Below are 72,089 nucleotides of genomic sequence, written 5' to 3'. Positions count from 1 at the left end.
AACAACTGCCTGTACACAATGTGGCACTGACCATGCCACAGTGTCCAACTGCAATGAGTAGTCAGCTATTTAGCGTTGCTTACTTCCCTGCTGTTGCATCAAGACTGACGTCATATATCTCCGCTTACAATCTACGGTCTGACAACATGTGTTATGATTATTCACGAGACCTACTACAGCTGTTGAGGCTATCAATCGTTCTAGTCTGCATAACGCTGTTTCTGCTACTGTAATCCGGTGTACTATGTGTTGTGCTGCCATAGGTGTATTAAAGGTTAAGGCAAACAATACAGCGGATTGCACAGCATTGTTTGGTCTCCAGATTTAACATGTGTTAGTCGGCCCAGACACGACATCATTCCCTTCTTGTTAGTTGGCTTGGGTGGTTATTATATTGCTACCTTCCTATCGTCATGTGATGTTCTACCCTACTTGGATACCAGATATGCCAGGTAATTGACCTGTATTCTCTGTAGTTGCAATTTATGCTTGCTTACTTTATGTCCCTGTTCTGCTGATTATCTCAATAATGCTATTGTATCTTCCATACATTGCTGCTGGGTAGGGGCCGCAAGCAGAATATCATCCAATTAAAGTGGAGCTTGACTGGCCCCGGGTGGAGTTGACACCGGAATGTAGCTAGCCATCCCCTGTGAGAATATCGTTGTACTTTCACAGTAGCCCCGCGATAGCCGGGTATGGCTGTATCTGTCACCCTGACTGTACAAGCAAAGCAATACGGACTATGTGGATGTATAGGTATTGCAAAGTAAGCATAGCTTATATGTACCACGGTAAGATACTTCTGTGGCATGTTCATTGCATTGAATATAGTGTGTGGGTCTGGCACCAATGCTACCCTAAGTATTCTTACATGATTTACAGCTTATACATACTGTACCATCCGCCATTCCCCTTTTGGTTTCCGGTCAGGAGATACAGGGGTATTGCATGGTGAATAGCGATTACTTTGTGGATGGGGAATTCCCTCTATGACTTTGCAGATATCTTCTGGTGTCCACGGTCTATACGCTACGGGGGTTGGGTCCTGGCCTTCCTGTCCTGCATGATGGTTCGGTACTTCAATTAATTGACAGATATCCTCACTCTGTTGTAGTACTGTGTTCTTACTCGGGTGTCCCTAGGTATGTTACGTGTTCGGGATGTGGTTTCGATAGCTTCTATTACATTTGTTCGTTATGCTACCTCTGTTGCCACAGGATAACGTGTGGGGACTAGCCTGCCCTCCCGCTTAATATCCTGCATGTGGTATCTGCGGTGGTAGGGTGTTGTGGGGGGGGGGCGATCGGTACTACTGTATTATGATCTTCTCTGTGTACGTATGATGCTTAGCCATTTGTAGTGTTCTATTCCCTTCTGTACACTACCTCAGTCCACCGATGTGCATGACGGATACCCAATTGTCGCTGTTTTGTCGCCTGCACATCTTAGGGCTGCCACCTTTTCCAATGCACAATGTGGGACATTAGTGTTCGGAACGTGTAATTTGCCTGGAAAATGCATGCCCACGGCCAGTACATAGGACAGGTATTCACGTTTTGCCAGGTGAGCGACCAATTGTTGTAGCATTTCAGTTGCTTATTCTGTTTATTATTATATTTTGCTGTTCCACATACAAATTTACTGTTTTATGCTACCATTTTGATATATATCTGGGAAATGTTTGTCCTGAGATATCAGGACATTTGACATGTGTTCGGTTTATTTACAGGACACGGCTGGCCAGAGAGGGCATATCCCTCTCAGGGTGGAACAGGTGTTTACCTTGGAACATATGCATCAAATTTTCAGCGATTACAATGTTTCAGTAACGATATGTTGCCTAATATACCATCAATGTCATATTTATTACCCCATTTTGCTGCGTAACTCACATTATGTGCTCTCTGCGATTGCATATTCTTCACGTCACCCGTCAAACGCGGATCACATGATCTGTTGCTTCAATAATCTCCCATATCCTCTACACGACTGCTACCCTTCTGTCATAACACGTGTGTCTCCTTCCCTGTATCCACTGTAGTGTCTACATTCACTATTTACTCTGCTGTGTGTTCCCCTGACCTATGTTCAGATTTAACAGTATGTGGGCAGGTCTCCGATCCGATATCAGTACTGTTAACAGAAACACAATGTAGACTGGTACCTGATCTACAATAGACAAAAAGGCAGACACTCCTTACCTGGGCCTCCTGTTTAAGGCTGCACGTTTTCTTCTTGGGATCCAGTTTTCCGCCTTTCAGCCACAGATCAGACAGTAAACAGCCTCTTTACACACAACAATTCAGTCGGAGGTCTTTTCATTCAAGAAGAACCATTTATGCATATTCTCCAGCGTACATGTCTAACCAGCCATGCACTCTGACCTGTAGCTTACCAAGGAATTCGGATTACAAGGATCACGATGTGAAATAAGTTGTTACAACCAGACTGTAGTTATCAGTAGGCTTTTCTAAGTGACAGCCGATAACACAGGAGGCTCGGGTTCGGAAAGTTTTAGTAGTGTACACAGGCAGGCTAAATAATGTACAGTCCAAGTATGAGAGTTTTGTCTGACTCTATACAGTAAGCAGTTTCTTTATATAGTGTTTACAATCAGCTTTTGCCCACCTTACTGACGTGGTTGGTCACAGGGCATTTCCATCACTATGGTCCGCAATAGTCTATACATATGTGGGTGCTGGGCTCGTGCTTTTAAATTGTTTTCTCATGGGAATAACACAGCCTTGCAAGGCACCTTGTACATTACAGTATCCTTTTGTGATTGTAGCTGTTTCAAGGACCCTAGACTGTTACGATACAGTGGACAGTTAATTTCTTAATACGTTGCTTTGTCTCTCTGGTAGGGAGTTGTACTGCTATCTTCCATTGAGCTCACAAGGCCATCCTCCTCTGGGGAAGGAGTGCTGTTATGCATGTACATACATTTATTGTTCTGTAACCCAGCAAATAATTAATGATGACAGACATGGGCCTGCTGTCCTGCTTACTGCCAGGTTCAGAATTCCATCACAGTACAGCTTAGCTTCACCAATTACATGCAGGCTTAGTTCTGCTGCCATATTGTACGGTACAATTCAATACATTATATAGTATTTAGTGTGTAAACTGGAACTTCATATGTGTTTCTATATATTTTACGAACAACATCCATCCAGCCATATGCATGTTGTTCCATCCTTTACCTTGACCGTGTGTATTTGTCCGTCCAGCCACGCTAATCTCCACATGTGATGTCCCAGTTTCCCCTTCTTTGCCTGTAGCACCCTGTTAGGATGTCCTGTGTGTTAGGCACCTGTTCCGCTATATGTGATCGACTTCACTGCAAAGATAATCGTCGATGCGGTGGTCCAACGACTCGACTTGTCCACATGTGTACACTTATGTGCACCGTGTCGTATGCACACCTAGATGGTTTGGACGGGTACATACTACATGCCGGATGTACACATTCTGCTGACACATTCACATGCAGCCATTTACATATCTGTACCTGCGGTGGGTTGCTGACATGTGGGGTACGTATTTGCCCGCGTGGCATTGCCTAACACAAACATCTTACCACAGTTCAGGTATGCACATTGTGTGTGGTTGTATAGCTGCACACGGATGCTAGCAGGTTTGGGTGCAGGGGTATACATGGGTGTGACTGACATGTACAATGAGGCTATTGTGTAGTACATCTGAATGCATGGGTTCTGCTTCTGGATATTACACTTCATCATACACCATCCAGTGTATGCAACAGAGACGTTGCTGGGTCTGGGATATGTTGCTATGCACATGTTTGCCTGTGTTTGAGGTATCTTGCTTCCTTACTGTTGTTATGTCAGCACAGCTACCCGGCTATGTACTGTCACTACTGCTTGTGACCATTATGGTTGGCACCTTTTCCAATGCCCATAGTGGGGCATGTTATGTGGACACTTCGAAATTTGCAGGACTACACATACCCAGGGCTAGTGCAGTAGACAGAACTTCACTTGTTTGCCATACTATGAGCCTATTCTGTAAGCGTTTGGGTTCCTTATTTATTTTCTTATGCCATGTCTGTGTTCCATACTGTAATGTATATGTTTTATGCTACTATTTACATGTATATTGCGGGAATTTGCGTGGCAGGGGATCGGAGGTCATTTTCCATTTTTCGATTGTTGCAGGGACACGACTGTCCAATCAGGGACTGTCCATGGCACATTGGGACAGCAGGTAACCCTGGTGACCATGCCCATGTCGCTACTGGGGTTTCCACCTTTTCCATTTTCCGATCTGGGATATTTCCGGGACTCACATCTGACTTTACAGGCCGACACATACAAACGGTCACTATATAGCATAGAAATTCACTTGCTTGCCTAAATAATATGCTTATTATTGTGGCATTTTCCTTGCTTATTCTGTTTTTTGTGTCATTTAGGTATTTCTGTTACAGAAATAACCAATTCATGCTACCATTACATTAAATACGGGATATCATTGTGTCCTACAATCGTAGCACATCAGCCATTTCTAATACGTTTTTTCGGGACACAACTGTCCATGGAGTGACTGCCCCAACCAAAGTGGGACAGGTGGTGACCTTAGTCGCTGCTCCTATGTCGGTGCGGCGCTGACATGCGGCTGTACACCTTCTCTGAGTGTAAACACTGACAGTGCATTGCGGGACGGACGCGGTCTTATGCGTATCCTTTGCTCCTTGGACGGGTACACTTATGCCTTCGTGGCTTCTATTTGCTTCTCCATTAATTTGGGACGGGGACTATGTTGCATACTGTACGTGCGTTTCATTCTGCACAGGACCTGGCTGCTGCCATTACTATTGTGGGCGGACCGTGGCTGTCAGCACATTAGGTTGCTCACCTCATGCCGGCTTAGACACGCCTCCAGACGCATCCTACCTGGGCTCGCTCACGTACACTACGCACGTGTCTGTGATTCCGGTGCACTCTCATTAATATGTATATGGCGCTACTGCGCCGGATATTCCATGCACCGCCGGCGCAGGCCTTACGCCGGCCTTGCGCCGAGCTTCATGAATCCCGGGGTCTATCTTTGCTTCACAAACACTACACTGCCCACATTTACTTAGACAATAAGCCTCATCCCTAGAATTATTGGGTTGACACAATAATCTCTTGAGATTCTTCTTATTTTTATAACAAAAGTTAGGTTTGATAACAACAATCCTAGCTATCTCAGGATCCGATTGTAATATAGACCAATTATTATAAACCACTTCATGAACTTTCTTAATATTCCCAGCAAACTCAAGGCAAATAGGTAAAGCCTTGTTTTATTTTATTATTTCATTTTATTATTATTACATATCATATATACGCACAACAATGATGTGTTTTAATGAAATATTATTATATATGTGAATTTTAAGTTGGTGTACACATGAGCAATAAAGTAGGATATTTCTGTGTTTGCTCTTTTAATGTTGATTGTTGCAATTAAGTTTAATTGTTTTGTCATTAATGGTTTAATCGGGAGTTAAGGGGTATATAAATGAATTGGACTTGATGAGTTTTATGGCCTGATGAAGCATCTGTGATGTGAAAGCACTAACAGTATTACAACGTTTTTATTTTTCCTGCCGTGTTTCTTCATCCTATTCATATTTTTATTGAAGTATTTAACATACAATTCCAGATAGATTACAGGTCTGAGACACATGTGAATGTCATTATTTACTGCTGTCAATGCTCACATCATCCCAGTGATTTATCAGAAACCCACAACTTTTATGGGCAACAGGCCAAACATATGAGCCACATATCTGGACAGTGTATTGACATTTAGACAGTGGAGAGGTATGACCACAGTCATGTCACAGAAAGGAAAAACCCATTACAGCTGCCAACCATGTCACCCAGCACCTTCTGAACCACAGTAAGACCAACACAACACTACCCCAAATCAGCTCTGGGGAATTACCCATGTATATCCAAATATATCGTGCACTACAGGGATGGTGCTGTAGGGAAAAGCAGATAGTGGTGCAAAAATGTCCACTAACAATCATTTGCACCACAGTCACAGCAACATACCAGTACCCCAAATTAACTCTAGAGTAGAAAGACTGTTTGAAAAAACATATCATGATTGTCAGTCACACACTACACCAACATATACTGGCCCAACTCACAGTATACTGGGAATCCTGAAGTGTTACAGGACATTTCTCAGTCTGCCCCTACAAACATACACACCTGATGAACACCAGCAGCCATAGCAGCATGCACAGTCAGATAGAAAAAGGATCTATGACACTCACATCTGCTACTCTCCCTACTCAGCCCAACAAACATCTACACACAACACTGCTACACAATCTTGGCAGTCTGTTCACAATGGCCAGATATACATAACTCTCATATGCACAGATTTCCACAGAATGTCTGGGGTGTGAGACCATATTCATGGCCACTGCCACATACCATTTCCAGGAGTCTGCTAAGTCAATGGCATGATACCTGGAGTGCAGCCACTAAATAATAATATACCATACCTCTGAACCTCTTACTGCAAGACATCTGGACAAAGCATGACATACTTGGGGGACAGGGGGACAGAAAGAGGGACATATCTCACATAATGGTGTTACAAACTGAAACAGTTGCTGGTGTCACAGGCTTTGCTGTAACATAACATCCCTGAAGGATATCTTGTCTGAAACATCAATAGATGTCTACAGTTACTATCTACAATCCTCACATTATCTTACTGATTCCACAAAAACAGACGTTGTCTGAGGAACAGACCAAATATAACAGGCAAACCTCTAGGCAGTCTGTGGACATCAAGACAGTTGAGAGGTATGTCATAGACATATCACTGTCAGACATCAAGTCACACAGAAAATGCATGTCCAGATGAACCCGGTTAATCTAGTAACAATCTATGTGTATAACAGCACTACTGACTAACAACCTGTACCCAATTCTGGAGCTTTGTCCCCCATGTTGCTGGGCTGTCTCTACATGTCCTGTCCTAAGAGGTATTCCCACCTACTATCTGTGAAGCTGTAGCCCCCACACCTCCATAATGTCCTTCACTCAGGCAAGAAAAAGGGGAAAGGCCCACATGAAGGATGTAATTATAGCACTGTGTTGCTATGGCATTGCAAATGGAAAGACAACACAGCTGCTCTGGATGCAATCAGCAAGTAGGAGACACCATTTGGTGCACATGCCATCACCTGCTCATGAGTAGTACCTACAAAAGGCAAGCTGCTGCCTATGCAACACAGGTTTCTACCCATCTACACAAAGACAGACTGTGACTACACAAACCTAACCATTTGATTGGTTGTGAGGAAACTCTTCAGTACTATAACAGGTATGTCAATCATGTAAGCTTGTAATGGAATGCAGAAGTGGGGATGCAATGATGTTAAATGGGACATTAAATGCTATGCTGCAACAAGACCTGCTGGACTCACATGCTGCTGTCTGGCACCTATGGGCATTCCTGCTTGCCCTGTCTACATTGACATGGAGTCACCCCAGCAAAGGTCAGCTAATGTACGAGTATTACTGGAGCGTCTGTTGGCCAATGCTGAGTGTGTCACTGCTAGGCCAGCTACCTTGGATGTTGTAATTATTCATATGTCACCTGTGAATGCTACTCTGATACATATGCTTGTCTTACAAATGTAAGAGATGTATATAGGCTATGGGCATACTACATGACAGCTGCAGACTGGATGACAATATCAAGGACATTATGAATAGGGACACTGGCAACACTGAAATGCCTGAGCCCACACACCATGGTATTGTCAAAGAAAGATCAGGCCTGTTAAACCTGGTTAACCTCTCTGAAGTGGTCAACAAACACAGGGATGAGGGCAGGATGGAGAAAAATGCCTACCTTCACCTAGCCAAATCCTCTCACACTAATCCCCAGGCAGCCAGGATACATACACCTACACAACTAGGCACCAGATGAGTAGCTAACTGACCTAATGATAGTACCCACTCAGTCAAAGTAGTGGAACCTCTAGTAGTAGAGTTTTCAACAACGGTGTGCCCCAAGAATTGGTCTAGGGGTCTTTACTGTTTGAGATATATGTATCTGAGGTACGGGACACAAGCAGTGGTCTGTGGTTGACCAGGTGTACAGATGCTTGAAAACTGGCCACTGTCTTACATTCCCCTACTGATGTGAGCATCCCCCAAGAGGCACTCACCCAATTACTGACTGGTGCAAGAAGCATTACCATAAACTGAATGCCAGGAGAGGCATCATTCCCCCTGCTGTAGCAGATGTCATCCACACTAAGTATGACAGTAATAACGTACTGAGCATGCATTCAGTTGTGAGACAACTTGTGCACTGAGGTTGGTAGCAACCTGACAGTTTACACCGTGTGGGCACCATTGTACGGAAGTCTGTCTACATGGCCCACCTCACAAATATGGGCATGTCATCCAGGAACTAGAAGGCCACAACATCCCTGTACTCCATCCTTACCAGATGCACCACCAAGTATAATGGCTCCTTTGGCATGTACCTTGCCAAGAAAATGCAGCAGTTGCAGAGACCACAGAGGTTCCTGACCAGGCAATTCCAGAGTCTGCAACACCTGCCTTATACAGGTAGGCTGAAGCCCTGTCCCTGTACTCATTTTCATACAGACTGATCATAGGTGACCTGTGTCTGGCATACAAGGCCATGTCCAAACCAGCCTTGATGGCATTTCTGCATATCTGTAAGACATACTGTACTCACGCATCCCGCACCCAAGGTCCTCACCTGGTCTGTGACATGTACTTGTTGGCAGGGTAGTGTGGTGTCCCACACAATACAGTCTGTAAAATACACTCCCTCCCCATATCTAGCAGAGTACGTGTATAACCATCTGGAAGAGGAAGCTGGATGACTGCATCAGAAATGGATGAGACACCCCTGGAATCCTGTGTGTGTCACAGATGGACAGGTTAAACAGGTACTGGCTTGGAAGGGGTATGGTGAAAAGTCTGGGCCAGGCTTATGAGGGCATCAGGGCCAATAGCCTGGTATCACCTTATGAAGCTATGCACCTAGTACTTTACATGTGTCCTGTATGTATTGCAGACTGTCCTGCAATGTATGTGAAATGAATCACTGTGAGTCAGAACTATGTATGTACTGCAGTGATAGTGTACAGTCCTGTCTCCTCACCAGTTATCATCACATACTGTTACACCTTGTCAGTGCGTGTGGTCTATATAGCAGTAAGTCAGCTCTTACAGTATGTGCATATGCACTTGGTGACCCTGTATAGCTCACTCCAATAGTTTTGGTCTTGCCCACAATTACATTCTGCTACTAGACCATCACACAGTAGGATTTATCACCCTTTTTTGTGGGCCAGACAGTAGCAGTGATAGAGATGGATTGCGGTAGGCAGAACTACCATAAGTTCTACCCTGAAGGGCCCATAGGTGTCACAGCTGTACCAGACAGTACCAGGAGTGTGTGTGTGTGTGTGTGTGTGTGTGTGTGTGTGTGTGTGTGTGTGTGTGTGTGTGTGTGTGTGTGCGTGTGTGCACGTGCACATGTGTGTCTGTGTGTGCGTGCATGTGTGTGTGCATGTGTGCGTGTGTGTGTGAATGTGTGTGTGTGTGTGTGTGTGTGTGTGTGTGTGTGTGTGTGTGTGTGCACGTGTGTGTGTTTGTGTGTGTCTGTGTGTGCATGCATGCGTGTGTGCATGTGTGTGTGTCTGTGCATGTGTGTGAATGTGTGTGTGTGTGTGTGTGTGTGTGTGTGTGTGTGTGTGTGTGTGTGTGTGTGTGTATATATATACCAGCCAACCTTATAGTGCAGGTATTAATTTACATATGTTGTCTTCCCCTCACATGTGGCAAGGGGGACCATGGTCCCTCCCGCACAGAACCAGATGTCACTGTTTCTGCGGACTCTGACAATGATGATAGTCATAGTGAGGCATAGGTGGTGTTGTCAGGGGCTGAATCTGTGCCATTGGTTGGCATTTCTCTGTTGTCCACAACATCTTTGCACACAGTCACGATGCCCACACATACCCAGTCCCCAGTGGCAACAGATGATGGACAGTTGGTGCGTGGTGGCATGGAACAGGTTAGTGTGATGACTATGGCAAATGTGAGTATAGACACTTGCCATAGCCGGAGTGCAGGTGAGGTCCCACACAATACCACCAGCACTACCAAAGGGGGGGGGGTGCTGTCCATACCACACTGCAGCAGGCCATGGGCACATGGTCCTGGCTATTCCCTTCAGGGACACTAATCCAGCAGACAGTAGTCACCATCAGGGAGAAGTATTGCATCTGGCCTTGGGCCTGGTGCTGCCAGTGAGCCCCCTGGCAAGACCGGTTCATGTGTCCATGGCCAGAGACAATGAACTGTACACCCTGCCATGTATGGTCCACAGCTGTCCAGCATACCCCTATGTAGGGTAGCCACATGGCATGACTGTGTGCATACAAACACACACACATCACCATCGCAGCCAGGTCACCTCCAGACACACACACACACCACCTCTTCATGACCCATTCATAGAACACCTATCCAAACACACACACATGATGTCAACCGTATGGCCCAGCCTAGGCCTCTGGCAAAGCCACACAACACCCTGTGCATATGATGATACCTGTGCCACATCCTTGTCATCCATACCACCGATACAGGGACATGCTACTATGGTTCTGGTCCACACGGTGAATTAAGTACAGTTTAGCTATGTAATGCTATGTAAGGTGCTGTCAGCTGGCATTTGTAATGGGTACACTTCAGAGTGTGTGTATTGTTTCAGCCATGATGCATTATGGATTCTAGTAATGCTGACAGACTGTAGTCTCACATGCTGTAGTCTGTTTGTGTTCTAGGTGTCTGTGTGTCAGCAGTATGTGGCCCTGAAGACATTGCCAACAAGGGGTATGGCAGAGAGGTAACACATTGACTGTGTCATAGCCGAAGTACAGCTGTATATGTACACATTTACCAGGTCTGTGTAACAGTTATTGCATGTGCCACAGAGCTTATAGAGCTGAAGGGTGTATACAGGTAAGTCTATGGTGGTTGACATCAGCAACTCTTGTAAAGTGGACAATGGTAAGTGTAGTGGGTAGAACACACCTCAGATTGGTAAAACCCACACCCCCAGAGGATATTGTGTCGACCAAACACAAAGAGAATACTATTCCCACACACACAGTCACACACACACAGTCACTCACACACACACACACACACACACACACACACACACACACACACACACACACACACACACACACACACACTCACACACACACAGACACACACACAGGATCACAGTTGCCAGTGTTGGGTTTGGAACCCCTACCCATCTAGTTAGTGGTAGTACAGTGTTATGTGTTTATCACAGGTGGCATGGAACTAATAGTGTGATAAGTGTTCCAAGGTGCCTGTAAAGTGAATACCATCACATGCCCTTGTGAAGTATGGCAATGGGGTGTACTGGGTGAGAAAGGACTCATAATACTGTCACCTATGAGTCTACACACTCACAAACACTGCTATACACACCAATGCACACACACACATACATACACACACACACACACACACACACACACACACACACACACACACACACACACACACACACACACACACACACACACACACACACACACACACTTGCCAGGACTGAGATTAGCAATCCTGCCTATCATGTTATTCATTCCATACTGTTACATAGCTGTTGCACATGGCACAGGGCTTATTGGGCTGAAGAGTGTCTACAGATACCTCTACAGTAGATGAAAACAGTGGGCTTTGTAAAGTGGACCTTGGGATGTATACTGGGAGTACCATGGTCTACAATTGGAAACCATGGCCACCCAATGGATATAGCTCTCACTCAAACAGGATATTGTTCTAACACACACACACACACACACACACACACACACACACACACACACACACACACACACACACACACACACACACACACACACACACACACACACGCACACATATACATTTGCCAGGACTGAGATTAGCAGCCCTGCCCATCTTGTTAGCTAGTCCATAGTTCCTGCATGCAGCACAGGGCTTATAGGGCTGAAGTGTTTCAATAGATACCGCTATGGTTGATGAATACAGCGGGCCTTGTAAAGTGAACCTTGGGACGTGTACCGGGATTACCATGGCCTAAAAATGTAAAATCCATCCCACCAATGGGTATAGTTCTCACTCAAACACATACACATGATACAGTTCTTGCACACACACTTGTCAGGACTGAGATTAGAACCCCTACCGATCTAGGTATTGCTATTACAGTGTTATACATTTATTGCACATGCCACAGCACTTATAGGGTGCAGAGTATCCCTCAATTCTTCTAAGGTGAACAACATCACCAGCCCTTGTAAAGTATGGCAATGGGCAGTGTACTGTGAGAGTGAGGCCTCAAAATGCTGTATCCTACAAATATACACACTTACAAACACACACACACACACACACACACACACACATCCTCGCATTTACCAGGGCTCAGATGGGAACCCTTACCTATCTAGTTATTGGTACTCTAGTGTTATGCAGCTATGGTACACACCACAGGGCTTGTAGGGTGCAGAGTGTCCCAAGGTACCTGTAAAGGGAATAACATCACTAGCCCTTTTAATGTATGGCAATGGGAGGTATACTGGGTGAAAAGGGCCTCAAACTACGTTCACCTACATGTTTACACACTCACAAACATTTTTATACACACCAATGTACACACACACACACATGTATGCTAGTGCTAAGATCCATAGGTTCATAGGTGTGTAGTAGGCAAATGGCCATGGAGCTTTTACAAACCTAGCCCATAGGATTACCATGGTATCGTGCCCACTGACGTTATTCCCCAGTGTGTCTATTCAGTATAGCCATTGAAGTGATCCCCAGGTTGAGATTTCTATTCCCCATCCACTCATCCAGATTTTTCTTGCAGAGGGCCAGTGAGGTGCTCTGCTTGACATGTATGTGCAGTCTATTCCATACCATGGCCAGTCTCTGGGTTATGAACCTGTCCCTCCAGCATGTTCTGTTGATTGTGGAAATGGGGTTGAGGTCTCTGGGGCATGTGGTGCAGATGGATTGGGATTCATTAGATGTAGCATGCCTAACAGAGCTGGATCAGACATGGCTTTGTAAGTCAAACATAGTTTGCCTCTAAGTAGCCAATATGAGACAGAGAATAGTTGGAGTTGATGGAGTCTGTCCATATAGGACAAGTGTTTAAGGCCTAGGATCCTCTTTGTGAGGTACTTTTGCAGCCTCTCCAGTTGTTGCAGGTGTCTAGTGAGGTACATGTCAAATGGGCCATTGTACTCGATGATTGGCCTAATAAGGGAAGAGTAGAGGGAGACAATGACCTCTTTCTTCCTGGATGCAACACACTTAATAATGAGATGTGCCACATAGAAGGGCTTTATAACCACAATGGCACTCTGGTGGTCAACAAAGAGGTTGCTGCCAACCTGTGTTCCCAGTTCTCTTATAACAACTTCTGTGTTCAGTGGACTACCATTGATGTGGTGATTCATGGCAACCAAGGTGTTCCTAAAGGGGATGGTGACACATTTTCTGGCACTGAGCTTAAGTCCTGGGTTCTGACAACAGTCATAGGTCTCAGTGAGGCCTTTCTGTAGGATGCCAGCATTACTTGGGGAGGTAATAATAGCACCTACCTTGCAGTCATCTGCAAACATTGCACACCAGAGTCCATTTGTGTTGGGATGGACTTCAGAGGAGTAGATACCAAACATGAGGGAACCCTGTGGTACTCCACTGACTGGTCAGCAGTCTGACATTGAGTCAACTGCTTTCACACTGTGGGTTCTATCTGTGAGCCTGTTTGCAACCCACCTAGTGATATAGGGGTTCATGCCTAGCTGAGTGCATTTGTCTATGATTCCTCAGTAGGGAATGGTATCAAAGGATTAGAAGCCCCACCTATCTTGTTATTATTCCATACTGTTACATAGTTATTTCATGTGGCACAGAGCTTATAGAGCTGCAGAGTGTCTACAGCTACCTCTACAGTGGATGACAACAGTGGGCCTTGTAAAGTGGACATTGGGATGTGTACTGGGTGGACCACAACATAAAGTTGCAAAACCTGCCCCCCAATGGATATGATTCCCAACCAAATGCACACACTTGCCAGGACTGAGATTAGAACCCCTATTTTTGTGGCCTTTCTCACCAAGTACATCTCCCATTGCCATACTTTACAAGGGCTGGTGATGTTCCTCACCTTAGAAGTACCTTGGGACATCCTTCACCCTATAAGCTCTGTGGCACATGTGATAAATAACTAGACATCTATCTAGTTGTTGCTATTATAGTGTTATGCATTTATCATGCACACTGTGGAGCTTATAGGGTGAAGGGTGTCCCAAGCTACTTCTAAGGAGAGGAACATCACCAGCCCATGTCAAGTATGGTAATGGGAGATGTACTTGGTGAGAAAGGCCACAAAATACTTTAACTGACAGATATACACCCTTACAAACACAGTCTCACACACACATTTGCCAGGATTGAGATTAGAACGCCCACCTAACTAGTTATTTGTACTATAGTGTTATGCAGTTATCACACATGCCACAGAGCTTACAGGGCTGAGGGTTGCCCAAAGGTACTTCTAAGGTGACTGACATCAGCAGGACTGCTAAAGTAGGGCAATGGGAAGTGTACCGGCTGGGAAAGGACTAAAATACTTATTTCTACACATGTACACACAACCACACTTACATATTCTAGGACTGTGATTAGAACCCCTTACCTATCTAGTTATTTATATTATAGTGCTATTTCATTATCACACACACTATGGAGCATATAGGACAGAAGCCAGTCCAAAGATACTTCTAAGGTGAATGACATCAGCAAATCTTGTAAAGTAGGGCAATGGGAAGTGAAATTGTTGGGTAAGGCTTCATAACACACACACACACACACACACACACACACACACACCACACACACACACACACACACACACACACACACACACACACACACACACACACACACACACACACACACAGACACACACACACACAAGCACACAAAGGTAGGTGATGTGATATTACAACCCCCACCTCAGTACCATCAGATAATGATTCTCATCTTCATGCTGGCATGTGCCAGTGGTTACAACTGGTATGCAACTGTCTGCAGCAGGACACCACTCCCTGCCATTCAGAGTGTCCCTGTGTATGACTCCCTCTCTGTGTGAGTCTCCCTGTGTGTCTCACTCTATCACTATATGTCTCTCTCTTCCCCATGTATGTGTGCATATATGCTTGAAATATTGTAATATGTTGCCCATATATATGTGTGTGTATCACATGCAACAGAGGCAGATATACCACATATGGGCCACCTACAGCTGGACTGTGGGTAATCCTGGCTGATGGGTGTGTGTGGAGACAGGTGTACGTATGCAAAGACATCTGTACAATACAGATATATATAGTCCGTTGTGGTTTCAGACATGGGCTTTAGCTCTACGTGTAGGAGCATGCCCGTATGATCTTCTACAGTAAGTGTGGGAATCCATTCCAGGAATAGTTGTAAATCCAGTATGGGGTGTTGTGTGCTACAGCCATACCTTGCAAACTGTCTGTGCTAGATATCTGAAGATAGGCTGCAAATAAGGGGAAACAATGGCCCAAACATGGGGGATACTGTAACTATAGCTCTTATTAATATATGAGTTGCTTGAGTTACAGAGCTTGTTTTAGCAGACATCTTCTGACTTATGTAATGTTTGAAACTGTAATGTATTGTGTCATTATCTACTGACAGATATCATCAGATCATCACAGTTATTTACCGGAGAAATACAAGATGAATGATGCACAGACCAATATTATGAGGCAAAGGCTGGACCTTCTTGCACAATCCGGTCAGTTGGGAGGTGTGGCTACAGCCGATTGACTGATGAAGCTGTGTAAAAGGTCCAGCACATCGGTGATATACTGGCTGGGGATCACCTGGTTGTGTGGTATTCTTCTTACCTGTAAGGTCATATCCTGGTGTGGGCCATACTTCTCAACTGTACAGATTCTCACAGATTATCCAGATTCATGTGTCAAATATCTGGTCAGTTTCTCTTCACATCGTGGTTTTCTAGCAAGTTTGTTGCAAATCACTCAGGGTTGCAGTCAGGGAATAATGACCAAACATTAGAGTTTCAGACTTCACACCCTTCATAACATCCATGCTACTACACACCCCTTTGTTATTCTATCACCTTTCTAACATTATAAGGGCATTACTTCAAAAGTTTCCCTATAGTTGGGCCTTTATCCCACCATTATGCATGGCTTTGTCCAGATTTCTTGCTCTACGAGGCTGAGAGGTATGCTACTAGCATTTCACAGCATGGCCTTTCATTTGCATTTTGTTGACTGTGTTATGTTGGTAGTATAGACCCCATGACATTCCCTACAATGGCACTATGGGTGAGGCATGGGCCTTTGCCAGAGGCCTGTAGGCCATGTGAGACTGCTGCAGGCCATATGTAGCAAGGCAGTGCATTCTGTCACTCATATGTTCCCAGGCTGCCAGGCAGTGGATCCCCCTGTGGTGACAATGGTGAGTCAGGTGTTACTGACAATCATTTTCTGTTCGTATTGATCCATCACTCTGGGTGACAGAAGGATGCTGATTATGGCTAGGTACATACCTGCATGGGACACATATTCAGCATGCTGCATCATGTCTGTCCTTCTATAGTCTGTGAGGTACTTCTGACATCATTCACACTGCCATGGACCAGGCTAGTGTGATACCTGTACCTGTTGTGGGATGATGAGTGCATGTGTAATGTGGCAGACTATTGCACCTGCAAACAAATAATCGTGACTTTCTCCTTATCCTGCCTGCTGTATGGCACATCTGTGTGGCTCACAGTGGAGTCTTGTATGAGTAATATGTTATGTATATGGTAAGGCCTTAGTGTTTGCAGGACGCTGGTGTGTGGAGTATGCGTGGTCTGTGGTCTGTAGGTTTGGGAAGTTCTCATGTGCTTTTGCCTCTGAGGTGTCTTTTACTTGGGGTTTGATTTGTTGTGGACCTCCACTCATGTGGGTGTGTGTTGTGTATTTGCAGGTGATGCTTACTGACTCCATACACTGCAGGGCACTTATGTTACTGCAAAATGTGCTCTGGTTTGCACATTCTCCATTTGTCTGGCCAGTGGTTTCCCTCCCCCTTCTGTGTGTCTCTATCCTTCTGTAATCTGGTCACAGGCTTTGCCCACAGTGGCTGCTATGTATTTGTAATTTTGGTGTAAGCATGGTAAATGCTGTAACATCACACACAAGGTTGTGGACTACACACCTCTGAGCATACCTCTTTGGCAGATTGTCCATCATTGCACCATTACATATTCTGGGGTCTTCAGACAGTTTGTGTTACTATGCTATTATTCAGCTACATGCTGGCCTAGCTGTCAAACTGTCACTTACTCTGACATCTGGACAGGCCCACATATGACAGTCAGATGAAGGCTCACACTCAGGGACAGAGTGTTGATACTGTTCTGCCATACACAGACAGTTGGGGGACCAGTTTGTTGCTTGCTTGCTTTCTGTTACAGGTATGACATCTGCTTCTCCACTGTCTGCCATTGATGTTTTGACATGACCTTTTATTGTTTTTCAAATACTTTGCAGGCACATCCAATGTTAGGACAAGCAGAACAGATATACAAGGCATTCTTGTGCTCCTTCTGTGACAACCTGCCATTCCAGGGGTATGGCTGTTGGCCAGTGACATGTTGTCAATGCTGATACAGTAAGGTGGTGACCTTTTATGACCTGCCAGCACACTGGACCTTCAGGTACCTGCTGTGCTACTAGGCACCATACCTGTCTACGCATGAGAGACAGACATCTGGAGAAAGCCATAAGTAATTAGGTGACAAAGACCTAAATATAGGGACCATTTTAACTATTAGCCTTACAAACCTAGAAGGGTGATACAATAACAGATTTTGCATTAGCATGCATTTTCTATAGGGTATGAAGTCTGAGACACTACAATCCGTCATTATTTTCTAACTTTAGACTTTCGTGGTTTGCCAATGATTTGCCACACAAACACCATTTCATGATAAAGACACCACAAATACGATGCAAACCTCTGTACATAATGCAAAAGGTCTGTACAGTTGAGAGGTATGATTTTCACTGTGTAGGTTACTCCGACCTGTGTACTGCTCATATGTGTGGACCCTGTCCATGACCTGTCCAGCTTACCAGCGGTAATGGATATTGACATCTGGAGAGTGTGTACAACTTCCACTGTAGGTGTAGCTAACATTCAAAAAAGTTGGCACTGTGATTCTTGGAACATGGTCCTGTCTACCACAGAACTGTACCTAGGTCACTAAGACACAACAGCCGGGAGTAAATGCTGGCCACATCCTGACAGTATTTCCCATGCATATACATAGATCATTGACCCTGCATATTGTGGACATGCAACAAGTTATCATGTTGATAGGGACAGCCCTGGTAATGTGTGCTCTGCTGCTATTACCCTACAAACTTACATGTTACCACATTTCTATGGGAATATGGGTGTGGGGGGGCACACCTGTCAACGGTACACATTTGCAAATACTGTGCTGATACTGGCTTTAATTTTCATTCCATTTAGCAAAGTATTGCGCCCTGTCATGGAGAATAGAGGCATATCACTAGAGACTACAGGTTAGATTGTAATGGCATACAATTGAGTTTCAGCTGTGATATCACTGTGTAAGTCTGTAGGGAGGTATTTCATCATTGATGCCATTTGTGGGCCTTTGCCAGACATTCTTTTATGGTTTTCTACAGCTGCCTTGCTGGGTGAGTTTGAAGGGTGAGTATGGGATCCCCACATTAACATCCATGCATGTGACCTATGACCCCCCCTTAGTTTGCCCCCCCCGCCCCGCATATAATGCAGTGGGATTTGTCACCTTGGATAATACCGCATAGTATGAGGAAGCCAGTATTGGGCAGACATTTCCTGGTGTCCCACATAGATGTCAGTTGTCTGCTGCTACTCCAGTAGGCCACCCCATTCCCTTGCATGCATGCAGCAATACCATAGATATGCTACTGGAACATACTACTCCATTCATTTTTTGTTTAGAAGACTGACTTACCTTGTGCCTGCAGCTATTGTTGGGACAGTGGGTGAGGGCTGACTCTGTCAGATGCATGCATTACACTGCCTATACAGGGTAAGCCACAGGTAGTGTGATGTATGTGGCATCCATTTTACTGTGCTATGTGTTGCCTCTTTGTCAAGGCCTGGGCATACTGGGCATGCCTCTGTCTGCTTATAGGAGCAGGCTTAGTGGTTTCCTCCTCCTAGTCCCTCTGTGCCTGTGGGCACCTTGGAAATGATGGGGGGCTGTGTGGTCCATCCCTGTGCTGTTCCTGCTGCATCTGTTTCCACAGGATCATATTGTGTAGCATGGCACATACTATGAATATGTTGCACATGTGGCTGGAGAGTACTGCAAGGCTCCACCACATATGTCAAGGCAGTGGAACCGTGACTTGAGCATCCCATTGTGCTTACACCAAGCATGACACTCCCCTTTTTCATGTCAGCTGCTTCTCATATTTACACCACTGCCTTATAGCTCCTACATGGTTAGGTGTGGCCAGAGAATGGTCTCCCCTTCAGTGATTCAGTAAAATTTGCTCATTTGCATACCCCACTGCCTTAGTCCCTGATTACACCACTACACCATAGCCTTCCTCCTTAGCAATCAGTGTTACCTGTTATTGTTTTGATTCTGCATGACATAGACTATAATGGCAAAATGCAGATTTCACTTAAAACTGCCTTTTCACATTTTTTTTTTCGGCACCATCCTGTTTGAGAGCCCCTGCCCTATGCTTAAACAGCCAAGATCGGCCAAAAAAAAACCCTTTGATTTTTATAATTTTGCAACACTTTTCCATGCCAATGGCCATATGTTTTACTTTGAGCTGTCATGCCTCCATTTTGATTTTTGCAGAAATGTATTTGGCTAGTAGCCGAATACATTTCTGCACCTCACACTATTCCTGTACGGATGCCTGCCTGCTTACTGAATCACTAATTCATCTCATTTGCATGTTTTTCACCAGCAAATTAGTTAATTAGCATTATTCAGTGGTGTCAGTGTAGGAATAGTGCTGCCAGGCTCATGCACATCCCCAGGCTTGTTTACTGGATCACTCGGTGGCCAAATTCCATGTAGGGGCAGCTGCACTATTCTTACACTGTGTGTAAGCTTTATTAAATCCCGGGGAGAGTCTTACCACAAAAACACTGGGAAGTAAGGGAAAGAAAGGGGAGAAATCAAATGCCATCATGGAAGTATTGAACAGATAAAACTATAAAACAGTTAAGACATGAAGTGTCACTGTTAGAAGAATATAGAAGAGGGAACAAATATACCCAGAAAGATAGATGTGATCAAAGCAATGTGCAGTATCAGAGCAGATCAGGATCTATCATTCACTATCGTAAATAATAAACTAAAAATATCTGCACAGGCAGAAAAACTTAGAAAATATGAAGATAAATAGAAAAGTACAAAATAAACAATTTATTGGTGGCCCAAAAAAGTTTTATAGAGAATAAGGAAACAAGGCAAAAGGAATTGAAACACCACCAAAAAAAGAAGTAATAGATGTATTTTAGAGAAATATCTATGAAGATCCTGTAGAACATAACAAAGATGTTAAAGGATAGATGTGAGAAATCCAGATATTGTAGTCCGTGAAAAGAAGACAAAAGCAGCATTGATCATTGAAATTGCTTTGCCAAGTGACTGTAGAGTCTTATGTTCAGAGAGACACAAAGTTATAAAATACCAGGATTTACAAGCAGAAACTAGGGCAGTGTGGAAGAAGGGCACCCAGATAGTTCCAATAGTAGTAGGAGCAACCAGTTTTATAAGAAAGAATTTACAATCATACATAGATATGTTACCAATACATGTAACTCCATATGATCGTACATAGTTATGTCACCTATACACATAACTCCATATGATCATACATAGATATGTTACCTATACATGTAACTCCATATGAATTGCAATTCTGCACACATTGCATGCAAAGAACACTTCTGGCTAACAATAAAGATGGAAACAATACTAATTTGATTAACTTTAATCATACTTTGACTTAGGAATGGGGTCTGTTTCAGTCATGGTATTAGAAACACAAAATACCTAGGGAAATTAAACTGCATACCCTATTAAAGATCTTAAAGTGACCGATCCACTACATTACAAATGCATTGCCACTATTCTTGAAAGGTTTATGGGGCCATTCAAGAGTAAGATCATCAATGTCATGAATACAGGCAAGGAAGAAGTTTAATTCCCATTGTCCCCATTCTAGTATTATAGACAAGCTCACCAGCTTGAACATAAACCCCTCCGTCATGAGATGGGTTGTCAACTGGCTCATGGGTAGAACCCACATGGTGAGAGTTGCAGGCTCTACATCTGACTAAACCAGTTACAAGTGGCGTCCCCCAGGGCTCAGTACTAGGACCCTCCTGTTAGGTATATACTTCTCAGAGGTACAGGCAAACATAGGAGGACTATGGCTGACCAAGTTCACATTCAACTGCAAACTAATGGCTATAATTGATTCTCCAGCTGATACAGACACCCTCCAGAAGGGTATCACCAAGACAGATACCTGGTGTCAAAATCATGGCCTCAAGCTAAATGCTAAAATGTGCATAGTCATCCCCTTTGGAAAAAAATAAAGTACCCGGAAACTACCACATAGGTGGTAGTCCCCTAAATACAGAAAATGTAATAAGGGATCTGGGGACCCAAGTAGATAGTAATCTCTCCTTTGATAATCATATTGCCAAGGTGGTTAGAAAATCCTTCTATGTGGCCCTCCTAATCACAAAAGGGTTTGAATCTAGTAACAAAATAGGTTATTGTGCCTCTCTACTAATCGCTCATTAGACCCATCATAGAATACAACACCCCATTTGGAATGTACCTTAAAAGACACCTGCAACAGCTGGAAAGACTACAAAAGTACCTCACCAAGAGGATTACTGGCCTCAAACATATACACTATGCAGCCCGACTCAAGAAACTCCAGCTGTACTCGGTTGCATACCGCTTACTCAGAGGTGATCTCTGCCTGACATACAAGGCCATGTCCATCCCAGAATTGATGGACATGCCCCACCTAAAAAAAAAAAAAAACAAATCCTGAAGAGCCACATGCTCTAGAGATATAAACCTCACCGCAACGATAAATAGGACATGCTGGAGGGATAGATTCCTGTCCCAGAGACCCCACCATGCTTTGGAACAGGATTCCAATATACATCAGGCAGAGCCTCTCACTAACACTTTTCAAGAAAAACCTTGACAGGTGGATGGGAAACAGAAAATTTACCCTGGGGATCACTGCAGTGGCTCTGCTGGACAATGGCGCAGGGAACTAATGGCTCTGCTCGACAGTGGCACAGGGAACTAATTTAAGGGGGTAGCAAAAGCCAACACATTCTGGCTAGGTTTATAAATGCCCTTGGGCAGATAGCCTAGTACTTACCTATGAACCTATGAACCTATAATGACCACATTTATGACTTCATGTGGCTATTTTGCAGAGTATGGCCACTGAAGTGATTGCTGTTTCCATCTTTAAAATATTAATGCTTTGATCTAGTTGATCAATCCTTGCTGTGTAACAGTCTGCTTAATCACAGGTTTATTCAAGAAGTAATGGTCTGAACTGATTCTTATTTCACTGGCACATACTTCATTATATGATTATGTAGCAAACTTTCACAACAATCTAACATTTATTCAGATGATTCCCATGGTCTTGTGTTGGAGTCTTAGTCTACATTTTGTACATATGCATTTCACCTACTTCATCTCAGAATGCTATTTTGTGAAGATAATTTATTTATTTATTTTATTTATTTTATTTTACATTTGTTGACTGGGCTAGTCTAGCTGGATACGTGTCCATTTTCAGTAGAGGCCCGGGGAGATAAGCTCCAACAGTCATTACAAGTTTAAATAGAGAAAAGGTAATACAAGATTAAAATTTATAAACAGAGCTAGTTAATACACAAATATGATACGAGCAAAAACGAAAAGTATAATCATACGATGTTTTAAAATAAAAATAAAAATACAAAAAAAGTTTTTTTTTTATTTTGAATTACAAGATAACTTAGTGACTTGGGAAATCTTAGACTCTGATTTTCCAAACGAAAGACTGCTAAAACACTGAAGACACTATTAGGTGATATGAACAGAGGAAAATGATTAATGGATTCATAGATTCCCAGAGTCATAGATTTACAGAATATACAATGCAAATTATGGCCATGGACCAATAATCTCTTTGGAGTTACAAAGTTAAATATTCAGAAACAATGTTTGTGCATTGGGAGAAACAGCTAATGAGAAACTGCTAAGAGCATTGGATGGGGAAAGAGGGAACAGAGATGAAGAAAAAACATGAGGCTAAGGATCAGTATTCCACAAGGAAAGGGAAATTAATTGGCAATTAACAGGGCACTAAAAGAAGGGATAAAATAGGGAAAACAGAAGGTAAGTGGAGGGAAAGAAGTTAAGTTACCTGGTGACTGGACTTCTCAAAGCAAGATCACTACAGACATTAAGCTGCAAGGTAATGATCATGAAAGGGCATGTTGTTAAGGTATAACTAGACAGCAAATGATGGAGTAGGACATCAGTAGCTCAAGACAGCAATCAGGAAAAAGACTGGAAGAGTGCTAAGGCATTGATGGAGCCCGACGTCCAATGTGACTATAGCACAGTATGGCCAGAGAAAGAGACATGGCATAGAGACAGATGATTCCAAGACTGTTTAAGAAAATCAGTGCTAACAACAGTCAGCAGAGCCAGAGACAATATTATTTATGCTATTCCAGTCAGACTAGACAAGAAATAACTGGACAAGCATCATTCTCATCTTATATCTAGGGGAGGGCTTGCCTCAGAAGTAAGATACAGGCATGACTGGTAGTTCCTACTGTCTACCTGGGATTCATTAAACTCCGTGCAGGAATAGTGTTATCCTGCACGGAGCGGATCGTGCCAGTGCAGCACACAGCACACCTTGCATATTCATGAAGGCACGCTGCTGTATAACCTGCACGGGCACAATCTGTGAACGAGTGCAGGAGGTGTGTCCGAGCATTGCTCGCACAGTACACACACACCCTGCACTCTAGAATTGCCGCAGGGCAATTCTAATGCAACTAACAGTGTCCATGAACACTGTTATCACAACATAACAGTGTCCATGGACAAGATACATTAGAATACACACAGAAGCACAGCCCCCCACAATGATCCATCACAGATAATGTCCATAATTATATGACAGCGTACATATTGGCATACCAAATAAGTAAGCATGTTCCTGAGAGAAACATGTAAAATAATACCCCCTGTATGATGTAGATGTCCAGATGTCCTGCCCTAAGAGGCAGAAAGCAATGTGCATCCCCCTAAAGTAAATAAAAATAAAACATGTTTCTTTTTTTTTCTGTCCCCAATAAAGTTTAAGCATAGCTGAGCAGGTGTGCGTGTTGCACAGCTGTGTATAGCATAGCTTAAACATCTGAAGGAACTAAATAGAAATATATAGCCAACTCAGTCAAAGTGCAATAGCATAGCGGTTAGAGCTTTTGCTTAGCATGCAGCCATTCACGATTCGAGCCTCAAAACAGTCTGTTCATTTTTATATGTGAAAGCAGCACTAAAAGTATCTTTTTTTGTTTTTATAAATAGATAGTAAATAATATATATTTGTTAACCAGGGTAGTGTAGCAGGACCAAATGTGAGGTGTCAGTGTAGTACAGATGTGAAACCCCCATACAAACACAAGTGTCCCATACAGTATAGCCACAAAAGAATATAATGTAATGAAAGCACATAGGGGGATGTTATGGAAGGGAAACATGCATATCATAAGATGTTATTAAGAAGGAATCAACCCCACAATCCTGATTGTCCATAAAATGAAATCTGAACAATGCTAAATTGTGCTCAGGTATGCTTAGCCAGAGTAAGCATTGCTTAAATTTGTATGCTTAGCAATAATTAGCATAGCTAAACAGATTTGTGCAATGGTAAGCAGTGCTTAGCAGCTACCCCTTTAAGCAAGGCTGTGCTAAGCGGGTTTGCCTGTTGCTTAGCTTAGCTCAGCATATTCAAAATCAGCCAATTGTGGCAAAGGATGGAAATCCAGCCCTATTTAAATCCCACAGGTGGGACTACAACCATAACCAGTTGTAGCTGATCACTGCAGGCACTATGGCTGGTTTTGGTGAGGGTGTGCACTTTCAGGCACAGCGTTGGGGCATTCAGGAGTCCAGGGTCATGGTTAGACACCTTGTAAAACATCATGAAGGGAGACTGATGCAGGACCAGTACCAGGGCTCCCAATACAAAGCAGAGGCCTGGGACCATCTTGCACATGACCTCACCAGTGCTGCTGATATCCCTTGGACTGGTGAGCATGTCTGGCACCATTATGCTGACCTGAAGCATAGAAAGATGGATCTTTTGGACCAGTGGATCCAATATGCTAAGGCACAGAATGTCCCAGCATTGTGCAAGTATCAGTATCAATTATTTTGTAACAAAGTCCAGCCTAAGTATGAGATGGATAGGTATGCATAAATGTTTCTCTATCTCCTGAATAGCTGTAGATGAGAGGGCTGTGAATGTGGATGCCCTCGCCAGCAGGCTGTTAAGGCTGCATTGCAAGGCTGGTGATTTCAAATCTAGCTTGTAGTAGTCAGGGAATATAAATAGAAATGCTCCCAGTAGTTAGAAATGCGTATTGTTTGTACTGAATAAATGAGACATTAGCAGAGTAATACTAATGTACAGGATATATATCATTGAAATGTCAGTACCTATCAATAAAAATCAAAACCCCAGACTGCTGTGTTTACTTTGCTATGTGGTAGTATGAATCTGAATGTGTACCGGTTCTGCACTGAAACTATGGCTCTGACAGAATTAATTAATTAAGGCTCATCTGACAAAGATTGTGGAGTTGTAAAACTGATTAACAATAAGAAATGTTCCATGCAGTAAGATCTGATCCATGAATAGTGATGTTGTGTTAACCATTGTTTTCCATACTGTAATATGTGAAGGTATGAATACATAGTATAAGAACTATCTTCCATGCATGAATGTCAGAATTACAAACCAGATTGTCCAAACAAGAGAGTATTATACAGAAAACAGTCCAGAAAAAAGCATCAGCTCCCCAATAGCTCATTGTGATAAACACAACCTTGTTATACCTTTTTGCACAAAAAGGCATGGTTCGAATCCTGGGACTGGTATAAAGCTGTATACATGATCTCATGCAAAAATATGTGATTATGTATAGAAATCGTCAGGTATTGTTAACAGAAATTTCTTCCACAGGTCTACCAGGTAAGAAAAAGTATAAATGAGCTTTAACAAGGCTGTAATTATACACTGTGTACAACACCCACTGTCCAACCCCAAGGCTGCAAATAACAGCAAGATAATTACATACACCAAGTAGTCTCCTGCAAGAAATGTCCCTCGAGTGTCATGCTGAGTGTCACAGCTAGTGGTCACTGCTGTCAACACCTAGGGTTACCAATAGAAATCAAGGTGGAGTATGGCAGTAGCACACACACACACACACACACACACACACACACACACACACACACACACACACACACACACACACACACACACACACACAGTATGAGTGCACGTATGTAACCTTGACTATGTGAATATGGGTGGAAACAGTCAGGTAGTGTTAACAATAATTTCCTCCACAAGTCTGCCAGGTAAGAAAAGATATAACTGAACTGTAAGAAGGCTGTAATTATACACTGTGTACAAACATACAACTGCCCAATGCCGGTTACATTGATAGCAACAGGGCACCAATAATAGTATTTGAACAGGAAACATTAATAATCACATATTTAAATATTTGAACAACAGGACATATGTTGGTGGGTGCTTCACCAACAGCCAACAAGCCTGAAAAGACGCCAAAACCACGAGGCAACCAGGTTTTAAGAGAGGAAGATGAAGGAGTTTTGGAATTGACCCAAAATGGTCATAGGTTGATGTAAAGTGAGGTAATACCTGGAGAGTAATGATTAGAGCAATGATCATTAAAGTTGTGAGTAACTGAAGCCTATAAAGTTGTTGATTTACATCTCTCTCTCTCTCTCTCTGTCTCCCACCCTATTTGCACCAGTAAGCTAAAGACATAAATCAGCGGGTATGTTTTTCACCATACTTACTGTTGGGACATGTGTCCTGTTGTTCAAATATTTAAATATGTGATTATTAATGTTTCCTGTTCAAATATTATTATTGGTGCCCTGTTGCTATCAATGTAACCGGCATGCCGTTATAATGTCCACTGTGGTTCCATATATGCATGTGTTCTGTGTTTTGGTTTAATGGGAACACCCATGCATGCTGTTATAACTAATCCAGGAATGTGTTGTTCATGACTAACCAACAAGGTCTTTTCAGGCTTGTTGGCTGTTGGTGAAGCACCCACCAAGAGGAGAAAACGCTGAGAGAAGAAAGGAGCCAATTTTGAGATTTTAAGTATTTTTCCTCTGTTTATTTGCTAAGTTTTTCTGCATAGCCGCCTATTTTGAGCATTTTCTGGCTTGTTAAACTTGATTTCTGCATTAGTAACTGTATTTAGAGCACAGCCTAGAGCTATTTACTGAATTTCCAGTTTGCACTTATTTTTAAAATCGTTTTTTTCTCAAAACTTGCATTTTATCTGTCTTTGGCCTAGCACTCTTGTGTGGGGTCATTTACTGCACTGTTATAACTTGTTGATACTTGTGAACCTCTGCTATCTCTGAAAAAAACAAAAAAACAAAAAAAATATTGCTTTTTTCCCACTTTTCTGAGATTTAAAAAAGGTCAGTTACAGGCTTGCTGTTCTTGAACTGTTTGTAAGTTTCTGTGATGCCATTTTTTACTCGGGCTAAAGGGAAGTCTCTCTGTTGATCAGTGGCAGTGAAAAACATTGAGCAGCCTGCCTGCCCCTGTGGGAGTGATTACTGACTTGAAACTGTAGTTTTATTGGCCATTTTGGGTCAATTCCAAAACTCCTTCATCTTCCTCTCTTAAAACCCTCTTTTGCGCGGTTTTGCGTGTTTTTGAGCATAGCGCAACAGCGGGCAGCGCTGCCTAATTGGGTTTAAACTATTCCTTGCTCCACAAAGTCTGCTCTTCACTTTTTTCCTTAGAACTGCTCTATCTCTCAATTTAAACACCATACTCTCATTCTAAGGCCCTTCACTGGTCCAATTAAGTAATCCTACAAGTTAGCACTATTAAACCATAAGCACTACTTACTCTTATAATCTCTACGATTACCCTGTCCTCTATTGGTCCGTCTTAAATTCAGTTTCCCTATATTACTCTAGCATGTCCAAAGGTCAGTCAATGGTTTCATCTCCAGCCCAGCTGGTGAATCTGGGAATTTTGAGGCAATGTTACAACTGTCTCATGTACATGGACAACCCTCTCCTCTTCCAAACAGGTTCAAATATATGTGAGAGATGCAACTATTTAGCCAAACTGGAGGCTGAGCTCTCTCATCTCAAAACTGGTGTAACCAGTCAGGAGGAGAAGGTAACCTCACACAACACAATTCCAGTATCACATAGTCCCACCACATCAGCGAACCAAACACATAAATACACAAAAACATACTCGGAGGCTCTAAATAAAAATCTACCTAAGCAACAGAGACCTCCAAAGCAGACATCCAAGCAAATGCTACCTCAAAACAAAACACGCACAACACATAACCCACAAAGTCAGTGTGCCAAGCAGCCACAGCCCTTAAGGCTGAATAACACACCTGATACTCTTGTAATAGGTGACTCTATTGTCAGACACACTGATGTCCCGCTCAACAGGCTGAATAAAGAGAAGGTCACGGTGAGCTGCCTGTCTGGTGTTAGGATCCACCACATAACGCAAGCACTCAGGTCACTCCAAAGCAAATACAAATATGACTCAGTCATTGTACATACTGGTGTGAATGACCTGAGACGTATCTCCCTGGACTACATGAAAAGAGACATAGAGGAGCTCTCTGATCATGTAGCCCAGGCTGGTATGACCCTGACCTTGAGCAGCATCTTACCCTCACCTAGAATGATGCCACAGTACAAAGACAAAATGATCAATTTTAACAATTGGCTAAAATTTTGGTGTCATTCAAAGGGGATCCAGTGCCTGTCAGCCTGGGATGACATGCTTGACAAGCCACGTTGCTTCGCTAGGGACGGCTTGCACCTGTCACCACTGGGCTTTCGGATATTGGCAAAGGCCCTTGCCACCCCCACAGTGCCTTTTTTAGGCAAGGCTCAAAAGTCAAACCCACCCCCACAGACAGCACAAGGAACAAGAAACTAAGGGTAATGCTGCTAAATGCCAGAAGTCTTAACCTAACGATGCACGCACTCGAAGCGCTCCTCAGTATGGAGAACATCGATATCTGTGCAGTGACAGAAACCTGGTTCAAGGCTCCAGAGAGCACCCCAGCACTACCAGGCTATACCTCATATCATGCTTTTCGGCCCCAAAACCTGGACCAAACCACAAAAGGAGGGGGAGTTTCCATATTTATCAAGGATATCCACACCTCCAGGATAGTGGCATTGCACGAAGTATCGGAGACCATCCATGTGCAACTAACAGTGGGCAAGACTGCTTTTCAGTTTATAGCATCCTACAGACCACCCTCTCAAAGTCAGGAATCCCACTCGGCTTTCCTGAAAACATTGGAGAACATGAAGATCTCTCCGAACACCATTATATTGGGCGACTTCAACTACCCAAACATTGACTGGGAGCACTACTCAAGCCCCAGCACCTTAGCCCAAAGGTTCCTGGAAATTATAAACTCAAATGCTATGGAACAACTAGTCACCACTCCCACAAGAGGGGACAACATACTAGACCTGATCATTACCAACATGGGGACTCTATGCTCCACACCAGAAGTATATCCCTCATTGGTAAGATCAGACCATAAATTAATTTCACTGGATGTCCACATCCCGACCCCACCTCCAGCCCAGAAAACCACAGTGAAAAACTTCTCAAAAGCGAACTTCTCACTTCTCAAAACTGAAGTGGAATCCTTCAAGGCCCCAGGGCCAGTGGAAACTACGGCCCAAACTGCAGAATCCTATATAAACGCATTCTACGGACATCTCCAGGAATGCATGGATCATGATATCCCAAACAAAACCAAGACCCAATCATCCAAAGGCAGGCGTCCAGTCTGGTGGACCCCTGCCATAAATAAACTGTACAACAGAAGGAGGAAGCTACTACATGATAGAGCAAAATCCCTAATAGGGAAGGCATCTCTGATCAGTACTAGCAAAAAATCACGATCCCTCATAAAATCCTCCAAGGCCAGCTTCGAGAGAAAAATTGCACAGGACACCAAAGACAATCATAAGGCTTTTTTCAGTAATGTTAGAAACCTGGGATGCAACTCCCAGACTTGTTCTGAGTTGATTCTAAATGACAAAAAATACACTGAACCCACAGACATTGCCAATATCCTGGCAGACAGGTTCAGTGCAAACTTCTCCACCCCCTCCCCCCCAAAATAGCAAGTATCTATCCCGGCAGAGGGCTGCCTCCCAAACATCTCTGATGCTCAGGTGAAGGCTGCCCTCTCCAAAGCAAAAAACACTGCTTCCATGGGACCAGATGGCGTCCCAGGTTGCGTCCTACATGAACTCCAAGAGGAACTAATCCCTCAAATAAAACAGCTATACAATCTCAGCCTCACTACAGGATATGTGCCCACAGAATGGTGTACAGCAACAGTGGTCCCACTCCACAAAGGTGGAGCCTCTACGGACCCTGGAAACTATCGCCCCATAAGCCTGACTAGCTTAGTCTGCAAGGCTATGGAGAGGATCATCATGGAGCTCACAAACAAAGACATTGGGGACCTACAGACACTAGATCCTACCCAGTTCGGCTTTGTCAAGGGCAGATCCTGCCTTTTGAACCTGGTTGACTTCTTCAAAACAGTCACCAAAGCCATAGATGAAGGAAAGGTAGTCCACACAGCCTATCTGGACCTTGCAAAGGCATTTGACACAATACCCCACTCGGGCATCATAGATAAGCTATCCAGCTTAAATATAAACCCCTATGTCACAAGATGGGTCACAAACTGGCTCAAAGACAGAACCCACAGAGTGAGAGTTGCTGGAGCCATGTCAGACTCGAAATCAGTCACAAGTGGCATCCCACAGGGTTCTGTCCTGGGACCACTCTTGTTCGGTATATACTTTTCCGAGGTACAGGCAAACGTGGGAGGACTATGGCTCACCAAGTTTGCAGACGACTGCAAACTGGGCACCATAATCAACTCTCCAGCTGACACAAACATCCTTCAAAAGGTCTCACAGAGACAGATAACTGGTGCCAGCGCCATGGCTTAAAGCTAAATGCCAAAAAATGTATAGTCATACCCTTTGGCAAAAACAATGTGCCCACAAATTACCACATAGGTGGAAACCCATTAAGTACAGAGAAAGTTATTAGGGACCTGGGGACCCAAGTTGATAGCAATCTCTCCTTTGAAAACCACATTGCCAAAGTGGTTAGAAAGACCTTCTACATAGCCCACCTCATCACGAAGGGTTTCACATCTAGATCAAGAGAGGTAATCATGCCCTTTATTCATCCCTCATCAGGCCCATCATAGAATACAATGCCCCTTTGGGATGTACCTTACCCGACACCTGCAGCAATTAGAAAGACCCCAAAAGTATCTCACCAAGAGGATCAAGGGTCTCAAACAGATGCCATATGCTGCTCGGTTAAAAAAACTCCAGCTCTACTCAGTTGCATACCGCCTACTTCGAGGCGATCTATGCCTGACATACAAAGCTATGTCAAATCCAGAATTAATGGACATGCTCCACCTCAGTAAATCTAAATCCCTTAGAGCCACACGCTCGAGGGACTTGAACCTCAGCACAGAAATAAATAGAACTTGCTGGAGGGACAGGTTCATAACCCAGAGGCTCCCTTTGCTCTGGAATAGAATTCCAGTTCATGTGAGGCAGAGCACCTCACTGAATCTCTTCAAGAAGAATCTCGATAGGTGGATGGGGGATCATAGGTCTGTCCCAGGGATTACTCCTGTGTCACTATTAGACAGAGGCACAGTAAACTAAATCTTAAAAAGGGCACAGTATACTCAAATCAAGGGGTGGCGTAAGCCATACAGAATCGGGCTAGGCTTATAATTGCCCCAGGGCAGATAGCCTAGTATGAACCTATGAACCTATATGTTGTAAAACCTCAACACCATAGCATGTCTGTGAAGGCCATTCCCATTGGATCCACCTGTCCCACCTCAACTATTCATGGAACCAGGCCCCAACATATTTGGGACCCAACCTGGGACCTCCTCATCTACTGGTCCTGCACTACCTTAGAGTGGAACCACCTCAGAGGATGGGGCCTATCCCCCCTGGGAGCGGGCGTGGACAGGACACTATCACCCATCGTCAGGTCAGGATATTTGTGCGTAGTGAGCTTCGAAAGGAGATCAGAGATCAGTTACACTAGCTTGAGGGCCGCATGGAGCATCTTGAGGGTCAGCCTGCCCCTCCTGCTCAGTCCCCAGCACAACCACCTTCGGGGCTATGAAAGTGCAGTTGTGACTGCCCATGGGCGGGGCAGTCCCACTGTATCTATTTGGGGGCTCATGGGCATCCGATTCCCAACCACCCTCCCTGTCCAAAGTGTTTATCCCCCACATGTGTCATATACCACCCCTGTCTGCTGTCTTGTTTGTCTTGTCTGTCTTCCTACCCAACCTGCCTCTTTAAAGATACCTACTATCCTTCCCAACATCCCACTCTCACCTTATAAAAAAAAAAAAAAAAAAAGGGCAATCTGTTCCCACAAAAAAGTCACCCCATACATAGCTGTCCATTTTGCACATGTATCCACTGGACACATATAATCTGGTCTAATTGGCTTAACAACACATTACTGTTGTCCTCACCCCTCTCTCAGGGGTTTGAATGTCCAAATTCACCTCCAAATTCTGTACAAATGCACAGCTGTTGCTGTATCAGAAATGGACAGCTATGGACCTTCCTTACACCCATCCTGCACATCCCTAGCTATCTTTCATATTGTTTTTCCCTCTGGGTACCCCATTTTTCACCACTTTCCTATCACCCCTTTTTTTCTTTTCTTTTAAAGAAATTAGTGCAGGGGTAAGGGAGAGTAAGCAGCAGTAAGCGGTAGTAAGAAAGTTTGTGTGATGCTAAGCGATGCCTACACAGATTAAGCAGTTTCCCATTTAACCATGTGTTGGCATCGCTTACCATTGCGCAAACCCATGCAAACCCATTTACAACTGCTTAAAACTGCATTAATCACCCTGTCTCCATCAGCCACTATTCTGCCCAGCAACAAAATAATCAGCCCTACCAAGTCTTGGACCCAGGATGCTGCACACCATAGTCAGAGCAATGTATCACTACACCACCTGAGATGTACTAATAAATGCTGTTTTTTCAAATATATCATTCAGTACAGGTATAGAATAGTAGTGAGCAAACACTGTGGAATCAGTCATGTTTAGTATATATATATATATATATATATATATATATATATATATATATATATACGTATATAGATGTGCATGGTGATAAATAAATATGAAAAAGTATATACATCAGATATATGGAGTTAATGGAGCTATACATATAAAACAAATATGTATAGAATATATACATATTGTTATATAAAGATATGTATAGATATCAAAAAAGGAATATATATATATATATATATATATATATATATATATATATATATATATATATATATATATATATCAGTATAGATATATCTAAAAGAAATATATATATATATATATATATATATATATATATATATATATATATATAAATATAAATAATATGCCCATAACATATAGTGGAGTCATACCCAGCACCATACATCTACAGCTGTTAGTGCAATAATTCTGGACACAGGCTGTCAAAATGGGAGGACAATGGTCCAAGAACAGGGACATAATGTATGTACTGCAGTTGTAAATGTAGAATGTTGCTACAGTAACAGGGTTCGTGTCAGCATACATGTACAGAAGGATGTGAGTTTTGAAACTGAAATGTATGTCATCATTTACAGACAGAAATGCTCACATCATCACAGTGATTTACCACAGAAATTAAAATTATTCTGTGGAACAGAACATTCATATGAGCAATAATCCTGGACAGTCTGAAATAATATGGCCAGTCGAGAGGTATGCTGTGAACCCCTTCATGCAACAAATCTGGACCATGCCTGACCGGAGGGGGGGGGGTAAAGCCATGAAATTGGGGACATATCCCAAATACTGGAGTAGATAAGGTGACACAGTTGATGCAGTAACACCCTCCTGTCTGTTGTACCATATATTGACTGGAATAGCCCAAGTCCAAAACCAAATTACTCCCTACTACTCATTGACATAAATCTTCACATCATCCCACTGATGTGTCAGATATACAGAACACATATGGGGGCCAGGCAACAGGACATCTGATAAATATCGGAACATAACATCACAATACGGAAACTACACTGAGCTGCTAGGCATGTCACCAAGTACTGTCTAAACTACAGGCAGACTGACACAACACAAACCCAATTTTGCTATGGGGGCATACACATGTAATTGCAAATATATCAGGCACTACAGGGATGTAACAGCACTGATCAACAGACACCACTTTGAAAGTGCATACCCAGAACTAATATCATCACATTCATAGCAACATACTGGTAAGTCACAGGAACAGTAGAGTATATGGACTGTGTGAACAAAATCATCAGCATGTTTGCCACTCACACGCTACCGCTATATATATATACTGGCCCATTAACAGTGTAGTCTGATGCCTGACTGTGGTATGAGACATGTCTCAGTCTGCCCCTACAAACCTATACAGTTGATAGAGTACCAGAAGCTGGAGCAGCATGCAAAGTCAGATAGAAAAGGACCCTCAACACTTACATCTACCCCCTCCCTACACAGGCCAAATAACACATTCACAATACACTGCTACACAATCCTGACAGTCTCTCAACAATTGCCAGAGAGACACAGTCCTCTCAACTGTATAGAGTCCCACAGAACATCCAGGCTTCATTCTCATATATAAGGCCTTCTACACGTAACGTGTCTGGCAGTCTAATACATCATTGGGATGATGTCTGGAATGAAGTCACTATATAATGATATACTATACATATACACCTCTTACAGCATGACATCTGGACAAAGCCTGACATACTTGGAGGCAGAGACCCAAATACAGGGGCATTGCTGACATATTGCTGTCATAAACTGAGAAAGTTTCTGGTGCAACAGGGTTGTTGTAACATATCTGTTCTGAGGGATATGAAGTCAGAAACACACATGGATGTTACCATTTACTGACTGCAATCCTCAGAGTATGTTACTGAATTTTCAAAGCAAAAAAAATGTGTGAGTAACACAGCAAATATAAGAGTCCAAACTCTGGCCAGTCTGCGGATAGCCCTACAGTTGAGAGTTATGTCAACCACATAACACTATCAGACTTAAATTCATGCAGAACAGCCATATCCACAAAAACCCTGTCAAACTAGCATTACTTCAACTGTATAACAGCAATACTTACATTCTGTCCCTGTGTCTGGAACATTCTCCCCCAATTTGTTGTAAGAGATATTCTCAACTACACTATGTGATGTTGTTCGTTACACACCTCCATGAAGTACTCCTCCCAAGCAGGGAAAAGAGGCAACACCCACATGAAGTACTCAGTTATAGGATTGTGTTTCCATGCTATTGGGTATGGGAATGATACCACAGCTGTTCCATATGCAATCAGCAAGTGGGGCACTGGAACTGGTGCACAGGCCATCAGCTGCTCATGAGCATTACCTACTAAAGACAAGATCATGCCTATACAAAACAGATGTATAGCCTACATCTGTCTCAGAGAGACACACACACACACACACACACACACACACACACACACACACACACATGCACAGAGAGAAACAAACAGACACACACACACACACACACACACACACACACACACACACACACACACACACACACACACACACACACACACACACACACACACACACACACACTCACTGGGACTGATGGAGTATACCACCTGAACTGAAAACAAAAAAACACAGCTATGTCAAACAATTAAGCCTGTAATGGAATGTAGTAGGGGGCATGTAAACATGGAAAATAGGAAGTTCAAACAATATTATGTCTCAACAACACATACTGTACTGATATATTGCTGAGCAGAACTTATGGCCATAGAAACTGGGTCTGGCTGCTGTGACATAGAACACAGCTCAGGGCCCTGAGCCACCCCAGGAAAGGATGGCTCACATATGACCATTACTGGAGTGGGTGTTACACACTAATGACTGTGACACTGCTAGGCCACACCCAGTCCAAATCATACCATCAGTAACTCTGCTACGTCCAACTCTGACTTGTGCCTCTTTTTTCATTGCCAATGTCTCCAACCCATATGACATAGCCGGTCTCCCTACCCTCTTGTAGACCTTCCCTAGCACTCTTAATGGTGCTTGTTTGTCACAAATCATACATGAACCTCTTTCCCACCGCCCACATCCTGCCTGTACTCACATTTTTCACCTCTTCCCCACACTCACCATTACTCTGAACTGTTGTTGCCAAGTATTTACACCTATCCACCTTTGAAAACTGTACTCCTGCATCCTCACCATTCCTCTATCCTCCCTCCCATTCACACCCATATATTCTGTCTTAGTCCTGCTGACCATCATTCCTCCCCTCTCTAGAGCATATCTCCACCTCTCCAGGGTCTCCTCAACCTGTTCCCTACTCTCACTACAGACCACAATGTCATCTGAAAACACCACAGTCTAGGGGGATTCCTGTCTGATCATGTCTGTCAACCTGTCCATTGCCACTGAAAATAAGAAAGGGTTTATAGCTAATCCCTGATGTACTCCCACCTCCACCTTAAACACACATGTCACTCCCAATGCAGAACTCACTGCTGTCACACTAGCCTTGTACATATCCTGTAGCATTTTTATGGAGTCCTCCACCACTCCTGACTACCTCATACAATACCACAACTCCTCTCTAGGCATCCTGTCATATGCTGTCTGTAAGTCCACAAAGACACAACCCAGCTACATCCGACTTTCTCTGTATGTCCTCATCAACACTCTCAGAGCAAACACCACATCTGTACTGTTTTTTCCTGGCCTGAAACCATGCTGCTGATCAGTAATCCTCACAATCGCCCTGCTAGACAGGGGTCCAGGGAAGTAAATAGTGTGGGAAGAAATAGCCAGGGAATTGTTATGGCTAGGCTTGTATAGGCCCTAGGGCTGATAGCCTAGTACCAACCTATGAACCTATCATGTCAGTCACCCTGCTAGACAGGGGTCCAGGGAAGTAAATAGTGTGGGAAGAAATAGCCAGGGAATTGTTATGGCTAGGCTTGTATAGGCCCTAGGGCTGATAGCCTAGTACCAACCTATGAACCTATCATGTCAGTCACCCTGCTAGACAGGGGTCCAGGGAAGTAAATAGTGTGGGAAGAAATAGCCAGGGAATTGTTATGGCTAGGCTTGTATAGGCCCTAGGGCTGATAGCCTAGTACCAACCTATGAACCTACGAACCTATCACAACCCTTCTTAGGCTAGCTTCCACCACCCTTTACCATTACCTCATGCTGTGATTGATCAGTGCTATCCCTCTGTAGTTACTACAGATCTGCACACTACCCATATTCTCATAATCAGTACCCAAACACATTTCATCCACTCCTCATGCATCCTCTCACTTTCCTAGATTACAGTAAACAATCAGGTTAAAAAGACCACTGCCATCTGTCCTAAACACCTCCATGCTTCCACAGGTATGTCATCTGGACAAATAGCCTTTCCATTCTTAAACCTCTTCATAGTTATCCTTACTTTTTCCTTGATAATTTGTTGCACATCCTGATTCACTATCCCCACATCATCCAACCTTCTCTCTCTCATTCTCATCATTCAACAGCTCATCAAAGTACTGTTTCCACCTGCTCAAAACACTCTCTTTGCTAGTGAGTTCACTTCCACCATTATCCTTTCTCAGTCATATCTGCTGCACATCCTTTCTAGCTACATGCCTCTATCAAGCCAATTGGTACAGGTCCTATTCTTCATCCTTGGTGTCCAACCTTACATACAACCCTTCAGATCCCCTATCCTCAGCCTTTGCCACCATTCTCTTTGCCATGCACACCATCTCCCTATACACCTGTTCTTTCTGCATCTGTCTGACAATCCCACTTCTCCTTGGCCAACCTCTTTCTCTGTATACTCCCCTGTACTTCCTCATGCCACCACCAGGTCTCATTGTCCTCCTTCCTCTGTCCAGATGTCATACCAAGCCCTGTTCTACTCATCTCCGTTACTAGCTCGGATTTAGTTGCCCAGGTATTTGCTAACTCTTCACTGCCACCCACTGCCTGTCTTAACTCTTCCTTGAACTCAGCCTCACAATCACCCTTTCTCAGTATCCACCATTTGATCCATGGTGCTGCCTTTACAATCCTCCCCCTCTTCATGCTCACCAATGTCATCCTGCAGAACAACCTTCCATGCTGCCTAACTACACTTTCCCCTGTCACCGCTTTACAGTTACCAATCCTCTTCAAACAGGCCCACCTGCATATGAGATAATCCCCCTGTGTGCATCTTCCTCCACTCTTGTATGTCACCCTATGCCCCTCAGTCTTGTAATACTATGTATTCGCCTCACCCAAGTCCAACCTCTGTTGCAAACTCCACCATCTCACCTTCTGCTTTCCTTTGCTTAACACCATACCTACACATCACTTCTGCATCCCCTCTGTCCCCATCACCAACATGCCCATTGAAATCTGCTCCAATCACCACTCACTCATCCTTGGGTACACACATCACCACTTCATCCTCTTCTTCTTCTTTCAGCTGCTCCCATTAGGGGTCGCCACAGCAGATCAACTGTTTCCATTTCTTCCTGTCCTCTGCATCTTGCTCTGTCACACCAACCACCTGCATGTCCTCTCTCACCACATCCATAAACCTTATCTTAGGCCTTCCTCTTTCCTGTTACCTGGCAGCTTCATCCTTAGCATCTTTTTCCCAATATACTCTGCATCCCTCCTCAGCACATGTCCAAACCAATGTAATCCTGCCTCTCTGGCTTTGTCTCCAAACCTTCCAACCTGGGCTGACCCTCTAATATACTTATTCCTAATCCTGTCCATCCTCGTCACACCCAGTGCAAATCTTAACATCTTCAGCTCTGCCACGTCAAGCTCTGACTCCTGCCTTTTTGTCAATGCCACTGTCTCCAACCCATATAACATAGCTGGTCACACTACCCTTCTTGTAGACCTTCCCTTTCACTCTTACTGGTACTCGTCTGTCACAAATCACTCCTGACACTCTTCTCCACCCACTCCATCCTGCCTGTACTCTCTTCTTCACCTCTCTTCCACACTCACCATTACTCTGAAGTTTTGATCCCAAGTACTTAAACTCATTCACCTTCATCACCTCTACTCCCTGCATCCTCACCATTCCTCTATCCTCCCTCTCATTCACACACATATATTCTGTCTTAGTCCTGCTGACCTTCATTCATCTTCTCTCTAGAGCATATCTCCACCTCTCCAGGGTCTCCTCCACCTGTTCTCTACTCTCACTACAGATCACAATGTCATCTGCAAACATCACAGTCCACACCACTTCATTCAACCCCACCAAAGTACATCTGTCTCATCCATCGCACACACAATTAGCGGAGTATATGGACTAACAACTGTCAGTATTACACCATCAGTTCCCAGCCTCCTGAACATCATTCTACCCTACACTCTTATCACCTCAACAGAAACTCTTGACATAATGTTCCTTCAGGTTAACCCCTACACCATTTCCCCTCCCATACACACCATGATAGAACTATTTGTACCCAACTCCGATACACACAGCTGTACACCCCTTCCATCTGGTCTCTGGCACACACAATATATCCACCTTTCCTCTGTCCAGCATATCAGCTAACTCTGTCCCCATACCAGTCATAATCACAACATTAGCAGTTCCTACCCTCACTACCACACACCTAGTCTTTCACATCTCTGCCTGCCATATGAGCATCAGACATCCTCCAGGCTATGTCTGTGAATGCAAAGGCTACTGCACTATCAAATGACATATGTGTGTTACAGCAATATGAAGAAAGTGTCACTAATTGTGTCCCATAGCCCACCATGTATGTGCGTTGTTCATAGGTTCATAGGTGTGTACTAGGCTAATGGCCCTGGAGCCTTTACAAGCCTAGCCCAAAAAAAATAAATTCCCAGGCACCATGCCACCAGATGTTAGCTCAAAGTGCACATATCCAGTAGTGCAACTGGAATGATCTTTCTGTTATATATATTAATTCCACATTTGATTGCATATAAGCATTTATAGTTTCGCAGTTAACTTATTTAATGCATTAGTTTATATATTTGTGTGTGGATTTAAATACATATGTTAAATATACATACATCAATACGTCTGGTTTTGACATGATTCATACCTGCAGAACAAGCATATGGGACTTAATTTTATACAATTTTATATAATATTATAAAAGTATATATTTGTTAATTACTATATGCATAGCGCTTATATGTGTATATAAAGTAAAGTTTATGGTATAATTTAATGTATTAGTAGTTAACCAATGTGTATATTTATATACAGTAGTGGGTAAACAGTGGTTGCCTACATTTTTGATACTGACTAGTGTGTTTTTAAAGTTTTTGGCGGCTACAAAAACAATCATTCAATTAAGTCAAAATGGTAGAGTATATAATCAGTAAATTGTGTGTAGGAAGTTGTTCTGATGAAGACTGTACATTACAGTTGAAAGCGCTTAACGTTCTACTTGTATCCTGTGTAGTTTCTACATTAAACATTTTTTATCCTATGTACGAGCAGTGATTCTTCAGCGTCAGTCTCCAGACACTTGTTCCGTGGTTGGCGCTTTTTTGCTTTATTTGGAGTCTATTTTTGGATGGCTGACTCAGTGGAATCACCTTCTGCTTCATTGTCAAAGGATGAAATAGCTCTTTTAAGAGCTGATTTAACGTCTTTACAAGGAGAGGTGCACAGACTTTTGGAACTGGTTACCGGTTTGGTAACTGTAAACGCTACAAAAGGGAAGTTCCCTAAATTGGTCGAAGGACCCATAACGGAAGACGTTGAGGCATGTACCCCAGAGGAAGCGGTGAGTTTGGACAAACGTAATGAACATTGTGCCGCTGCCTTTGTATCATCTCCAGGGCACTATGAACGTGATATCTTGCACACACCTGATCGTGGCTTCCCAAAGGAATTAAGGGGCATGGACGGCGGTTCCAGGGCTAATCGCAACACAGACAATATTGTTGATTCATTAGACAAGCGTAAAGGAAACGATATGGATGGATTAGACTTAATCAGTTATGGGGATGGCCATTTGTGCAGCGAACATCCTTGTAACACATTGGATCAGGATTTTACTTTTGATTTTAGTTTTAGCAGGGCCCGGCAAGAGAAAACACGTAACGGAGCACGTCCAAAGGAGTATCCTGCAGTAAAAACTTATGGCAATGGAAAATCAAAGGCCGTGTTGGCCTCCAAAGGTACTGTTACGCAGACTATTACTCATGACTATATAAGTCCATGCAGACTTAAATCTTTTTTACAACATAGTAGACATGCTTCAGAGTGTAAAATAAGTAGTAACAAATGTGATATAAGGGGTTACACTGAAGAAGAGTTAATGTTACAGTTTTTAGATGATAGTTTTATCTTTTGTGATGCAGATGTAGGATTTGTCAACAACAAACATAACAAGATGGATATGATGCATACTTCTGTGAAGGAATTAATATTTGATTTTGGTAAGAAATTAGTTTCTTATAAAAATACCAAACTGGATTGTAGCTATTTATCCAAGTGTCTCAAATTAAAGATTGTACCTAAGGGCATGAGATTTTTTAAACTTCCTTTGGGTATAGGATATGGAGCTGACACCGTTAAGAATTTTAATGATTTGTTTGATAGTTTTGGTTATGCATTTATTAAAACAGTAATAAAACATTTGGACGAAAAACTTATTAAGTTGGCCAATGAACTGGAAAGTTTAAATACCATTATTACAAGCCATAAAGAATATGAAATGTGGAAGGAGCTATATATGAAACAGTATGTAGTAGCTGATAATAAAATTCAGAGTATAGTGGAAAGGAAGAATAGAAAGATTGCACGTGACTTGGAATTATACAAGAATAACAGGGCTTATGTTTGGCCTGCACACAGGGACCCTACAAATGATATTAGTAACTACCACCCCAGGAGAAAACCTACTAAAACTAACACCAGGGAGGAAAATTTTCAGGGGGGAAGATTTTTTCCAGCACGAAATACCAACAGACAGTGGTAAATGACATTAATAAAACTGGTAGTGAACAGTCTTCCACATTTTCTGACAGGGTTGAAAGTATGACTAGCAATAAGTTTAATTTGTTCCACCCTAAAAAGGTCAACAAAGGAAAAGTGCACAACACACACAACATATATAAGACAGATAACTGTTTTCATAGTAATACTGGAAGGGGTTCTCAGGTAAATAATATAGTCAACGAAAGACCTAAGACAATTGTATATGAAGGATTCAAAGTTTACAATTATACAGAGGTGGACGTCAATTCCGAGATGGTTTCACTTTTGAGTAAGGGTATGAAATATATCCCAACAACTGGGTTGCATTTAATGGATAACATCAAGGAGGTCAAGATGTTTTGCAGAAGACTGAATTTGGCTACACATTTTGATAACAACAGGTGCAACGAGAAGAGACCGATAGGTATAGCAGGAACTGACCTTATGAAGAAAAGTACTTTTATTCCTGACAATAACCCACACGTATTGAATTTTGAGAAACTAGTGTGTAATGATATATACTGGACATTTAAGAACGTAAGGAAAGCTAAAAATTCCTTCAATGACAATCTTCCAGTATTAGAGAGAGAAGCATTATTCAAACTCATGTGTAATAAGGACATCAGAATTATGAAGCCCGACAAGGGTGGTGGGGCAGTTATTTTTTACACCAATGAGTATAATGAGGTCTTACATAACCTTTTTTATGATTCTGGAAATTATGAGAACATTTCTATTAACCAAATAAATATTGGGTACAAAAGAATAGATTTGGTTATAGAAGAATATTTGATTGATAACAGGATATGTAACGACACCTATTCATTCCTAAAGGTGGATCATCCTGTTTTGGCCAAGATGGTGGGAATACCAAAGATACATAAATCCTTGGAGAATCCTCCATTTCGACCAATAGTTTCTGGCTCCCGTTCCAAAACTTTCAGCATTGGTAAACTTATAGATGGATGGCTGAAAAATATTTATAAATCTATCCCCCACATTATGAAAGATTCCTGGAAATTTTTGGGTGATTTAACTAATGACAAATGGCATCCAAATATAATTTATCTTACCATAGACGTCCAGGATTTATTCTCCAGTATTCCCAAAGATGAGGGCCTGGAATTTTTTGCAAACAGCCTAAGGAAACATTCAGGTTTTACATGGGATAAGATAAATTTAATATGTGATATGATGGGGCTTGTGATGGACCACAACTACATATCATTCCAGGGAGAATATTTCAAACAAACCAAGGGTGTGGCAATGGGAGCAGCTTGTGCTCCCATTTTCGCAAATTTGGTCATGCTAGAATGGGAGTCAGAATATGTATTCAATAGTACATTTTCTTCTAACATCACCTATTACGCAAGATACCTGGACGATATTTTTATTTTGTGGAATGGTCCAGTGGAAAAAGTAGAGGAATTTATGGAGTACATAAACAACACTACTGGTTTTCTAAAATTTACACACAGTTATAACCACACTGAAACTGCATATTTGGACATATTAATCAGCCACAATGATGAAGGTTTCATTTCAAAGCTATACAGAAAGCCCACTTTTTCGAATGATTACATACATTTTAGCAGCAACCATCCTCCACACGTCTTCAAAAATATAGTAAAAGGACAATGTATTCGTGCCGCTAGGATGTCTTCTACAAAGAACATCATGGAGGTAGAACTCAACTTCATTAAAAATTTATTTTTGGACCGTGCTTATCCAATGAAAATGGTTAATGAAGTAATAAGATATGTGGAAAGTGAATGGGGGCATAAATATCCACCATTATTAGGATGTTATAAAATGGATGAAAGGACAGAAGGACAAAATGAATCCTATGGAAGAGTGTGTGTACTCATGTACACACCCTATACACATTTGGTTAAAGAAATCCTTGAGAAACATTGGGCAATAATAGTTTCAATGGACAAAGATCAAAAATGGGACAAATTTCCTAAATGTGTTTATAAAACGGCGCCCAATATTAAACGATTGTTGGAGAGGGCTAGCTATGGAAAGGGTAGAGTAGATGTACATAAAGGAACTACCAAATGTGGGAGTTGCAAGCAATGTAAGCATATCAACACAGCCAAGACCATCAGGTTAGATGACATTAATCGTACGTTTATTAGATGTAAGACTGGCAACTGTTGTTCAAAAGGGGTAGTGTATATAGCTAACTGCACACGGTGTAACGCCCATTATATTGGCAAAACGGAAAGACAATTAAAAAAACGTGTGTATGAACATCTATATAGGATACAAAAATGTGACACCAAAAATGCCTTATACAGACACATATTGGATCAAGGGAGTGAGCACAGTTTTTCATTTGCCATCATTGATCAGATTTCCATCACACCCCTTGGAGGGAACTGGAAAATGGAGTTAGCAGCAAGTGAGAGTAGATGGCAGATTCTGACAGATTCCACTAGAAAACCAGGACTCAATGACTTCATTAGCATCAAACCATTCTTAGCCTTATTATAAATGGCCTTATTACAAAGTCACATGAGTGTTATACCATCAGTAGTGGGTATATTGAACACTAGTATAGTATGTTTTCTAGCTTTTCTTTCTCCGTTTCAACTGTTTCAGATATAATGGTACTACTTTGTTTGAATTTTGTATAAGATACAGAAATGTACAGTGTGACATTGGGGAATATTGCTGTAGTAGATATTAATTCCACATTTGATTGCATATAAGCATTTATAGTTTCACAGTTAACTTATTTAATGCATTAGTTTAAATATTTGTGTGTGGATTTAAATACATATGTTAAATATACATACATCAATACGTCTGGTTTTGACATGATTCATACCTGCAGAACAAGCATATGGGACTTAATTTTATACAATTTTATATAATATTATAAAAGTATATATTTGTTAATTACTATATGCATAGCACTTATATGTGTATATAAAGTAAAGTTTATGATATAATTTAATGTATTAGTAGTTAACCAATGTGCATATTTATATACAGTAGTGGGTAAACAGTGGTTGCCTACATTTTTGATACTGACTAGTGTGTTTTTAAAGTTTTTGGCGGCTACAAGAACAATCATTCAATTAAGTCAAAATGGTAGAGTATATAATCAGTAAATTGTGTATAGGAAGTTGTTCTGATGAAGACTGTACATTACAGTTGAAAGCGCTTAACGTTCTACTTGTATCCTGTGTAGTTTCTACATTAAACATTTTTTATCCTATGTACGAGCAGTGATTCTTCAAGCGTCAGTCTCCAGACACTCTTTCTGTTACCCATCCACTCATCAAGATTTCTCTTGAAGAGGGCCAGTGAGGTACTCTGCTTGACATGAATGGGAAGCTTATTCCAGAGTATGGGCAGTCTTTGGGAGATGAACCTGTCCCTCCAGCATGTTCTGTTAATTGTGGAAATGAGGTTGTGATCTCTGGAGCATGTGGCATGGGGGGATTTCATTAGGTGCAACATTTCAAGTAGGGCTGGATTAGACATGGCTTTGTAAGTCATGCAGAGATCACCTCTAAGTAAACAATAAGAGACTGAGAACAGCTGAAGTTTCTTGAGTCTGTTCATGTAGGACATGTGTTTAAGGCCTAGGATTATTTTGTGAGGTACTTTTGTGGCCTCTCCAGCTGTTGCAGGTGTCTGACCAGGTACATGCCAAACAGGGCTTTATATTCGATGATTGGTCTAATGAGGGATGAGAAGAGAGGGAGGATGACCTCTTTCTTCCCGGATGCGAAACCTTTGGTTATAAGATATGCCACATAGAAGGGCTTTCTGACCACAGTGGCAATGTGGTGGTCGAAGGTGAGGTAGCTGTCGACCTGGGTGCCCAGATCTCTTTTGACCCCTTCAGTGTTCAGTGGGCTCCCATCAACATGGTAATTCATGGGCACTGAGCTTTTTCCCAGGGGATGATAACACATTTTTTTATGTTAAGCTTCAGGCCATGGTTCCAACACCAGTCATTGGTCTGAGAGAGAGACCCTTTTGTAGGATGTCTGCATCACTTGGGGAATTGATAATGACTCCTAGCTTGCAGTCATCAGTGAACCTGGTCAGCCAGAGTCCTTCTATGTTGGGCTGGACTTCTGAGAAGTAGATGCCAAACATGAGAGGTCCCAGCATCAAGCCCTGTGGGACTCCACTCGTGACTGATTGACAGTCTTACTTGGAATCCACAACTTTCACTCTGTGGGTCCTATCTGTGAGCTGATTTGCAACCTACCTAGTGATGTAAGGATTGATGCCTAGTTTGGTGAGTTTATCAATGATACCTCAGTGGGGAATGGTATCAAAGTCTTGGCCAGGTCGAGGTAGGCTGTATGCACTGCCTTACCCTCATCCACAGCCTTTTCTGACTGCCACAAAGAAGTCAACCAGTTTCAGCAGGCAGGATCTCCCCTTGACAAAGCCAAACTGTGTGGGGTCAAAAGTATAGAGATTGCCTATATCTTTGTTAAGTTGGTCCATGATGATGTGCTCCATAGCTTTGCATACCAGGCTTGTCAGGCTAATGGGGCAATAGTTCCCAGGGTTTGTAGTTGCTCCCCCTTTATGGAATTGTCCTACAGATGTCCTGCCCTAACAGGTTGACATGCCTGGCTGAGCAGCAAGACTGTCATTACAGTGTGCCATACTGACATAGAACAGAAATATATAGCAGGTATTACCTGTGCATATGTATGTTTGGGTAGGTGTACCTGGCTACCTCATAACAATTGACATAGGATGAAAAACGTCAGGTGAATAAGCTGTACATGTTGCACACATGTGTAACCTTAGTTTCTGTTCATCCAACAGTCACATCTCTGCAGCTACTGGCTGTGTCATTGCCCTGACACAGACATGGATTGTATAATAAGCATGAGTATCACATTGAAATTGTAGAGGAGGCCAACTGTGTTCTAACCCTGTGTCCATGCCTACTAGAAACAGATATATGACCACCCACATAGCTGTAAGACCTCAGCAATACCTTACTTGTAAAACCTGCCTCCACCAAAGTAGAGAAAACCCCTTTGCTGGACAGAAGCAATGCACAAAGCACATAATGTGATGCTATATTGGTTGTACAGGCAAAGTAGGAGCAGGCACCAACTGGACGGCATGTCATCCTTTGTCTGAATGAGCATATTAAGTCACAGGTGGATTACTGTAAGGCTAACTATGAGTACAAATTGGGTACATCAACTAAGGGCAATCACAAGGCCACCTTCACATATGTCTGCAGTCTCAGAGGCACCAACCTGACCCACCCTGTAATGGTGGTCAATCACAGCACATACACATACACCATAGCTACAGCCAACCTGCTGCAGACAGGTTTAGGGCAAACATCACCATCTTGGATCACCATCAGTATAGGTGGACATGCACAGCACACAAACCCCACCCCTCATCCTCATGGATCATGCCCAAACTGCCTAATCAAGGTTAATAAAAGCAAGTTCCCTTGGGGCCTGATAACATACATTCCTGTCTGCATCCTACATGAACCCAGGCATATGCTTCCAGCTCCATTACACACTGTATGCAAGTAAAGCCTGAGCATCATTGACATCCCATCTGCAAGGAACACAGCCACTGTCATCCCTCTACACAAACGTGAATGAGAAATGGTGGTTTATGCAATCTACTGGTCCTCACTGGTGGGAACATGACACATCAGGACCAGGAGTACAATGCATGTTCATACAGTGCTGCCAGGTACAGGGGTATGATGTGTTTGTAAGTGGTGGCTAATGATAGTCCATATGCATGTGCTGGCTCTGTAAAGAACTCTGGGCAATGTTTGAGGTCCTGTGATGTGTTTCCCTGTTTATGTCCTCCAGGTGTCATGCAGCGGCAAACACCTTACACCGATGCGGAGAGAGCAGCCATCACAGAAGATGTAATCTTAAACTATGCCATCCTTTCTGGCCGTAGCTGGCAAAATCTGCAGGACCAGACTGCCCTGTCAGATGAGATTGTCTACAGAGTGAATGATTTGGGCCACCATGGATGCACATACGATCAGGTCAGGCATAGAGCAACTGACCTGATACGTCTTGCCTGGCAAAAGGCTACTGCTGTAGCGAGGGACTGTACTGCTACTGGTGGGGGGACAGCCACACAGGCCCCACTTACAGCGACAGAGGAGCTCCTTGCCAGCCTTGGGGTAGCCCCCACACAAACTCAAACACTGGAAAAAGCAGCTGTGTAGGTGAGTCACACCCAGGCAACAGGAGAGGAGCATCCAGGTAAGGCCAAAGTGCACATCAATGTAATGATGTATCATTTAAACTATCTTCTATAGAGTCTCTAGATGCATATGTCAGTGCAAAATGAATTAGTGGGTGGGGTGTAGTAATGCACACATGTGCACATCTATGGTGAAGGACAGCATATTGTGTAATATCATAGTGTGTACTGCACCTGTGCAGAAATGTAGCGTTCATCTTGTAACAACCCCTAATGTGAATCTGCTGACAGTACCACTCACTCACAACTACATAGGTTCATCTGGTCTCCACATGGGGCAGCAGCTTAAACCCAGTGAGTATGGGGTTTCCCTGTTGTGGCTCACCAGTACCTCAGGCGTACTAAAGTTAATACATGTGGCCATGCTCACAACTGTTACACAGCCATTTTGGCAATATCTGCATGTTCACCTGTGGTGGTGTTTACTGCATTGCATCATGGTGGTCATGACAGGGGCCTATTTGCAGGAGATGCCACATATCTGTAGCATGGGTCTAGGACTATTCACTGAAAGCACATTTCACTGAAACACATTTGACTGTGCACAATTCACTGAAAGCTCAATTCACTGAAAACACAATTCACTGAAACACATTTCACTGAGATACATGTGGCCTTTTCCCCACTGTAGTGTGACCCTGGAGTTAGAATATATAATAAGGGGGGTGTGGGGGCACCGCCCTCTACATTGTGGGTGTGGGGGCATAGCCCTCCCACCTATTTTAAATATTTTGAACTATACACATGGATACTTGCAATTTCAATAAATGACTCTTTTCTAAACTTAATATATATCCAAACTATGTGGAGGGCTACACCCGGCATACCCCCCAATGTGGGAGGCAGTGCCCCCATACCCCCCTTACTATATATTCTACCTCCAGGGTCACACTACAGAGGGGAAAAGGCCATATATAACTTTCAGTGAAATGTGTTTCAGTTAATTGAGTTTTCAGTAAATTGTGCTTTCAGTGATTTGTGCACAGTCATTTGACTTTCAGTGAAATGTGCTTTGGGTTAATAGTCCGAGACCCCTGAAGCATACCTCACAACCTGTCATTGCAGGACACCTGGACAAAGACCGACAAAATGGGGGGATGAAGGCCCAAAACTATGGTCACATTGTAGAAATTAGTGGTATACAGTGCATATAAATGGTGTACACACCTGTTCGAATGCCAAGTATGTGTGATATACAAATATGAGAGCACAATAGACAATTTCAGAATACTGCCAACCTTTCATGTGACCTATAACCTGTACAATTCAATTGTAAAGCAAACAAATCTGTTAGGGGAACAATAATGACACATAACAATAGTACAAAAACCTAGATGCATATTTGTGCACAGGCTGAAGCTAGTACTGTGTTGAGGCAGCTTTCAATATAACTACAGCAGTACATCTTATTGGGTACACAACAGCCATCAGTTACAGAGACTCTTTAATTAACAGCAACTAGCAGTCGGCTGTCCTACCAGGATTATCCTAACATATACACAGTTGCCTGCTACAGCAACAGCTGTGCTTCACATAGAGCTGACAAAGCTACTAATAGACCACATGTTTGAGATGTATCAGCCTGGAGAAGGGTACCCAAACATTTCCACAGCATTGCACATACCATGGAACACATTGCAGACAGTCATCAAAAGGTGGTGCAAATATGGGGCTACAGTGACATCATGAAGGAGTGGACATTCCACCAAAGTCTAGGAGAATACAAGACCAAAACTGGTCAGGGAGGCTGCCAGGAGCCCTACAGCAACAGTGAAGGAGGAGCAGGACTCTCCAGCAAGTACTGGGTGTGTGCTACATGTCACATCAACCTTCCATGGTCTCCATATCTTCTGCCTATAGGGTAGAGTTGTAAGATGGCAGAAGTTCCTCACACCAAACAATATCCAGGCCTGGTGAAAGTCTGACAACAATACATCAGGTCTCCAAAAAGCAAGTGGGAAAATGTGTCATGGTAATATGGGATCATGGTTGTACTCACTGGCCACAATTCTGACAGGTGTGCTTGGCACAATATCAGCACTGCACACCACCACAACAATAACACCCCCACAGTGAAGCATGTTGATAGCAGTGTCCTGCTTTAGGGTTGCTGTTCACAAGCTGGAACTGGGGCTGTAGCCAAGTTAGAGGGGATTATGAACACATAGCCCATAAGGCAAAACTACGTACCCAACACACTAGTCATAAGTGACTCTATAGTCAGGCACACTGATGTCCCACTCACCAGGCTAAACAAGGAGAAGGTTACTGTCAGCTGCCTGTCAGGTGCCAGGATCCGCCACATGAAACACGCACTCAGGTCACTCCACAACAAGTACAAATATGACTCTGTCATTGTCCATCCTGCCATCGCCCAGAATGATACCACAGTACAAGGACAAAATGATTGACTTCAACAATTGGCTAAGCTTCTGGTGTCATTCTAAGGGGATCCAGTATCTGTCTGCCTGGGGTGACATGGTTGACAGACCACAATGCTTTGCCAGAGATGGCCTGCACCTGTCGCCCTTGGGATTCTGGATACTGGCTAAGGGTCTTGCCGCCCCTATAGTGCCTTTTTTAGGCAAGGTTCAAATGACAAATCCACCACCGTAACAGAAACAGGCAAGCAAAAACCGAGGGTAATGCTACTCAATGCTAGAAGTCTAAATCTCAAAATGCACTCACTCGAGGCACTCCTTAAAATGGAGAACATTGATATCTGTGTAGTGACTGAGACCTGGTTCAAGGCTCTAGAGAGCACCCCTGCATTACCAGGCTATAACTCATACCACACCTTTCAGCCATCTAACCTGGACCAGAACACCAAAGGCGAAGGTGTGTCCATATTCATTAAGGATATCCACACCTCCAGGCTAGTTGTGCAGCATAATGCATCCGAGGTTATCCAACTGCAACTAACTCTGGGCAAAACTGCAATCCAAATTGTAGCTTGCTACAGATTCCCCCACTATGCCCCAGGATTCCCACTCCTCTTTTCTTGATAAACTGGAAAATATTAGGGTTCAACCAAGCACCCTAATAATGGGCAATTTCAACTACCCCACCATTAACTGGGAAAACTACTCATGTACCAACCCCTTTACTCAACGCTTTCTGGAATTCATAAATTCCAATGCCCTGGATCAACTTATCCACACCCCCACCAGGGGCAACAATATCCTAGACCTAGTCATTACCAACATGAGTGAGTGGTGTTCCACACCTGAAGTCAACTCCTCATCGGTCAGATCCCCATAAACTAATCACCCTAGATATCTGCATCCTGCCTCCACCCACCATTAAGGAAACCACGGAAAAACATTTCTTCAAAACCAACTTCATGCTTCTTAAGACAGAAGTGGAGAACTTCATGATACCCAAGCAGATGGACAATACAGTTACAACTGCTGAATCCTACACAAATGCAGTCTATAAGCACTTACATGAGTGCATGGATCATGCTATCCCAAGCCAAACCAAGACACTATCCTCCAAAAATAGTAAGCCAATCTGGTGGTCCCTTGCCATAAACAAACTCTACAACAGAAGGAAGAAACTGTTGCAAAAGATAGTAAAATCCCATGAGTGGAGGAGCTCCCTGGTCAGCCTCAGTAAGAAGCTGAGATCCCTTATAAGATCCTTCAAAGCTAGTTATGAAAACAAAATCGCCACTGATTCTAAGGGCAACCACAAAGCATTCTATAGCTATGTCAAAAATCTCAATGGCAATGCCCAGATCTGCTCTGAGTTACAGCACAATGGCACGACAATTACAGAACCACCTGATATTGCTAACATCCTGACAGATAGGTTCAGTGCTAACTTTACCCCTCTCTCACCCCCTAAAGGGCCCATATCTATACAGGAAGAATGCAGACTCCCTGTAATCACATCTATGCAGGTAAAAGCTGCATTCCCTAAAACCAAAAACACAGCATCCATGGGACCGAACAACATCCCAGGCTGCATTTTACATGAACTTCAGAACGAACTGGCTCTCCACCTAAGCACCATGTTCAATCATAGTCTCACATCAGGCTTTGTGCCCACTGAATGGTGCATAGCAACAGTTATCCCACTCAACAAAGGGGGAGCCACCACTGATCCTGGGAACTATCGCCCATTAGCCTGACGTGCCTGGTCTGCAAGGCCATGGAACGTATCATCATGGAACTCATAAACAAAGACATTGGTAACCTCCAAACTCTTGACCCCTCCCAGTTCAGGCTTGTGAAAGGCAGATCATGCCTTCTGAACCTGATCGACTTCTTTGAGGCAGTCACCAAAGCCGAAGACGAGGGTAAGGTGGTTCACACAGCCTATCTTGACCTCGCCAAGGCTTTCAACACCATCCCCCATTCTGGAATTATAGCTAAACTCATTAAACTTGGTATAAATCCCTACATCATAAGATAGGTTGCCAACTGGCTCAATGAGAAGAGCCCACACTGTAAAAGTTGCAGACTCTAAATGTAACTTCAAACCAGTGACAAGTGGAGTACCACAGGGTTCAGTCCTGGGACCTCTCCTGTTTGGTATCTACTTCTCTGAAGTACAGGCTAACACAGAAGGCCTCTGGCTAATGAAGTTCACAGATGACTACAAACTAGGAGCCATAGTCAAGTTCCCAAATGATGTGGACATCAATCAGAAGGGCCTCAATAAGGCAGATGCCTGGTGTCAGAGGCATGGCCTCAAGCTCAATGCCAAAAAGTGCACTGTCATCTCCTTTGGTAAAAACTCTGTACCCATGAACTACCACATAAATGGCAGTCTACTTAGCGCCAAATGTGTGATAAGAGACCTTGGGACCCAGGTGGACAGTATTCTCTCCTTTGATAATCACATCACCACAGTAGTCAGGAAATCCTTCTAAGTGGCACACCTCATCACAAAATGGTTCTCATCCAGGAAAAAAGAGGTCATTGTTCCCCTCTACTCAGCACTCATTATACCCATTATAGAGTACAACGCCCTTTTTGGAATGTACCTCACAAGACATCTGCAGCAGCTGGAAAGGCCACAGAAGTACCTCACAAAGAGGATTACTGGCCACAAACAGATGCCCTACACTGACCGTCTCAAAAAACTACAGCTTTACTCTGTAGCATATCGCTTACTCTGAGGAGATCTTAGCCTAACATACAAAGCTATGTTAAACCCAAAGCTGTTGGACATGCTACACCTAAAGAAATCCCAATCCCTCCGAGCTACACACTCTAGGGACCTAAACCTTGTCACCACAATAAACAGGACATGCTGGAGGGATATATTCCTGTCCCAGAGACTTCATATACTCTGGAACAAGCTACCTATCTATGTCAAGCAAAGTTCCTCATTAGCACTTTTCAAGAAAAATCTTGATGAGTGGATGGGAAATAGGAAATACACCCCGGGGATCACTTCTGTGGCTCTGCTCAACAGGGGCACAGGAAATTAACTTTCTTGTGTGGCGTAAGCCAGGGAACCTTGTTGGCTAGACTTACTTAGGCCCTTGGGCTGATAGCCTACTACCTACTTATGAACCTATGAACAGTTCCAAACACTGGTCCCCTGTGGCTCCAAAATGTTCTGGTGTCCGCCACATGGCTGTGGATGGTGAGGAATTCCACCTTTCCACGCAACAATGGCCCAAGCCATACATCCATATCAACAAAAAGATGGCTTCACCAGAACACGTGCAATGTTCTGCACTGGCCGAGTCAGAGCCCACACCTACATCCAATATGATATATGCATGGCAACCTGAAGAGGGCAGGGCACAGGGGATGCCCTTGCAATCTGAAATAATTGGAGGTGTTTTGCAAGGGAGAGTGTGCAAACATTGGCAAGTCAAGATGCGCCATGCTGATAGACACCTTCCCAAGAGGACTACATGCAGTGATTAAATCAAAAGTTGCTTTAACAGAGTATTACTTTAAGGATGTGCACACTCATGCAACCAGCGGATTGTAATTATTTCAGTTACCAGATGTTACTTGTAGCTGATGTGTATGTTCTTCATTTGGATTGCACAGGTTATATGTCATATGAAATGACGGTAATGTTACGACCTGATTTCTGAGGTCTCATTTGATATATCATGAAAACCTTAACAGGTGTGTGTATACACTTACTATATCCACTGTAAGCTTGGGAAGTTGTTTGAGTAACTGGCTTTATTTTAAAATGCATGTACTGCAGGTTATGCAGTCTGCACCTCCAATTAGGACATTACTTAGTGGCACCAATCCACAGGCCAACCCATTAATGTATCAGACAAACACAGGAGTTATGACGAACAGGCCAAAAATATGAGCCACACATGTAGAAATTCAGCAAAACTTTATACAGTTAGGGGGGTATGTTCTGTAGTAGTTGCCACAGTGCTATACAGGTGAACAGCAATAATTTATATGGATGCAGACTGTGCTAGGTAAAGGGCCATCACCTACTAACACCACTCATGTATCCCAGAGGTGTATATTAGTAGTAACAGTAATTGGAAAGGGCTGCACTGCATGATGCTGAGGGTCCATCCAAAGTGTGTATGTTATTGTCTGACTGTGTGTCGTGAATGCCCCCAGTTGGCTAATGTGAGGTCTGTGTAATGCCTTTGAGGCACCTCACCTGTGTGTGTGTGTGTGTGTGTGTGTGTGTGTGTGTGTGTGTGTGTGTGTGTGTGTGTGTGTGTGTGTGTTTGTGTGTATACCAGCAAACTTTATAGTGCCAGTAGTAATTTACATATGTTGTTTTTCCTCACAAGTGGACATGGTGAATGCAGTCCCTTCTGCTCTGATACTGATGTCAGTGCCTCTGCAGAATCTTACCATGATGATACTCATATTGAGGCACAGGTAGGGTTGTCAGGGGCTGATACTGTACCATCGGTTGGCATCCCACTATTGTCAACCCCATCCCTGGACACAGTCACAATGCCCACACATACCCTATCATCAGTGGCCACAGATAATGGACAGTTGGCAGGTGGTGGCATGGAACACGCTACTGTGGTGACTATGGCAAGTGAGGGTGCAGGCACAGGCCATAGCCAGAGTGCTGGTGAGGTCCCACACAGGCAGATGGGCAGGAGTGTTCAGAGGAGGATTTCAGCCCATCATGCCCCTGTTGCAAGTGCCACAGCAGCAGTCACCAGATGCATGTTTCAGGCTGTCATGGGGGCACAAGCATGTAATGAATGTAATACCAGACATATACACATGGTCATGGATGAGCACGTCCTTGGTATCTGTGGCAATATGAACTCACTGCAGCCATCTGTGAGCATACTAGAGTCATGGATAGATGGTGGGGGAGACCTTGGCACTCCTCAACCATGGAATATTTGTGCTTGAGCATCTGGCGGACACTGGCCAGCAGCCATGTGGCTGTAGGGCAGCACCACATTCAGCTCAGGGTCTATGTGGCCATGCAACATCACATTCCCATGGTGGCAGTACCACCAGCACTACTGAAGGGAGTGTGCTGTCCACACCACGATGCAGCAGGCCATGGGCACATGATCCTGGCTGATCCCAACAGGGAACGGATCTAACAGGCAGAAGTCACCAGCAGGGAGAAGTACTGCCTCTGGACTTGGCCCTGGTAGTGCTGGTGATACCCTCGGCAGGCCCAGTTCCCGTGTCCATGGCCAGAGATGGTGAACTGTACACCCTGCCATGTACAGCCCACAGCTGTCCAAAATACCCCTGTGTAAGATGTCCACATGGCATGACTGTGTGCAAACAAACACACACACATCACCATCAGAAAAGTCACCTCCACACACACAAACACACACCACCCCTGTACTGCCCATTTAATGAACACCTCCCCCAAACACACACACACATGATGCCAACCATGTGGCCCAGCCTAGGCTTATGGCAAACCCACACAACACCCTGTGCATATGATGATACCTGTGCCACATCCATGCTATCCATACCATCGATGCAGGGACATACTTATATGGGTCTGATGCACAGGGTGACTTTAGTAGAGTGTAGCTATTTAATGCTGTTTGAGGTGCTGTCACCTGGAATTTGTAATAGGTACACATCACTGTGTGTGTGTGTGTGTGTGTGTGTGTGTGTGTGTGTGTGTGTGTGTGTGTGTGTGTGTGTATAGCTTTTCAGCCATGATGCATTATTGGTATTAGTAACACTAAGCGAATGTGTTCTCACATGCTGTATTCTGTTTGTATTCCAGGTGTCAGTGTGTCAGCAGGATGTGACCCTGCAGACATAAAAAACAAAGGGTATCAAAATGCCACGGAGTTCCAATAAGTGATCCAACACCTATGGTTCGCTAAAATACAACAGTAAGGCCAAGCTGTCCAAAAAGTCAAAAGGATACTTGCAATAAAAACATATAAATAATCCCCTGTGATGCTTTCTTCAGTCTCGAATGTAATATAACAATTCTCCGTCAATGCCAATACAATATATTTTCTCCAAAAAGGCAACTCATGAATGCCGGCTAAAAACTGATTTATTAATGTGACATCAATAAAACTGCTTATACCTCTCCAAGCAACCCGAGGTTGAGCAGATATAATGCTAAAAAGCGTACTAATAAACAAACCAAAATAATAAAATCAAACGTTCATTGCACAATACTTAAAATGCATTTTAAACGTATAAAATACGTTTAAAATACATTTAAAATAACACGGACAAGATGTTACAGTTAAGCGCTTTCACTCAAACCTCTTGAGCTTCTTCAGAACATCTCCATTATGAATTGTCCGTCTTTTAAAACTTCTTTGGCGCCAAATCCAACAGCCAAAATTTAAAGCAACAATGTATCCTAATATGTCCCTGGTAGTTAATATGCAACAATGTAAACAAAACAGTCTATACATCTCGCTCATTTATATATCCGTTGCAAAAACTAGTATTGTGTTAAAACTGTATTACAATGCTGAAATAAACTTTTTACATACCCTAACAATAAAAAAACATTCATGAATAATGTTCTTAAATAATTCTCCTGATGTCATACAGAATGATAATGTATATTAACCACACATGTGACCCTAAATCAAATGACTAAAATATACTAACTAAAAACAAACTGTATATTTTATACTACATAACTATATATTGGCCTCTAATATTGCCTTTAATGAAATATTGTCATTAAGTCCTGGTGGAGTGGTGGCATCAATAAATATTTGCCACCATGCTTCACGATAATTTAAAGCTCTTTTAATGTCTCCACCTCTAGGATCATTTCTAACCATATCTAACAACCCAAATTTAAAATAATGACCCTCATCATTAGTGTCTATATGTTGAAAAAGTGCACTTCTTTCATCTTTTTTCCTTATGTTATAAATATGTTCATATATACGCTTTTTTAAACTTCTTTCGGTTTTTCCCATGTAATAACTGAAACATTCTTGGCAGATGGTGATGTATACTACCATTTTAGTATACAATTCCCCTTAATAAACCTAATTTTAGATCTGATGGTATTGTTTAATGTTATTTCCTTATTGTCAATAATATAGCAGCACTGGCTACATGATCCACATTTTGTAGTGTGTTGAATGACGTGCATAGATGTTTCATTACTGTGTGTATTTCCCATTTCTAATAATCTTTTGATATTAGCTCCCATCTTATACACTATACTTGGTTTGTCTCCTATTTTATTCCTTACTGTCTCATCACTTAATAAAATGTACCAATAATTCTTAATAATTTGTATAACATTACTAGTTTGTAGATTGTACATCAAAATTAATGCCCTTCGCTTATCTTCATTTGGATTTATATTGTTCCCCACACTAAAATTATTTCCTTAATGGATTCGTTACCTGATCCTAATAAAGGTTTGTATTTGGTATTCCAAAGACTCAGAACGTATGTGTCCACATCATCCAGTAATTTTTGTGGATAACCCCTTTCAAAAAACATATTGTGCATGAAATTAATTTCATCTACTAGGGACATATACTCTGTAGTCATTCTCATAGCCCTTATACATTGACCTTTGTAGATATTCTTTTCTAATTTTTCAGGATGGCAACTTCCATATGACAAATAATCATTGGAAAAAGTTTCCTTTCTAAAAATTTTGGAATGTAATTTCCCTCCATCCATATGTACTAGAGTGTCAAGGTAGGCCATGCCAGCCTTGTTATGTGAATGTGTAAATTTCAAAAAGTCACTGCTGTGATTGAGAAACTGAATAGGTCGAAACGGGGGGTCCATTATATTTTTGTGAATTTTCAGAATACCAACAATAGTGGCCATTCTTGGGCTCTTCACCTTTAAAAACTTATAAATGTCTTTATTAATTCTACCATTAATCAGTAAAAGGTACTGTAAATATACCCAAGCAACAGTCACATTCTATCAGTAATGATGGACAAGCAAATGGCTCTGGCTACAATAAATTTAATAGATTCATAGAAACTAGTTACAATTTTGACAGTACTGTGATACGATCTGATATGAATCTAAAGGATTATGAACCATTTGGGACATTAAAGGATATGATTTTTATGTTAGGCAAAAAATTAAAAAGTATTAATAGTGTTAAGGTAGATAATGCCTATTTACATAAGTGTATATCAATGAAAATTGTTCCGAAAGGATTAAGATTTTTTAAATAGCCTATGGGTTTTAAGTTGAATGATGGGATTATTAATGAATTTAATCAGTTTTTTGATGATTGTGGAATTAAATTTATGAGACTCATCATTAAATATAATGATGATAAGTTAGCTCAACTTATACAGGAAATCGAGGATTTAAATCTTAAGATCACCACTGATTTGCTTTTTACTGAGTAGGAGAGGATGTACAACAATCGGTTTTCTTTAGCTGAGAAATTTATACATACCTTGAGTGAGACCAAACAAAAGAAAATTAAGAGGGATGTAGAGCATTACGAGCAAAGGAAAGCTTATCATTGGGGGATGAAAAATGAAAATTTTGAAGAGAGGGATGTGCATGGACAGTCACATTCATACAAATCCAACAGTCGTAATTCACATTTTTGGAGGGATCATATCCCTCAGGGAGAACCTTACAGAAACCAAGGGGAAAGGTATCAGCAGAAAGACAGATACCAACCGAGGATTTGGAAGAATCAAAGGTGGTAGAGGGGAGAAAGAGTGGGGACATTTTATCTACAGATATGGTTGTTAATGGTTTAACCTATAATTGGAATGGTTTCAACATTTACAACCATGCCAACATTGAAATCACTAAGGCACATTTCTCCTTACTATCTAAAGGAATGAAATGTATACCTACTCCCAAGTTCAAACTGGTTGACAGTATAGTGGAGTTAAAGAAATTTACTAGAAAACTAAATTTAGCTGTCTTTTTCAGTAAAACCCCTTGCAACACAAGTACTACCATTGTGCAATATAAACAATCAGAGCTTAAAGTCCCAAGCACATTTGTACCGGTACAACATCCCACTATAGTGATTTATGAAAGAATTGTATCTAGAGACATTTATAGATTGTACAAATATTACAAGCGAGTTGCCCAGGAATATAATTTAACCCCAGACGAAAGTGAGTTACTTAAGAACTTACAGACTAACAACAATATAAGGGTTATGAAACCGGATAAAGGTGGGGGGGGGTTGTATTATATGACAATTTGGAATACGGTAACAAGATACATCATATATTATATGAATCAGAAAATTATGTGACTACATCTTTGAACGAAATCAATATAGCATATCAGAGAATAGATAGCTATATAGAGGAATTTTTAATTGATGGTAGAATTAATAAAGACATTTATAAGTTTTTAAAGGTGAAGAGCCCAAGAATGGCCACTTTTGCTGGTATTCCGAAAATTCACAAAAATATAATGGACCCCCCGTTTCGACCTATTATATCTGGGAGTAAATCCAAAACATATCCTGTGGGGAAATACATAGATGTGAAATTGAAACATATTTACAATCATATACCACATTTAGTAAAAGATTCCTGGGACTTTTTAAGGAACTTCCCCACACAAACATGGAAGGATGATTATATATTCATTACAATCGATGTTATTGATCTTTTTTCCTGTATACCTAAAACCATAGGCTTAGAAGCATTTGGTAACAGTATCAGGAAATATGCAGGAGTTGTATGGGACGAAGTGGGTTTAATATTGGAAATGTTGGACATCATTCTGGATAACAACTTCATTTATTATGAAGGAGAGTATTTCCGGCAGACCAGGGGGGGTGGCAATGGGAGCAGCTTGTGCTCCCATTTACACCAACCTGGTCATGCTAGATTGGGAAGACTCTGTTCTTTTTTCTAGCCCTTCTTTTGAGCATATTGCTCATTATCTTAGATTTTTGGATGATATTTATATTATATGGAAATCAAGTGAAGAAGGATTATTAGACTTTATTCAGTTTCTCAATCACAGCAGTGACTTTTTGAAATTTACATATTCACATAACAAGGCTGGCATGGCCTACCTTGACACTCTAGTATATATGGATGGAGGGAAAATTACATTCCAAAATTTTTAGAAAGGAAACCTTTTCCAATGATTATTTGTCATATGGAAGTTGCCATCTTGAAAAATTAAAAAAGAATATATACAAAGGTCAATGTATAAGGGCTATGAGAATGACTACAGAGTATATGTCCCTAGTAGATAAAATTAATTTCATACACAATATGTTTTTTGAAAGGGGTTATCCACATAAATTACTGGATGATGTGGACACATACGTTCTGAGTCTTTGGAATACCAAATACAAACCTTTATTTGGAACAGGTAACGAATCCATTAAAGGAAATAATTTTAGTGTGGAGAACAATATAAATCCAAATGAAGATAAGCGAAGGGCATTAATTTTGATGTACAATCTACAAACTAGTAATGTTATACAAATTATTAAGAATTATTGGTACATTTTATTAAGTGATGAGACAGTAAGGAATAAAATGGGAGACAAACCAAGTATAGTGTATAAGATGGGAGATAATATCAAAAGATTATTAGAAATGGGAAATACACACAGTAATGAAACATCTATGCACGTCATTCAACACACTACAAAATGTGGATCATGTAGCCAGTGCCGCTATATTATTGACAATAAGGAAATAACACTAAACAATACCATCAGATCTAAAATTAGGTTTATTAAGGGGAATTGTAATACTCAAATGGTAGTATACATCGCCATCTGCCAAGAATGTTTCAGTTAGTACGTGGGAAAAACCGAAAGAAGTTTAAAAAAGCGTATATATGAACATATTTATAACATAAGGAAAAAAGATGAAAGAAGTGCACTTTTTCAACATATAGACACTAATGATGAGGATCATTATTTTAAATTTGGGTTGTTAGATATGGTTAGAAATGATCCTAGAGGTGGAGACATTAAAAGAGCTTTAAATTATCGTGAAGCATGGTGGCAAATATTTATTGATGCCACCACTCCACCAGGACTTAATGACAATATTTCATTAAAGGCAATATTAGAGGCCAATATATAGTTATGTAGTATAAAATATACAGTTTGTTTTTAGTTAGTATATTTTAGTAATTTGATTTAGGGTCACATGTGTGGTTAATATACATTATCATTCTGTATGACATCAGGAGAATTATTTAAGAACATTATTCATGAATGTTTTTTTTATTGTTAGGGTATGTAAAAAGTTTATTTCAGCATTGTAATACAGTTTTAACACAATACTAGTTTTTGCAAAGGATATATAAATGAGCGAGATGTATAGACTGTTTTGTTTACATTGTTGCATATTAACTACAAGGGACATATTAGGATATATTGTTGCTTTAAATTTTGGCTGTTAGATTTGGAGCCAAAGAAGTTTTAAAAGACGGACAATTCATAATGGAGATGTTCTGAAGAAGCTCAAGAGGTTTGAGTAAAAGCGCTTAACCGTAACATCTTGTCCGTGTTATTTTAAATATATTTTAAATGTATTTTATACATTTAAAAAGCATTTAAGTATTGTGCAATTAACGTTTGATTTTATTATTTTGGTTTGTTCATTAGTACGCTTTTTAGCATTATATCTGCTCAACCTCGGGTTGCTTGGAGAGGTATAAGCAGTTTTATTGATGTCACATTAATAAATCAGTTTTTTAGCTGGCATTCGTGAGTTGCCTTTTTGGAGAACATCTATCATATTGGCATTGATGGAGAATTGTTATATTACATTCAAGACTGAAGAAAGCATCACAGGGGATTATTTATATGTTTTTATTGCTAGTATCCTTTTGACTTTTTGGACAGCTTGGCCTTACTGTTGTATTTTAGTGAACCAAAGGTGTTGGATCACTTATTGGAACTCCGTGGCATTTTGGTATTTTTAGTATCATTTATTCTATCAAAAACAAAGGGTATGGCAATGTAGTAACACATCGACCATGTCACTGTTGGGGTACAGCTGTATCTGGACACATTTCCCAGGTCTGTGTAACAGTTCTTGCATGTGCCTCACACCTTATAGGGCTGAGGGCTTGTATCTCATTCTATGGTGGTTGACATCAGCTCTAGTATAGTGGACAATGGTAAGTGTGGTGGATGGAACACACCTCAGATTGCTAATGCTCTCAACCCCAGAGGATATTGTGTTGACCAAACACACAGCGAATACTGTTCACACACAGACACATGCACGCACAGGATCATAGTTGCTAGTGTTGTGTTTGGAACCCCTACCCATCAAGTTGTGGTACCACACTATTATATGGTTATTGCAGGTGGCAAATGACTACTAGTGTGATGAGTGTTACATGGTACCTGTAAGGTGACTAACATCATGTGGCCTTGTGGAGTATGGCAATGGTGGCTTTAGTGGGTGTGAGAGTACTCATAATAGTGTTGCATACAAGTCTACACACTCATAATCACTGCTTTGCACACCAATGCGAATGCATGCACGCACACACACACACACACACACACACACACACACACACACACACACACACACACACACACACACACACACACACACACACACACACTTGCCAGTACTGACATTAACAGACCAACCTATCTTGTTTTTCATACCATACTATTCCATACTATCGCACAGAGCTTATAGGGCTGAAGGGTGTCTACAGATACCACTACAGTTGATGTCCACAGCAGACCTCATACAGTAGACTTAGGAATGTGTACTGTGTGTACCATGGCATAAAATATGAATCCATGCATATCCAATGGATGTCGTTCGCACACAAACACACACAAGATACTCTTCTCTCACACACATTTGCCAGGACTGGGAGTAGAACCCCTACCTATCTCTTTATTGTTACTACATTGTTATGCATTTATTGTATGTGCAACAGAGGTTATGGGGCGACACTTGTCCAAAGATGCTTCTAAGGTGAGGTACATCACCAGCTCTTGCAAATTATGAGAATGGGTGATGTACTGGATGAGAGAGGCCACAAAATACTGCAACCTACACATATACACACTATAACACACACACACACACACACACACACACACACACACACACACACACACACACACACACACACACACACACACACACACACTTGCTAGGACTTATATTAGAACTCCTAGCTATGTGGTTATTGGTATTATAGTGTTATGCAGTTACTGCACACACCACAGAGCTTATAGGTTGTGGAGTGTCCCAAGGTAACTATATAGTGAATAACATCTACAGCACTTGTAAGGTATTGGAATGGTAGTTGTACTGGTGAGACAGGCCACCAATTATTTTCACCCACATGTTTACACACTCACAAACACTTTCAGACACACTAATGCACACACACACACACACACACACACACACACACACACACACACTTGATAGTACTGAGATCCATGGGCTCAAAGAGTCATAGGTGTGTATGTGGCAAATGGCCATGGAGGCTTTACAAGGCTAGCCCATGGGAATACACTGGCATCATGCCACCTGACGATAGTCTCTGGTGTGTCTACTGAGTATAGTAAATGGAGTGATCCCCAGGATGGGTATACTATTCCCCATCCATTCCTCCTGAGTTCTCTTGAAGAGGGCCAGTAATGTGCTCGGCTTGACATGTGTGTGGCATCTATTCCATGGCATGGCTATTCCATAGTGTGGCCAGTCTCTGAGTTGTGAATCTGTCCCTCCAGCATGTCTTGTTGATTGTGAGGATGGGATTGAGGTATCTGGGGCATGTTGTGTGGATGGATTGGTTTCCTCAGATGTAGCATTCCTGACAGAGTTGGGTCAGACATGGCTGTGTATGTCAGGCAGAGATCACACCTAAGTAGCCAATATGAGACAGAGATTCATTGCAGTTGTTTGAGTCTGTCCATATGGGGCAAGTGTGTAGTACCTAAGATCCTCTTTGTGAGGTACATTTGCAGCCTCTCCTGTTGTTATTGGTGTCCAGTGGTGTACATGGCAAATGGGCCATAGTATACATTGACTGGTCTACTGAGGGTAGTGTACAGAAAAACACTCTTCTTTTACTTCCTGGATTCAACACCCTGAGTCAGGAGAAGTGACATGGAAGGACTTTTGGAAGACAGTGGCACTGTGGTGGTCACCATAGAGCTCATTGTCAACCTGTGTTCCCATTTCCATTATACCAACATCAGTGTTCATTGGACTACCATCAATGTATTACTTTATGGGAACCATGTCGTACCCAAAGGGGATGGTGGCAAATCATCTGGCATTAAGCTTATGTCCAGGGTTCTGGCAACAGTCATAGGTCTCAGAGAGGCCTTTGTGAAGGATGTCAACCTCACATGGGGGGGTAATAATAGCAACCAAATTGTAGTCATCTGCAAACACTGTCAGCCAGGGCACTTTTGTATTGGGCTGGTCCTCAGAGGTGTTGATCCCAAACATGAGGGAACCCAGGTCCACAACCTGTGGGACTCCACTCGTGACTGTTCAGCAGTCTGACATGGAGTCTGCTGTTTTCACACCGTGGGTTCTATCTGTGAGCCGGTTTGCAGGCCACCTACTGATGTAGGTGTGGCTGCCTATCTAACTGTGTTTGTGTATGATTCCTGAGTGGGTAGTGATATCCAAGGATTAGATGGGCAGCCTATCTTGTTACTATTCCATACTGTCACATAGTTATTGCACATGGCACAATGCTTATAGGGCTGCATAGTGTCTACAGGCCCCTCTATAGTGGATGGCAACTGTGGGCCTTGTAATGTAGGCACTGGGACATGTACCGGGTGGACAACAGCAAAAAGTAGCAAATCCCACTCCCCAATGGATATTGTTCTCACACAAACACCACAACCCCAACCCACAGACAGGATACTGTTCATACACACACACACACACACACACACACACACACACACACACACACACACACACACACACACACACACACACACACACACACACACACACACACACACACACACACACACACTTGCCTGGACTGAGATTAGAACCCCTACCTATATATTTATTGCTACTACAAGGTTACCCATTTATCCCACACACCCCAGAGCTTATACAATGAAGGTTGCCTAAAGGTACTTCTAAGGTGAGGAACATCACTAGCCCTTGTGAAGTATGGCAATGGGTGATGTACTGGATGAGAGAGGCCACAAAAGACTTTAAACTACACACACACATACACACACACACACACACACACACACACACACACACACACACACACACACACACACACACACACACACATTTGCCAGAACTGGGATTAGAACTCCTTCCTAACTAGTTATTTGTACTGTAGTGTTATGCACTTATCGCATGCATCACAGAGCTTATGGAGATGAAGACTAACAAAAGGGACTTCTAAGGTGACTGATATCTGCAGGAATGTTAAAGTAGGGAAAGGGGAAGTGCACTGGGATTGAATGGCCCCAAAAGCTTTAACTTGTAAGCACACACACACACACACACACACACACACACACACACACACACACACACACACACACACACACACACTTTAACATTTGTCAGGACTGAGAGTAGAACTCCTACCTAGCTAGTTATTTGTAAGACAGTATTATGCAGGTATCACACACACCACAGAGCTTGTGGGGGTGAAGACTGATGAAAGGGACTTCAAAGGTGACTGATATCTGCAGGACTGCTAAAGTAGGGAAAGGGGAAGTGTATTGGGTTTGAATGGACCTAAAAGCTTTAACTTGTAAGCACACACACACACACACACACACACACACACACACACACACACACACACACTTGCTTGGACTAAGATTAGAACTCCTACTTAACTGATCATTTGTACTAGAGGGTTACACAGTTATCACACAAGCCACAGAACTTATGGGGCTGATTCCTGATGAAAAGTATTTCTAAGGAGACTGATATCTGCAGGACTGCTAAAATAGGGAAAGGGGAAGTGTACTGGGTTTGAATTGACCCAAAAGCTTTAACTTGTAAACACACACTTTAATACTTGCCAAGACTGAGATTAGAATTCCTACCAAACTAGTTATTTGTACTATAGTGTCACACAGTTATCTCATGCACCACAGAGCCTATAGGACAGAAGCCTGATGAAAGGGAATTCTAAGGTGACTGATACCTGCAGGACTGTTAAAGTAGGAAAACGGGAAGTGTACTGGGTTTGAATGGACCCAAAAGCTTTAACTTGTAAACACACACTTTAACATTTGCCAGGACTGAGATTTGAACTCCTACTTAGCTAGTTATTTGTATTATAGTGTTACGCAGTTATCACATGCGCCACAGAGCTTTTGAAGATAAGGTCTGTTGAAAGGGACTTCTAAGGTGACTGATTTCTGCAGGAATGCTAAAGTAGGGAAAGGGGAAGTGCACTGGGACTGAATGGCCCCAAAAGCTTTAACTTGTAAGCACACACACACACACACACACACACACACACACACACACACACACACACACACACACACACACACACACACACACACACACACCTTAACATTTGTCAGGACTGAGAGAAGAACTCCTACCTAGCTAGTAATTTGTACTACAGTATTATGTAGGTATCGCACACACCACAGAGCGTATGGGGGTGAAGACTGATGAAAGGGACTTCTAAGGTGACTGATATCTGCAGGACTGCTAAAGTAGGGAAATGGGAAGTGTATTGGGTTTGAATGGGCCTAAAAGCTTTAAATTGTAAGCACACACACACACACACAAACACACACACACACACACTTACACTTGCCTGGACTGAGATTAGAACTCCTACTTAACTAGTCATTTGTACTAGAGGGTTACACAGTTATCACACATGCCACAGAATGTATGGGGCTGATTCTTGATGAAAAGGATTTCTAAGGTGACTGATATCTGCAGGACTGTGAAAATAAGGAAAGGGGAAGTGTACTGGGTTTGAATGGACCCAAAAGCTTTAACTTGTAAACACACACTTTAATACTTGCCAGGACTGAGATTACAACTCCTACCAAACTAGTTATTTGTACTATAGTGTCACACAGTACCGCATGCACCACAGAGCTTATGGGACAGAATCCTGACAAAAGGGACTTCTAAGGTGACTGATATCTGCAGGACTGTTAAAGTAGGGAAACAGGAAGTGTACTGGGTTTGAATGGACCCAAACACTTTAACTTGTAAACACACACTTTAACATTTGCCAGAACTGAGATTTGAACTCCTACTTAGCTAGTCATTTGTATTATAGTGTTACACAGTTATCACATGCAACACAGAGCTTTTGAAGATAAGGTCTGATGAAAGGGACTTCTAAGATGACTGATATCTGCAGGACTGCTAACATAGGCAAAGGGGAAGTGTACTGGGTTTGAATGGACCCAAAATGTAAGCACACACACACACACACACACACACACACACACACACACACACACACACACACACACACACACACACACACACACAAACACATACTTTACTGAGATTAGAACTTCTGCCTAACTAGTTGTTTGTTTTACATTGTTACACAGTTATCGCACACACCACAGAGCTTATGGGGCTGAGGCCTGATGAAAGGGACTTCTAAGGTGACTGATATCTGCAGGACTGCTAAGGAAGGGAAAGGGGAAGTGTAATGGATGTGAATGGACCCAAAAACTTTAACTTGTAAGCACACACACATTTTTACATTTACCAGGACTGTAAAAACTAAACAAAAACTCTAGCCCATGGGATACACGCAAATGACCATTATGAACATCAGGTGTTTTTGCTATATGGTAATTCTGAAGGTCCATGACTTGTTGCCTTTTAAGTTGTTTCAAAGGTCAATTTCAGACCAATAAGGACAGACCCCACTTGCTATAGATATGCAAATTTCAACCTTGTTGTGACCTCATTAGCACAGGGCAAGCAGAGTGTTTGACTAAGCATAAGAAATACAGGGCTTTTACACCCAGCTGATGTCCATTACCATTAGGGTGACTGCAAAATATACCAACTAACAAACTAAAATAAAGAGTGAGAAGGTCACACAGAAAGAAACAATCAGTATAAACTAAATGAAAACTCTAGCCAAGCTAGAACTTCCACTGAGTGACCTCTCAAACCTGTTGTATCAGAGGCACATGGGATATATGCAAATGACCCATATGAATACCAGGTGTTTCAACTATATGGCAACTCTAAATACCCATGATTTATTTCTTTTTAAGTCGTTTCAATGAACAATTTCAGAACAATAACTAAATAGCAAAAGCGAAAAGCCACCAGCTGGATTTAACGTATAAATTATTTTATTTGACATGAAGCAACAAACTTGTAACTTAAACAAACTTAAAATAAACAATCGAATAACTTCACCTATACAAACGATAAATAATAAGCACTTTTGTTTAAAAAGTTTTAAACTTCATCAATCAGTTGAATTACATCACTTCCTTATATAACCTTCACTTTTTTCAAAAAATCCCGCTCACATGACTAATACAACTTGAGCATGCCCAGTAATAAAACAATGATGTTTGAAAATATTTTGACTTGTCTCGCATATGTATTATTTTGAGTTCTTATATATAATTCTTCCATTAGCAATTATGTGCATTTAAAATAACCAATACTATTCAATGTTTACCATCAAATAAATTATTTTAAATTTTTATACAAATAATATAAAAAGCAATATTAATATATGAATATAAAACCATTAATATAAGATCGCTATTGGACATGACATATGATATCAGCCCACTTGGAAGAAGATTGTATAATACTAAAAAAAATTATTATAAATAAATAATTTTATAAAATCTTTATTAAGAAATTTTTCACCATTCTAAAAATCTATAAAAAATATTAAATAGTATTAAATCTATACACGTTTAAATTATATTAAATGTATCCCAATCATTTTAATTAATTTTCATTAGTTATATTAAAACTCCACCCGTTTTAATTAATAAATATATGTTTATAATATTATTAATACTATTTAACTAACAAACTAGAAATTTATGATACCCTTTGTTATGAAAATTTATAATATTTTATTCATAAAAAATTATGAATATTTTAATGAAAATTAATATTAAAAATTAAAAAACATTATCATTAATTACTTATCTTATTGATACTCAAAAATCACTACTTAATCTTTATTTATTTTTTTTTCTATTCAATGCTTTTAATTTAAGTACTGGTGCTATGGTGCTTCTTTCATTTATACCAGGCCAAGTATCTGCCTGCAGTTTAATTTGCCATTGTAATTCTCTTTGTTCGAGTATTAAATTCCAAGGAGTCTTGTCTTTTATCTCTACTTGATCTATTACAATAAAATAAAACTGATGATTATTATATTCATCAATATGCTTCGCTAGGGCATTGTTCGTTTTATTTTTCTTAATTGCATATTCATGCTCGTAGATTCTCTGGGATAAAGCTCTCTCTGTTTTGCCTACATAAAATGAGGCACATGAATCACATATGGCTAAATAAACTAAGGCTTTTGACTTATATGTATATATATATTTGGAATATATGCAAATGACCCGTATGAATATCAGGTGTTTCAACTATATGGCAACTCTAAATACCCATGACTTATTTCTTTTTAAGTTGTTTCAATGAACAATTTCAGAACAATAACGCCAGACCCGAGTAACGGTAGATATCCATAGTTCAGCCTTCTTATAACTCATCAGCACATCACAAGCAGAGTGTTTGATTAAGCATAAGAAACACAAGGCTGTTATACCCAACTGATGTCCATTACCATTAGGATGACTGCAAAATATCACAACTAACAAACTAAAACAAAGAGTGAGAAGGTCACACAGAAAAAACAATCAGTAAAAACTAAATGAAAACTTTAGCCAAGCTGCAACTTCCACTGAATGACCTTTTAAACCTCTTGTATCAAAGGCACATAGGATATATGCAAATGATGATTATGAACAATAGGTGTTTCAGCTATAGGGTGAGTCTAAACGCCCATACCTCATTTCATTTTAAGTCATTGCAATGGACAATTTCAGACTAATAAAGCCAGATGCCACTAACTGTGGATATGCATATTTCAGCCTTATTATGACCTAATCAAAACAGCACAGGCAGATTGCTTAGCATCGAAACACAGGGCTATTATACTCAGCTGATGTCCATTACCATTAGGGTAACTGCAAACTATCCTAAACTAACAAACTAAAACAAAGAGTGAGAAGGTGACACAGAAAAAACAATCAGTAAAAACTAAATGAAAACACTAGCCAAGCTAAAACTTCCACTGAGTGTACTCTCAAACTTCTTGTATCAGAGGCACATGGGATATACGCAAATGGCCCTAATGAAGATCAGGGGTTTCAGCTATATGGCAATTCTGAATGTCCATGACTCATTTCTTTTTAAGTTGTTTCAATGGACAATTTCAAGCCAAGAAAGACAGACCCCACCAGCTGTGGATATGCATACTTCGGCCTTGTTATGACCTCATCAGCACAGCACAAGCAGATTGCTTGACTAAGCATAAGAAACACAAAGCTATTATACCCAGCTGATGTCCATTACCATTAGGGTGACTGCAAAATATCCCAACTAATAAACTAAAACAAAGAGTGAGAATGTCACAGAGAAGAAACAATCAGTAAAAACTAAATGAAAAC

The sequence above is a fragment of the Protopterus annectens genome, chromosome 3.part1 (genome assembly GCF_019279795.1).
Source record: "Protopterus annectens isolate FY-2018-M chromosome 3.part1, PAN1.0, whole genome shotgun sequence".
In the NCBI taxonomy this organism is placed as follows: domain Eukaryota; kingdom Metazoa; phylum Chordata; order Ceratodontiformes; family Protopteridae; genus Protopterus; species Protopterus annectens.
The sequence above is the reverse complement of the archived record's forward strand: the minus strand, read 5'-3'. Positions refer to the sequence as shown.